General features: G+C 46.5%; 1 protein-coding gene across 2 annotated transcripts; it reads right to left on the bottom strand.

Annotated features, from left to right (window-relative positions):
- Window positions 1-27,231: 27,231 nt before the first annotated feature.
- Window positions 27,232-69,852, bottom strand: PROSER2 (proline and serine rich 2). 2 transcript variants are annotated; one of them, XM_055543566.1, is made up of 4 exons: window positions 69,717-69,852; window positions 50,039-50,257; window positions 32,128-32,380; window positions 27,232-30,495 (listed from the first exon to the last, which is right to left on the bottom strand). In XM_055543566.1, the coding sequence occupies exons 2-4, from the start codon at window positions 50,174-50,176 to the stop codon at window positions 29,522-29,524; spliced, it is 1,365 nt and encodes a 454-aa protein (XP_055399541.1). In that variant the 5' UTR covers window positions 50,177-50,257; window positions 69,717-69,852; the 3' UTR covers window positions 27,232-29,521. The 2 variants fall into 2 exon arrangements, with proteins under 2 accessions (XP_055399541.1, XP_055399540.1); XM_055543565.1 differs by lacking the exon at window positions 69,717-69,852 and adding an exon at window positions 60,345-61,278.
- Window positions 69,853-71,717: the final 1,865 nt, after the last annotated feature.

The following is a 71,717-nucleotide window of genomic DNA, read 5'->3' as shown; positions in this document are numbered from 1 at the left end:
TGCCCCTTATCCCCATCACAAACTCAGGCTAGGGACATCAGGGAGACCCCCTCCCATCCCAGCAGGCCCCAAATCGTCCACAGTTGAAAGGGCTCCTGGGGTCCCAGAGATGCATGGGACAGGCTGCTTTAATCTCAGATAAACCAGCTTGAACCCCTTCCCGAGACCCCTGAGACCTGGGAGTGCAGCTGGCAGCTAATGCAGCGGCTGGAAGTGAAGACAGCACAGGGAACATTCCAGCAACCTATCCTCTGGGCCCTGCAGGAAAATTCTCAAGGCCCAGAGCCATGATATCATTTCTGGCCCAACCTATAAGTCACCTTTTGGGTGAGTCTGGCCACCCCAGATCAGAGCCTTCTGCTCACCAAGGGCGGGACAGGCAGCCTAAAATCTGAGACGATGTGGAGCCAGAGGTGCCTGGAGATTGAAAGGATCTCCTGGGCTGATCAATACTGTGGATTGAACTCCCAGTCAGGTCCCAGCGGGGCTTGGTCTCCCTGGGGCTTCCATTCAGCCCTCCCCTGACAGGGGGCCTCCGAATGGAATGTTCTGGGACTAGCAGGTGTGTAACAAATACTACAAATGCTCACTCACTGATGTCAGAGGATCAGGGCTGGCCCTGGGCTGGACGCAGAGGTGAAGGCTGACTTTGTTAATCCCAGCTTCCCTCTCTCTCTGTACCTTCTGCTGCCCTTACCTGTCCTGGGCCTCTTCCTTGCTCCTCTCTCCTGACCTTGAAACGTCTCCTCAGGAAAGGGGAGGAGAATTTAGACTATAGTGTAAATGACTGATTGCTTTAAGTGTCTGATCCCTTTAAAGCTCTACAGCCCCCCTTTCTGTCTATCTTTTTAACAAGCTAGACATGTCCTCAGTCTTGGGCTTCTGAAACAGGGATCATACATCCCTGGGGATATGTACTGATGTTCTGGGGAGCAGACAAAGCCACAGGATAACCCAGATAACCTGCTGTACCTTACTGGAACATTTTATTCAGTGAAAAGAAAATAATACATGAAAAGAAAAAAGTTGCCTGGATTTTGAAGACAAAACAAAGAGTCTACTCGCCATACACAATAGTTAAATTTATTTCCACAAAGCTCAGAGGAGTGTAGTTCCCACCTGATTGCTCCCACCACGGACTGTGGAAACATCCGGTGATGACAGGACATCCCCTTCTGGTCACCATCATTTATCATCTTGGTTGGTAGAGACCAGCTCTGCAGGACTTAACGCTTTTCTATAATCAATAATATTTTTGAAATGAAGGTTAGACTTTGTATAAGTGTAAACCCACGTTGCGCAGTCTGGACCTTACACAGAGCTACAAGGGCATCTAGCAGGTTGCCCTGTGTTTCTGAGCCCATGTTTACTTAAAGGTTTAAGAGTTTTAAGAAGTACAAACCTGACTGCTCCAGATGTAAAACTCTGAGAAAGCACAGGTGGAAACTGTTCATGGAACCTTAGTGGAGAGTGCAGGCTACAAGTACAAAACATGGTTCAAGGAGCGCAAAGATGGACTTGAGAATATGCGTGAAAAAGGAGAAAGCTTGGACACTGGGCGAGAGGGCCATCACCAGCAGATCACAGAACACCTGGGCAGGAGAGTCAGGAGCTCTGGGCCCTGCAGTGCCCCGGACCCTGCCCTCCTCCTCCACCTGCACATGTCCTGTGTCTCTAAAAGGAGAAAGTTCCCTGGAGTCCAGCCATCTCCAGGTCAAAGCCATGGTGTCTGACTTTTGACAGAATCTGGCTCTGTTGACAGAATCTGACTCTGTTTCCAAAGCTTCTATTTGCTCTCTGATGACTTTTGCTGCAATGAGATTTCTCTCAATATTCCCAGTGTTATCATCAGTCAGTGGATGCTGGAGAAATGAGATGAATCACGTTGGTGGTGTGATAGGTGAATAAGGAAGTAGATGAGTTCATGTTTTGATTAGGACTGCCTCCTGGAACTGGGCAAGGATGGGCCCCTCCCTCGGGGCACTGGGGTCACTCCTCAAAGTCCTCCTCTATCCTCCTGAAGTACCCTGATGTTCTCCTGGTGTGCCTCTGTCCAGCGCCCCTCACCCCCATGGGCTCCAGGGCTTATGGTGATGATGTTCTTCACGATGCCTGAAGGGCTTCATGGGCCATTGCCCCCCACCCCACACCCTTTGTCTCTAGCGAGCACCAGGCGCCCTGTTTGCCTTCCTCTGTCCTCAGCTACATCCTGTCAGTCACGATGGCCATGAAGGGCCAAAACACAGACAAACAGGGCCCTTGCAGACCCATCTCTGGATTGAGAGCTGGTGTGAATTCTCTGGGCTTCCCAGTGGCTCATTGGTAAAGAATCTCTCTGGAGTGCAGGAGATGCAGGTTCAATCCCTGGGTCAGGAAGATCCCCTGGAGGAGGGCATGGCAACCCCCTCCAGTATTCTGGCCTGGAGAATCCCATGGACTGAGAAGCCTGGCAGGCTAGACCATGGGGTCACAAAGAGCCGGACATGACTGAAGCGAGTGAGCACACACACATGCGTGTGAACTCTCTAGTGGGCAGGTGGGGATAGTCATCTGCCTCCCTCCATTCTGTAGAGAAGCCAGACCCAGGAAAGCAGAGGAGAAAAAAGAAGGGGAACATGCACACACGGAGAAGCTTCTAGAGTTGCAAGACATTCACCCTCAGTGTCCCTTGCTGGCTGTGGGAACAGGAACAGTTTCCTCGCTTCCATGCTTGAGGAGTGGAGTCCCAAGATGCTGAGGAGTACAGGTGGCTGGTGTCACCCAGGGCCTGCTGACCAGCGCCAGCCCACTCATGACTCACCCGCCCCATCCCATAGGCATGGTGATCTTCGTTTTATGGATGGGAAACTCAGACATAGAGATACCAGGTAACCCACCCACAGGTCAAGCTTGTAAATGCTGGAGCCGGGACTGCAGTCTCAGAGTTCTGACTTGAATCTGTGTATTTCGCCATGGTGTTGTTCTGCCCTCCAGGCCTCAGGGCTTTTAAACACTGGACTCCGAGTTCCCTTGTCTCTGGCCTCAGCCAAAGGGGTCCTGAATGCCAAGTGTCTGAGGCCACCTGGCACCTCCCTCAGTGCAGAAGGATACTCAGTGGAAAAAGAAAGGCAGGGATGCGGCTGCCAGCGCATGTACACCTGGCCCCTCAGCCTGGCTCGAGGGCAGGTATTCCCGATCTTCCCAGGCATCTTCCACTGACACTGGTCCACAGGTGGGTGAGGGTGGTTTCCACCTTTCCCCATCTGCCCGCAGGACCGGCTCTGGCTCCCATCCACAGCCTCGGCTGCCCTGAAACCTGGCTGAGAAGTCACTGTTGGCCAAGACCGAGGCTCGATTCCCCCGGGGCCACACCTCTGTCGTCCCCTCTATGACCAGATGATTCAGGTGGAGTCTTGATGTACAGATGGAGGTACCCTAGCAGCTCTTCCCCCACCGCCTTCCCCATGACAGAGGAGGAGCCCAGGGGCTGAGCCCAAAGCAGAAAAAGATGTGGAGACAACAGGGAGAGTGTAGGATATTAGGACAGATTCCCGAGAGACCGGGGGGTGACGCTGACCACTGTCTAGTGTGGCTCAGATCCTGCACGCACTTCTGAGCAGAGAAAATTGGTTCCAGTTTAGACCTGAAAGTGCCAGCTCTGGAGAAAAAGACTTTCCTGTGAATTCTGAGCAGCTAAAATGCATTGCTTGTGTGACAAAATTGCTAGTTGATGCCCCAATATACATTTGTTACATAGCACCATTATTATAGACCTTTTAGAACTAACACCCCAAAAAGATGCCCTTTTCATTATAGGGGAATGGAATGCAAAAATAGGAAGTCAAGAAACACCTGGAGTAACAGGAGAATTTGGCCTTGGAATATGGAATGAAGGAGGTCAAATGCTAATAGAGTTTTTCCAAGAGAATGCACTGGTCATAGCAAACACCCTTTTCCAACAACACAAGAGAAGACTCTACACATGGACATCACCAGATGGTCAACACTGAAATCAGATTGATTATATTCTTTGCAGCCAAAGATGGAGAAGCTCTATACAGTCAGCAAAAACAAGACTGGGAGCTGACTGTGGCTCAGATCATGAACTCCTTATTGCCAAATTCAGACTTAAACTGAAGAAAGTAGGGAAAACCACTAGACCATTCAGGTATGACCTAAATCAAATCCCTTATGATTATACAGTGGAAGTGAGAACTAGATTTAAGGGACTAGATCTGATAGATAGAGTGCCTGATGAACTATGGAATGAGGTTCGTGACATTGTACAGGAGACAGGGACCAAGACCATCCCCATAGAAAAGAAATGCAAAAAAGCAAAATGGCTGTCTGGGGAGGCCTTTCAAATAGCTGTGAAAAGAAGAGAAGCGAAAAGCAAAGGAGAAAAGGAAAGATATAAGCATCTGAATGCAGAGTTCCAAAGAATAGCAAGAAGAGATAAGAAAGCCTTCCTCAGCGATCAATGCAAAGAAATAGAGGGAAACAACAGAATGGGAAAGACTAGAGATCTCTTCAAGAAAATTAGAGCTACTAAGAGAACATTTCATGCAAAGATGGGCTCGATAAAGGACAGAAATGGTATGGACCTAACAGAAGCAGAAGATATTAAGAAGAGGTGGCAAGAATACACAGAAGAACTATACAAAAAAGATCTTCACGACCAAGATAATCACAATGGTGTGATCACTCACCTAGAGCCAGACATCCTGGAATGTGAAGTCAAGTGGGCCTTAGAAAGCATCACTACGAACAAAGCTAGTGGAGGTGATGGAATTCCAGTGGAGCTATTTCAAATCCTGAAAGATGATTCTGTGAAAGTGCTGCACTCAATCTGCCAGCAAATTTGGAAAACTCAGCAGTGGCCACAGGACTGGAAAAGGTCAGTTTTCATTTCAACCCCAAAGAAAGGCAATGCCAAAGAATGCTCAAACTACCGCACAATTGCACTCATCTTACACGCTAGTAAAGTCATGCTCAAAATTCTCCAAGCCAGGCTTTAGCAATACTTGAAACATGAACTTCCAGTTGTTCAAGCTCGTTTTAGAAAAGGCAGAGGAACCAGAGATCAAATTGCCAAAAACTGCTGGATCATGGGAAAAGCAAGAGAGTTCCAGAAAACCATGTATTTCTGTTTTATTGACTATGCCAAAGCCTTTGACTGTGTGGATCACAATAAACTGTGGAAAATTCTGATAGAGATGGGAATCCCAGACCACCTGACCTGCCTCTTGAGAAACCCATATGCAGGTCAGGAAGCCACAGTTAGAACTGGACATGGAACAACAGACTGGTTCCAAATAGGAAAAGGAGTACGTCAAGGCTGTATATTGTCACCCTGCTTATTTAACTTCTATGCAGAGTACATCATGAGAAACTCTGGGCTGGAAGAAGCACAAGCTGGAATCAAGATTGCCAGGAGAAATATCAATAACCTCAGATATGCAGATGACACCACCCTTATGGCAGAAATTGAAGAGGAACTAAAAAGCCTCTTGATGAAAGTGAAAGAGAAGAGTGAAAAAGTTGGCTTAAAGCTCAACATTCAGAAAACGAAGATCATGGCATCTGGTCCCATCACTTCATGGGAAATAGATGGGGAAACAATGGAAACAGTGTCAGACTTTATTTTTTGGGCTCCAAAATCACTGCAGATGGTGACAGCAGCCATGAAATTAAAAGACGCTTACTCCTTGGAAGGAAAGTTATGACCAACCTAGACAGCATATTCAAAAGCAGAGACATTGCCAACAAAGGTCCGTCTAGTCCAGGCTATGGTTTTTCCAGTAGTCATGTATGGATGTGAGAGTTGGACAGCTGAGTGCCAAAGAATTGATGTTTTTCAACTGTAGTGTTGGAGAAGACTCTTGAGAGTCCCTTGGACTGCAAGGAGATCCAACCAGTCCATCCTAAAGGAGATCAGCCCTGGGTGTTCTTTGGAAAGAATGATGCTAAAGCTGAAACTCCAGTACTTTGGCCACCTCATGTGAAGAGTTGACTCATTGGAAAAGATTCTGATGCTGGGAGGGATTGGGGGCAGGAGGAGAAGGGGACGACAGAGGATGAGATGGCTGGATGGCATCACTGACTCGATGGACGTGAGTCTGAGTGAACGCTGGGAGATGGTGATGGACAGGGAGGCCTGGCATGCTGCAATTCATGGGGTCGCAAAGAGTCAGACACGACTGAGCGACTGAGCTGAACTGAACTGAACCATTATTATTACACACCACTTAGTGCTCGAGTTGCTAGGTTCTTAGCCTGGTTCTTAGCTGTCTGTGACCAGGAGACAACATCCTGGCTAATGGGATACACATCAAAGTGAGATATGTGTAAATTCTGAGTCATATCCTCAAAGGAGGTGGTGTGCCCTTGCCTTTCATTGTGTTGCCTTCCTCATGGCTGGAATGTGAACATGATGGCAGGAACTGGAGCAGCCATTCTGGGCCACAAGATGGAAGCACTTACTGAGGATGGCAGAGCAAAGAGTTACCGAGTCCTGGATCCCTGATGGTTGTGGAGCCACCATGATACTTCCACCTGTGTGTTTGAATTTCTACATGACAGAGGTAGAGATTTCCATCTTGTTTAAGCCAATATGATGTGGGTCTCTTTGTTAAAGCAAGCAACTTGATATCCCACCAGTGCAGCTCAAAGATCAGACTTCCTGAATACACTTTGGTTGTGAGGTTCTGTAATTCCTCAGGTAGATGAAACACCATGCTCTAAGGCCCTGCATATGCCTCATGGGTGTAAATCGTTGGGTGAGTTTGTAGGGAAACAGGCAGCCTCCTTCTCTGCTAACCCATGACTACTTTCAGGCAGGCTGACAGGTCACTACTTCTAGAACAATGGGACCAGCCTTGGCTCCATTTCATTAGACTGAGGTTCATTTGATGGAAAGAGTTGGCAAGGGAAGAAAAGTCATGGGGACCAATGGGGGGATGGTTGTGTTCTGATCCTGATGCTGTGTTACCAGTCCTTGCTGTGGCCCTGGACCAGTTTCTCCAGATGTGAAAATGGAAATGACCCTGACCACCATCCACAGGGCTTTGTCCCCATGATCTTTCCCCCAGGAGCCTGGGGAAAGTCTCATCAAGCTTAGGACAGCTTGTCTTTTCTAAAGATGACTGCCCTCTTTGATTTGATCTCAAGTAGCTTGACTTCAAGGGACAAAACTGTAGGAATCTCCAGCCTGGTGTCACATCTGTGTTTCTTGAGCCGGTCCTTCTATGCTGTCACACCCCAGCCACAAGACTTAGCAGCTTTTCTTATTCCTCTTTTTAAATGACAAGCCTATCACTAAAGAAAATCAACCCTGAATATTCATTGGAAGGACTGATGCTGAAACTGAAGCTCTAATACTTCAGCTACCTGATGCAAAGACCCAAGTTATTAGAAAAGGCTCTGAGGCTGGGAAAGATTGAAGGCAGGAGGAGAAGGGGATGACAGAGGATGAGATGGTTGGATGGCATCACCAAATCAATGGACATGACTTTGAGCAAGCTCTGGGAGACAGTGAAGGACAGGGAGGTCTGGTGTGCTTCAGTCCATGGGATCACAGAGTCAGACAAGACTAAGCGACTGAACAACAACAGCCATCACTCCAGCTTCCTGCTCTGTCTGGGCCATGTGCAATGAGGGGAAGTTGGTCTCGTGTGGGCTGACCCCTCCAGGCACAGATAGGACTTTCTCTCACTGTCAAGGGGAAGAGCGGCCAGGGCAACCTCTCCTGTCTCCAGGTCTGCTTCTTCCAGAGACGTTTTCCCTGAAATAAATGTCTTTGACTCCTAGTCCTTCCATAGGTAATACTCACCTTTCTCCTGGAGCAGACTCTTTCTGAGGAATTCCTTCTCCCTGACCCCATCCCTATGGGCTGCGGGGGCCCTGAATGGCTGCAGTGGGACCTTTTCTTGCTGGGAGGACTTGAAAACAGGCAGAAGGCCCCCAGTCATCTAAGTTGAGCCCTGACCATCCATTCCTATTGTTTTTTCTTTACTGCTTTCAACATGGCAGTTTCCTGGTCAGGAAGGACTCTAGGGCACAGGGTGGAAGCGGGGCTCCAGGGAAAGGTGCCCAGGTGCCCTGCTGTTCTGTATGTGGTTCCCACAATCTCTTCCTCACGTCTCAACCGCTTGTGAAATGAGCGACCGAAGGCCCGTCACACTGCCAGCTCAGTCTCAACTGTCTCTTCTGCGAAATGGGGGCCAAGAAAACCCTTCACCCCTTCAGACAAGGGACTAGCCTGTCTGGTCTCTTGGGTTCCCTGCCATCTCTGAGACCTGCAGTTCTGCAGAAGACTGAGTCACTAGAAACAACTGTGAAATTCCTAGTGAAACCTGGTGAAAAAATATAGATATTTTTTCCAAAAGTGTTAAGAAATAAACTGCTGGCACGGTGGCCATACCCCAAATACTTTGGCGTGTATTTTCTACACACAAGAATATTCTCCACCAACACAACCATCAAATGAAGTCAGTCTGCCCTGTTCTACCATCCAGTCTTCCTAGTAATTGTCCATTGTAAAGCAAAAGGGACGCAGGATCCTGTGTCCCATTTAGTTGTCACATCTCTTTGGGCTCCTTGCCTGGGAGGTATTTCTCAGTCTTTTATTTAAAAAAAAGTTTTATTTCCTTATTAATTAATTTGTTTGTTTTTGATTGTGCTGCATCTTCATTGCTGCACAGGGCTGTCTCTTGCTGTGGTGAGTGGGGGGCTACTTTCTAATTGTGGTGCATGGGCTGCTCATTGCTTCTCTTTTTGTGGCACACGAAGCTCTAGGGCACAGGGGCTCAGTAGCTGCGGCTCCCAGGCTCCAGGGCTGCCTAATTCGCTTTAGTTGTGTCCAACTCTTTGTGACCCAATGGACTATAGCCCACCAGGCTCCTCTGTCCAAGGGATTCTCCAGGGAAGAATATTGGAGTAGATTGCCATGCCCTCCTCCAGGGGATCTTCTCAGCCCAGGGATCGAACCCGTATCTCTTATGTCTCCTGCATTGGCAGGCATATCCTTTACCACTAGTGCCACCTGGGAAGCCCCCTGGGTTCTAGAGCACAGGCTCAATAGCTGGGGCACATGGGCTTCATTGCTCCATGGAATGTGGAATCTTCCTGGAGCAGGGATCAAACCTGTGTTCCCTGAATTGGCAGGTGGAGTCTTCACCACTGAGCCATCAGAGAAGCCCCTCAGTCTTTTATTGGCTTACATGATCTCAACACTTTTGAGCATCACAGACACTATTTTTTATAGCATGTCCCTCAATTTGAGTTTTCTGGCATTGCCTCGTGCTTAGATTCAGGGTCTGAATCTTGGTAGGAACGGAAGTGGTACCTGTTCTCATGGCACAATTTTCTCTTTGCTCTGTCACTGATGGAACTAATTCCTAATTAAGGTCTGTCTGCCAAGTTTCTCCACCGATGCGAGTTTTTTTCTCTAATTAGTAAGTGTTTTGTGGAGAAATACTTTGAAACTATGTAAGTAACCAATTACGCATCAAATATAATTATGGTTAATATTCTTATTAACCATATAATATAATTCTATAATATCCGGGTAAATTAATTAAAACAGTTAATTATGGTTAATATTTTTATTAACCATATAATATAATTCTAAATATCTGGGTAAATTAATTAACACAGTTAATCAATTAACATATGTGTGGACTTGTGGTTTTCTGTTTCATCCAGTGGATTATGACTCATTTTTATCATTATTTATCCTGATGCTCAGATCATCCCAGATCTGGTCTCTGGGAGCCCATTAAGACCAGGCTCTGTCTTTTTGACACAGCCTCACCATTCTTTGAGTACTTCCTCCCTTTCTAGCACAAGCATATGTTCTGGGCTCATCTTGTGGTTTCTGGTCCCAAGCTCTGGAATCAGCTGTTCCTCCCCAGAGCTCTGACTCTTTTTAGTGGAGAATGAATGGTGACAAGACTCTCCTTGATCTAACTTTAACCAGGCTCCTCTGGTTAGGGGTCGCTAGGCCTCTTCTCCCTCTGTGTGTTAGGCCCCATGCATGGCCTTGGACGGGTTACGTTTTAATGATCCCATCAGCTTCAGGTCTGGGCAGGAAATTTTCCATAGCTTTCCCGCAGCTCTTCATGCCTTTGAAAGCATGCCCAGGGCCAGCAGCTTCCCAGCCTGCATGGCTCAAAGCAGCCTGCACTCAGTGCCCCACCCAAGGGCCCCAGATCCCAGCCCTTGTCTCAGAAGTGGGCTGAGGGGGTGCCTGGGGATTTGGGGACTTCCTGTGGACCCCGCTATGGTTTCCCCTCCTGGAGTATCATTCCTCTTCCTAGAGAAGAGATATGCAAGGTGCCGGTGGACAGAAAAATCCCAGGATCCCTTGCACAGATAATCAGAGACTGACAGCCCCAGAGACCACCAGAGCAGAGGCTTGTTTATACGAGGCCAGTAGAGCTGAAAACCCAGGGCTGTTCCTGGCCCGGCTGCTTCCAAAACCTGTATGATTAGTCAACATCGTGTTGTAGTCTATGCCTTAAAGAGGGGCTCCGAGATTGTCTGACCTGCGGGCCCCACTGCCTGGCCTGCCCTGGGTCCAAGGTCACATGGACCATGACTCCCGGCTCCTGTGAGCCCTAGAGGGTGAGAAATGACCAGTGCAGGACCCTGTGTGGGAAAGTGGTCAGTGTCATGGAGAGCAAGACGGCCTGGGCTTGAACCTCAGCTCTGATGACTACCAGCTGCGAGATTCCAGAAGTTACCTAGCCATGCTGTCCTCAACTTCCTCCAGTGGTACCTGCCTCACCCCACAGGGCTGATATGAGGAGTAAATACGTTCATCCATATATATATATGGACTCTCTCTATATGTCTGTCTGTCTATCTTTCAAATCTGACTTCCTATCTGTCTATGAACTCTACCAACTCTGGATCTACCTACCTATCAACTCTATCTATGTCAACTCTTATCAACTCTATCAATTCTGTTTATCTATCTATCATCTGTCTGGAAAAAGTCAATTTTCATTCCAGTCCCAAAGAAGGGCAATGCCAAAGAATGTTCAACTACTGAATAATTGCACTCATTTCACATCCTAGCAAGGTAATGTTGAAAATCCTTCAAGCTAGGCTTCAACATTATGTGAACTGAGAACTTGCAGATATACAACCTGGATTTAGAAAAGGTAGAGGAACCAGAGATCAAATTGCCAACATCCATTGGATCATAGAAAAAGCAAGAGAACTCCAGAAAAACATATAATTCTGCTTCATTGACTACCCTAAAACCTTTGACTGTGTGGATCACAACAAACTGGAAAATTCTTAAAGAGATGGGCACACCAGACCACCTTATCTGCCTCCTGAGAAACCTGTATGCAGGTCAAGAAGCAACAGTTAGAACTAGACATGGAACAATGGACTGGTTCCAAATTGGGAAAGGAGTATGTCAAGGCTGTATATTGTCACCCTGCTTATTTAACTTATATGCAGAGTACATCATACTCTGCTGATATATGGAATCATCAAGCTGGAATCAAGACTGCTGGGAGAAATATCAGTAACCTCAGATATGCAGATGACACCACCCTTATGGCAGAAAGTGAAGAGGAACTAATGAGCCTGTTGATAAAAGTGAAAGTAGAGAGTGAAAAAAGCTGGCTTAAAACTCAACATTCAAAGAACCGAGATCATGGCATCTGGTCCCATCACTTCATGGCAAATAGATGGGGAAACAATGGAAACAGTGACAGACTTTATTTTGGTGGGCTCCAAAATCACTGCAGATGGTGACTGCAGCCATGAAATTAAAAGACGCTTACTCCTTGGAAGGAAAGTTATGACCAACCTAGACAGCATATTAAAAAACAGAGACATTACTTTGCCAACAAAGGTCTGTTTAGACAAAGCTATGGTTTTTCCATTGGTCACGTATGGATGTGAGAGTTGGACCATAAAGAAAGCTGAGAGCCAATGAATTGATGCTTTTGAACTGTGGTGTTGGAGAAGACTCTTGAGAGTCCCTTGGACTGCAAGGAGATCAAACCAGTCAATCCTAAAGGAAATCAGTCCTGAATATTCATTGGAAGGAGTGATGCTGAAGCTGAAATTCCAATACTTTCGCCAACTGATGTGAAGAGCCGACTCATTGGAAAAGACCCTGATGCTGGGAAAGATTGAAGGCAGGAGGAGAAGGGGACAACAGAGGATGAGATGGTTGGATGGCATCCTGACTCAATGAACATGAGTTTGGACAAGCTCGTGGAGATGGTGAAGGACAGGGAAGCCTGATGTGCTGCAGTCCATGGGGTTGCAAAGAGGCAGACATTACTGAGCGACTGAGCAACAACAATCATCTGTCTATCTACCTGTCTGTCTATTTGTCTATCAACTCTGTCTATCTATTTATCTCCCTGTCTATCTATCAACTCTATCATCTGTGTACACAGAGAGAGTCACAGAAAGAGTCCCCAGACAGCACTTCAATTCTGTCTTTTAAAAATAAGCGCTCTCTTTTAAAAAAGACTCATTTTTTAAAATAAGTCACATGTCCCAAAACCTGAAGAGCCCTTGATCCTACCCTCTTGCTTCAAGGCCAAAGATTTTTCCCTGACTTCTTTGCTTTATTTAGGGGTGGGTTGAAAGACTCTAAGGTTTCAGAGCATTTTGATTTGGGACCATCTGTCCTGGGCTGCTCACCCAGAGCGCTTTGGCCTGCTCCTGCCACACCCGGTGCTCCCCGGCGGTGGGGGAGCCTCAGCCCGGGCCCTGTGCAGCCTCCTGGCTGCGTCCCCAGAGGAGGGCCAGCCACCCCCTAGCTCCACATGGGGAGAAAATGAGAGCCCGGGAGGGTTTGGGAGGGGTGAGGGTTTGGACACTTGAGAGGGTTCGTAGCTGGGAAGAAAGTGAGGTGGATGTTAACTGGCTTGTGGGAAAAAACCACAAAGGCAGCCTCAGAGGTGCTGCCCTGGGGATTCCAAGCCACCTACAGGAGAGGGGCTATGTGGAAAATTTTCACCCCTTTTGCCCACCATCCTGCCCACCTCTCCCTTGTTTCAGAAAGCTGGGGGCTCAAACGCTTGAATTTCACCTGCTTTTCCTTTCTTCTTCCCCAGCCAGCATAGGTGAGGCCAAGCTTGAGGAGCAGGTGTGCTGACTCAGGGTCCCTTTTGGGAGGCTTGGGGTTCAGCTCCTCCCCATCAGAGACCCTCCCCGGGTGCCAGCCCCGCGCCTTCCCTTGTCATCCCAGCTCCCCAGAATGTGTCCTCCACACTCCCCACCACCATCTCCTCCCTGCTGCTTCCTCCTCTAACCTGGTTTCTCTGCCACCTTCCTCTCTGACTCTTGTTCCAAGCCAAGGTTCTGGGCATCACTGAACCAAACTTAGGTCCGCTCACCTGCACCCAGCAGAGCCAGTCTCCTGACACCAGGGCGTGGTGAAGGGAAGGGCAGTGTTTATTGCAGGTATCAAGCAGGGAGAGCAGGCAGCTAATGTTCCAAAGGCCCAGACTCCCTGACAGTCTGCAGGGAGCAGTTCTGAAGACAGGGTGAGGGACTGGGTCACAGGGTGCCCAGTCAGCCCGTGGACATTCTTCTGACTGGTTGGTGGTAAGGAAATCAGGGGTCACCATCATCAGCCTTTTAGTTCTGTTGAGTCTGGGGTCTATGTGCTTATGGTCAGCATACACTTCACTTCTTCCACCTGGTGGGGGTTTCAGTCTCTGCCAAGCTTCTCACAGGCTAAGGCTCAGGATCTTCTCTGTAGCCCTTGAGGAAGAACTAAAGGCCCTTGACTTTTGCTCAACTATTATTATTTTGTCTTCCTTTATTTCTGAATTTTCTCACTTCTCAGATTAAATTTATTCTTTGGAACTTGGAGAAGGCCTAGGAGGCTAAACTTTTTCTCCAAACAAGAGGCATGGGTAGTGGGGAGAGTGTCTGTCCTGGGAAGGCCCCAAAGGGTCCTGCTTAGTTACCTGGGGACCCAAAGGGCTGCAGTTCTTCACCTGTTATCATTTTCATTCCAAACGAGACACTTTTGAAAATCCAAGGGGACAGTCCTAGTGATTGAAGCTGTGGGTCACCCTGCTCCACCACCAGCGTCTCATGCCTGCATGCTCAACTGACGCCCTCGCCAGGACTGCACCTTCCTCCTTCCTTTTTCTGCCAAAATAGTAGCAACTCTTGCTTTCACTCCACTCAGACCTGTCTCCCCTAACCAGCTCCCTGTTGTGGGCTAGAGCCAGCCTCTCCTGGTTTGCTGAACTGATTGTTAGATTTTCAGGAATTTTTCAGGTCAGCTGTCATCACCTTAAACTTACAATTTATTCTAAACCCATCAGTTGCTCATTATATTACTGTTTTCTATGCTTTTGGTAATATATATGTCATAGCTCAGTTGGTAAAGAATCTTCCTGTAATGCAGGAGACAAGGGTTCGATTCCCAGGTTGGGAAGATCCTCTGGAAAAGGAAATGGCAACCCACTCCAGTATTCTCACCTGGAGAATCCCATGGACAGAGGAACCTGGCAAACTGCAGTCCGTGGGATTGCAAGAGTCTGACACAACTTAGCAACTAAACCACCACATGTCCATTTTATTTGTTTCATGGGAATACCATGGGCTCATTGATTCCTGAATTTCTGTTCCCATCTGTGTCTTCAGTGACATCAGAGGGGCAGCTGGGGATTGTCTACTGTGGGAGTAATTACACCATCCACATTGGCAAGCACTATACACCAGGGCAGGATTTATTGTCTTGTTGGTTGTCGATACTTTAGAAGAGTATCATAACAGTATATGAAAGAGAGAAAATGTTAATAAAGTAGATTGAACTTAAAAGCTTACTGTGTCCATATCCATGACACTTTTGATTAACACAGAAAAAGGAGGGACCATTTCCTAGCATTTGAGAACAATTATCTGGTTCAGTCAAGAAGTTACTCCGATCAAAAAAGTATGTATGGGGACTTCCCCAGCGGTCCACTGATAAAGACTCCACCTTCCAAGCAAGTGGGTATGGGTTTGATCCCTGGTTGAGGAACTAAGATCGCACATGCTGTGTGGTATAATTAATAAATGTATCTCATATGAAAGTGAGAAATTGTTTATCTGATCACATATGGGGAAAGAACTGATGGGGGTGCAACTTCATTTGTCAAATCATGGTTGAGTGGAAGGGTTTAGCAAAACCAGTGAGCATGTCTTATGGGAACCATCTGGCTGTGTGGGCCTTACGGTGTGGACTATATGCAGACCTTGTTCAATTGTGCTTTGCAAATATTGCTTTTTTTTTTTTTTAACAGAATAAAGATTTGGGGCAACCCTGCATCAAGCAAGTCTATCAGTGCTATTTTTCCAACAGCCTTTGCTCTCTTCCTGTCTCTGTGTCACGGTTTTGTAATTCTCATGATGTTTCAAGCTTTTTCATTATTATTATTATTATTATTATAGTATCTGTTCTGGTGATCTGTGATCAGTGATCTTTGATGTCTCCATTGCAGAAAGACTAAGACTTGCTGAAGATTCAGATAATGGTAACACTTTCTAGCAATATAGTATTTTTCAATAAAGGTATACCCATTCCCTAGTGGCTCAGTGGGAAAGAATCTACCTGTGATGCAGGAGACCTGGGTTCGATCCCTGGGTTTGGAAGATCCCCTGGAGAAGGATATGGCTACCTACTGCAGTATTCTTGCCTGGAGAATTCCATGGACAGAAGAGCCCAGCAGGCTATAGCCCATGGGATGGCAAAGAGTTGCACACGACTGAGCGACTAACACTTCCACTTTACTATCGTTTGTTAGACATAACACTGGCGCACTTTTAATAGACTACAGTGTAGTGTAAGCATAAGTTTTATATGTACCAGGAAACCAAAAAAACCACGTGATTCACTTTAGTGCCATATGTGCTTTATTTTGGCATCTAGAACCAAGCTCTTGATATCCCTGAGGTGAGCCTGTATTGTGTATTTTAAGCATTGTTTGTAAATCGTGTGTAACCCATCCTTTACATCAGTTACATTTCTCAAAAACACAAGCGTGTATATGTCAGCAAACACGGTTTTTCAGAGTTGGTGTGGACTGCTTTCTTGCTCAAGACTGCCCGCCCCTCGCCCAGGCTGGGCGTGATGCCTCTCTGCTGCCCCCGCAGGACTGTAACGCTGCACCAGTTTGTACGTTGACACACATCTGAACTTCAACGAGGACACGGACGTCTCTGTAGCTCTACATTCAGCATAATGCCTGGCACACGTTAGGGGCCCCTCCCGAAATGTGATGACTGACTCCATGGATTTAATGGCTGAGCGGTAAAGGACGCACCTCTGTGCGCTTCCTCCTCCTGGGGAGGGGCTGTATTCCCCCGATGAGTTCAGGCGGTGATGTGGCAGGGTGATGTCAGCCACTTTCAGACAAGACCCTCCAGGTGCCTCTTCCTTCCCCACTCAGGGCCCATGGAGACCAGATGTCCCTGACTTTGAAGCCATGTGACAAGGAGGGATGCCTCCCCCATAAAGTGACTCTGAGTAAAGGAACTTTTATTTTGGTAAGCCGCTGAGATTGCAGGGTTTATTTGTTAGCGCAGCACAGCCTGATCTATCCTGACTAATACAATGAGGCGATGGAGCCCTGGGAGGTGACTTGGAGGGTTGAGCAGTTGCTTAGCAGCGGGGCCTGGCCAGGTTCGAACTTCATGTTCACTGTACACAGTGCCTGCCTCCCACACCCAAGGGGTTTCTCCCCTCCCAAAAGCTTTTTCAGAAATACTGTGAATCTGAGGAAGTTTTGTTCAAAACCCTATTTCCAAGGAAGATCGGTTGGGACCCCCTCACAGGGAGGCTCCCAGAGGCAGCCAGCTTGCAGGCACACCTGCCAGACCTGCTTGTTCGTTAGAGGATCAGCAGGTTCAGCTGGTGTCTGGGATCCATTAGCCGTCATTAGCCTGACTGACCTTTTGCCCAAAGCCTCCCTCCTGGCCTGGGACTTACCCGTCCCCTCTGAGTTATCTGGATGGATCTGGTGCTTGGACAGAGAGAGAAGCAGCTTTACAGGTGACTTTCTCAGGGCATAGAACTTGGGCCCTGTATTGGGACAAGCCTCAGTTCTTTTTTCCTGTGTCCCCCTGTATCTCACACTGTCCCCACCCTCAGCACATCTGACACCAGATGTGTGGGGGGTGTTCTCCCATCAAGTGATTCTCTGCACCCCCAGCTGGGTGTCCTACAAGTCAACTCAATCCTGACACTGCCTTCCTGGCGAGTGCATCAGAGCCCACAGTGTGAGGGCTGAGTCCCATCCCCTCTGCAAATGCCGATCGCGAGTCATAGGTTCCCAGGTTACCCATGATTTCTCTCTGATTTGGCTACAAATTGGAATTTTCCATGACCTCTTCCCCTTGGATTAGAGTATTTGCTAGAACAGTTCCCAGAACTCAGAACACTTCCTTTACTAGCTTCTTATATGATAAAGGATACAGATGAACAAGCAGTTTGATAGACACAGAGGGCAAGGTCTTGGAGGGTCCTGAGTCCTGGAGCTTCCATCCCTGTGGAGGTGGGGGGTGTTACCCTCCCAGTACATGGCTGTACTCACCGGCTTGGCAGCTCACCAGCCCCACAGTGGGGTTTTATGGAGGCTTCTCAAGTAGGCATGATTGATCATTAACTCCATTTCCAGCCCCTCTCCCCTCTCTGGAGAATGGGGGAGGTGGGTATAGGGAAGGTGGTGCTGAAAATGTCAAGCTTCTAATCATGGCCTGATTTTTCTGGTGACTGGTCTAGATCCAGGAGCCCACCTAGAGTCTCCTCATTAGAACAAAAGACACCCAGGAAATTCCATGGGTTTTAGGAATCAATATGCACACATGATAAGTCACTTAGTTGTTCCTGACCCTTTGCGACCTCATGGACTGTAGCCCACCAGGCTGCTCTGTCCATGGGATTCTGCAGGCAAGAATACTGGAGTGGGTTGCCATTTCCTCTCCAGGGGATCTTCCTGACCCAATGATCAAACCCATGTCTCTTATAGCTCCTGCATTGGCAGGCAGGTTCTTTACCACTAACGCCACCTGGGAAGCCCAGGAAGCAATATAGCAGAAATCAATATATGTTTCTTCTTATCTCACAGTCCCCAAAGGCCAAGCAGAGGAAATAAAGTTCCCCATTGTCTGCTGGAGAGGCATTAGCTTCCGTAAACATTTATTTAGTGTGGATTGTGTGTTAGGCATTAGGCTGTTTAGATAGTGGAGCATGTATTGTATAGTATGTGTAGTGTAATGGAGAATGTTTGGTATTAGTCCAGCATCGCATCCTGTGTGTGGTGGAACCTGGATGGAGCAGTAGAGTCTGTGCCCAGAGGAGAGGATCAGCACAGCAGAGTGTAGTACTTGTCTCGTCTTGTTCCTCCTGTGAGAGCTTGGTGATTTCCTCTTTCTTTTAGTGCAAAGCAGGACTCTGGGACCATCTGGTTGAAGCCGGAGCCCTGAGTGGCAGGGGTGACGTGAGGGCTGGGCGTGTTCCTGCCTGGTGATGTCAGCGCCTTCACCGTCCTCAGCCCCACTCCTTCGTCAGGCATTCTGCCCATCCTTGCACTTGCCTCTCTTGCAAGCACCGTCCTCGGCTTTGCGTGATTTCCGTCTTCTCGCGAGCGAGGTCTGTGTTGTGCTGTTTCTGATCTGCTCTGTTCCCGGTGTCAGGAAAGGTGCTGGCGTATCTGTTGAATGACTGCTAGTCCACAGAGTTGTGTGGGCAAGGGCTGCACCCCTGCTCTGCAGTTCCACCTCACTCGAGGTTTCATACCAGCAACTGTGGATACTGACAGCCCCTCGCAGTGCCCTCCCCTCCTAACCTCTTTAGTCCTGACCTGCCTCTGGACCTTTGCACTGGCCGTGCCCTCAGCCTAGACCACCACTCCCCTTGCAGTCTCACGAGCTCCTGTGTATGCTTCAAGTATCAGCTTGGCCACCTACCCCATCACTGCCCCCTCGTCTCTCCCTGGCCCTGGATTTCCTCCTTGTAATACTGCCTTCTCGTAGTTACCGTGCTTCCTTGTCTCTTTCCTCCCTGGACTGCCAGCTTGGGAGGATGGCACTGGGTGTGCCTGGCTCACGGCTGTCTCCTCAGTCCCTGGGACAGCACATAGTAGGTGCTCAAATACTTGTCAGGTGAATTGGTGCATGGCAATCATGGCCAACATGTGACCACTTGATCCACTCGTGGGAGGCCCCAAGGCCACGTGGCGAGGATGCAGGAAGTGTGGCCTGGCCGCTCATCTAGGTGAGGGTTCTCACAGACCCTCTCCCCCAGGGCTGTTCTGGGTGAGGCCAAGATGGTGGCCCGAGTCTACTAATCTTTCTGTCTCTCTCTGTCTCTGTCTCCCTCCCTCAAACAGGATTGTCTGTGCTTTTGAAAATTTAAAAGTAACATCCTCACTGGAAGACTTCAGAGCTCCTCCTGTCTTTTCATGTTCACACACTCATTCTATGTAAGAGCTGCTCACTGAACACCTACTATGCACCAGATGCCACCCCAGGCACTGGGATGGTCCCCACGCTTCAGGATATCACAGTCGTGCATCTCTTCTGCATCTTTGCTCACTTCCCCATCTGTGCATCTTAGAAGTTGGGGCCTGTTCTTTGTTTCTAGCCCAGGCCTCTGAATCAAAGGGAGGGCTTGCTCAAACCAGACTCCTGGGGTCCCATCTCCAGAGTTCTTCATTCATTAGATCTGAGATGACTGCTAATTTGCCTTTCGAACACGTTTCCTGGTGATGGTGATTCTGTCGGTTAGGGAACCACACTTTGAGAACCACTGCTTTTGACTACACTGCTCGTACCACCTTTGGATGTTTTGCACACCCATTATCTCATTTGGTCTTTCAGAGTCTCTCACCTGAGTACCTTAAGTGCATGGAGCTGGTGAGAGCTGAAGTTGAATGTAAGCCCAGGTCTTCCTATTGAAGACTGCCCTAGGTTAGAGGTATCGGGTGGCATCTGAAAATCCTCACCATGTTGGGATGTCCCTGGTTAAGGCTTTGCCTTCCAATGCAAGGGGCATGGGTTCGATCCTTGGTCAGGGAACTAAGAGCCTACATGCCACAGGGTATGGCCAAAAATTAAAAAAAAAAAAAGGGAAGAAAATTCCACCACCTTGGGAGTGCTGAGAAGGTGACGATGGGTCTGGTTGGAGGAAGCGGGGCTCCAGTTCCAGAGGAAGGGGCCAGGAGGACATTTCTTGGAGGGAGGGTCTGCCACTCCATCCTAGAAGGAGACTGGCTGGGGCAACAGAGGCTGTAAAACAGCTGAAGAAGGACTAATGGCCCCATCCGCCTAGAATGTGGAGCAGGGTGGAGGCGATGCTGCAGAGGAAGGGGCCGTCCAGGGGGTTAACTGGGGCAGGTTTAACTGGGGCCTGGGTCATCCTACCTGCTTCGTGAGGGCTGCTCTGGAAGCTCTGGTGGTGAGGCCGCTGCCCTCCCCGGGGAATGGCTGGGAGTGTGATGGGCAGGACGGAAAGTCTGAGGGCCCAGCCCGGCCAGCCAGCAACTCAGAACAAGCACTTCCTCCCCGGCAGCCCCATGGTGACCAAGGGGCTCGGGCTGCACAATCCCCCAGTGTTCCCTGGAGCCTTGCGGCGCATGGCTGGGCTGGGCACTTCCTTCTCTGGGAGGAGGCCCTGCGGGGAGGGGGGCTGCAGGGGAGCCCAGCTCCCAGAGGAGCTCTGCGGGCAGAGGACAGAAGACGTGGAAAAGTGTGAGCCTGGATGGGGAGTCCTCCTATGTGTATCTAAGCAGGAAGCCAGACCTGCCCAGCCCTGGAGAAGGAAAATAAACTCTGGAGACCTATTTTTAGAAAGTGGCAAAACCCTATTTCTCAGTAGGCAGTGGAATTTAAATCTAAAACTCGCTTCCTTGCTGAAGCAGTCACGGGACTGCACTTGGGGACGGGACGGTGGTGAATGGCAGAGACTGAACCAGGCTGTGAGACCAGCACCTGCTCACCCCTCCAGACTGCTGGGGTTGAACAGAGCCGTTGTGGAAGGCTGTATAGGAATTCCCGTTTGGCCTTTGTGGTAGTGCTTTTGGCGATGGTGCTGCTGATGACAGTAACGATGGCGTGTGCCAGGCATACACGTGACGTGTGTGGCTCTTAACACGTGTGATCTCATTCAGTCCTTACAACAACCCAATTAGGTGATTACGGTTCCCCTTTATTTTCTCAGATGAAGAAAGTGAGGCTCAGAGAAGGAGCGTAAGTCACACAGCAATTGCAGGGCTGGGCCAGGTCAGGACAATGACAACTCCTGCGTATATGAGCCCGTCACGAAATCTCAGAATTGGAAGGGCTGCCAGGGGTGCGATCCCGGTCACTTTCCTCTGCACAGCGCTTGCCTGGTGTCTGCACACCTCCACAGAGATGGCCACTGACACTCCTGTGAACCGCTGTTTCTGTTTTCAGTCGGGTCTCAGTGCTATGAGTTCCCAGTTCGTGGAACTCTGTCATGGTACGATCTCTGTGGCCATGCAGAACTGTACTGTGAGAGCTCTTTGCCTCGGGGATCACTCTCACAGCTTCTTTAGTTCTCTTCTCTTCTATTTGCAAGAAACCTAGACAGTATATTAAAAGCAGAGACATTATTTTGCCAACAAAGGTCCATTTAGTCAAAGCTATGGTTTTTCCAGTAGTCATGTATGGATGTAAGAGTTGGACCATAAAGAAAGCTGAGTGCCAAAGAATTGATGCTTTTGAACTGTGGTGTTGGAGAAGACTCTTGAGACTCCCTTGGACTGCAAGGAGATCAAACCAGTCAATCCTAAAGGAAATCAGTCCTGAATATTCATATGACTGATGCTGAAGCTGAAACTCCAATACTTTTGCCACCTGATGTGAAGAGCCGACTCATTGGAAAAGACCCTGATGCTGGGAAAGATTGAAGGCAGGAGGAGAAGGGGACTTCAGAGGATGGGAAGGTTGGATGGCATCACCAACTCGATAGACATGAGTTTGAGCAAACTCCGGGAGTTGGTGATGGAGGGAGGCCTGGTGTCCTGCAGTCCATGGGGTCATGAAGAGTTGGACACGACTGAATGACTGAACTGACTGAACTGATTTTGCGAGACATGCTCAGTCCTGTCAGCTGTGTCTGCCCCTTATAAAGGGTGGCCTGAGTCAGTGTGGAAGTTGAATGATACACTTAGAGCAAAATATACCTTTGAAGGTGGATCTGATTTTTAGAACAGCAAATGGTTATTGGAATCAAGATTTTGTGAGGTGGATGATTAAGATGAGAAAAAATTTTGGTTTCAAAGATCAAATCGAGTGATTATAAAATGGCACCAAACTGTCCCTGAAAGCATTTATTCCTAGAAGAAATTTAGAAAAAATAATTTAAACAATAGCAAAATTATTAGGTGATGTGTAGACCCTCCCAAGGCAGGGAGACACTTCAATTCTCTGAGAGCGGCACATCTCCTTAGAATGCAGACAGAAACTTCAACAATGACGCTTTTAAATATCAGCAGAAGTGTAAAAACTTAAGACATGATTGGAGAGGGACCACCAGCTCAATCTGCACTGCAGCTGTGTCCCAACTGCAATGTGGCTGGGAATTTACGATGGTGAAATAGTCCCACCTCAGTGCCATGGAGCCAGTGGCCCCTGGCAGGGGCCAGGCCAAATGCAAGTGTGGGCAGCTGCCCTGCCTCACCCTGCCCCAGCACTCCAGCTCCATGGAGCCAGGTCCTGGATTTTCCTCTGAAGCCTGGTTGCCTTTCCAGTAACAACCATAACTTCAAAGGACTGCCAGCGAGCAGACTGGGCAGTTTCCCCAGTGAACTCACTCGGCTGCGTGCGTGGGTGTCCTGAGCACAAGGGTGTTGGAAACCACCCCCTGGCAATTCCAGGCTCCAGAACCAAGTCTGGAGGGAGGGTGGAGGAGGGATGCAGCCAAAGGATCTGCTCTGAACTGGATCCCCCAAGGCAGGGGTCACGAGTGGTGATTTAAGACACCCCCAGTAGGGCTGGCAGGGAGGCAGGGAGACTGGGGCCACCCTCTGCCTTCTTTTTCCTCTTTCAAGTCCCCTGCAGCTCACTGGCCCACTCTTTCCCCCAAGCCTAACTTCCAAAGGCTTTACTTGTCTCTCTTTTCATCCCCAAAGACAAGCCCTGGCACTGTTGGCGGAAACATGAGGACAGTCCAAATCAGAGATGAGACTTCATGAGAGCTGGGCACAGGAGTCAGGCCAGGGGGTGAGGGGAGAAGCCCTGTACGAGGGAAGCAGACAGAAAGAAGAGTGAACGACATTGGCTGGCACAGCTTTCATGGCTTCACAGAAGGTTCGGGAAGCAGGGAGTGTGCAGCCAGTGGCCCCCACGAGGCCCTGTGAAAAGGAGAGGAGGAGCCCAAGGTTGGGAGGACTAAGTGATGATGCTTAGCACCACCTGTTGTGTCTATCGCATTCAGTACCACCTGGGTCAGCTCCTAAGCTTCACAACAAAGAAATCAAGTTCCAGGCAGCTCTTCACATTCTAAACATTTTCATTCGGTTCATTTGGCCTTTAAGATAGAATAAATAAAGAGCTTTACAGAGTTTCACCGAGCTTCCCTGGTGGTGCTAGCGGTAAAGATCCTGCCTGCGATACCGGAGACTCTAGTTCGATCCCTGGCTTGGGAAGATCCCTTGAAGAAGGAAATGGCCACCCACTCCAGTATTCTTGCCTGTAGAATCCCATGGATAGAGGAGCCTGGCGGGCTTCATGGGTTCACAGAGTTAGACATGACTGAGTGACTCACACACACACACGCACACACACACACACACAGAGTTTCACAAACACATGGACTGTGAGCTGAGAAGAGCTCAGTCACGCATGCCCGGAACTGTGGGTCTGGACACCAAGGATGGCAAGACACCTTTTCGGCTACAACGTGCCCTGCACAGACAGGTCCCCCCGCCCCCCACCCCCCACCCCCGCCCCGTACCTTCCTGCTCTTTGAAATTGTCTTCACAAGGCAGAGGTTATTTCCCCAAAATTTAAAATGCTTAGACACTGAATAAACAGTCCCAGAAATGGGTGTACAGTAGAAATAGTTAGAAGCCGAAGAGGACCTTGTAGCAGGGCCATCTCTATGACTTATCAGGGATGTGGCCCCATGAGGAATTATATAATGTCTTTAAGGGCCCCTGAGACCTGAACACATTTTTAGTAATAAGAGCAGGCCTCTTACGCACATCGCAGTGCTCAAAGGGAGTCTAACCACACAAAAATGTCAGAGGATGCCAAGGGCGGAAGCCAGCCAGCCACCGAGAAGCCCTCGGGCACACACGTCCTCAGAGCTCCCGGCTTCCTGGATGCTCAGAGTCCCTGTTGACTCAGCCCCACCCCTTAAAGGTATTTCTAGAACTTAGGTTACTACTGCCCTTGGCAGCTCTGCTTTACACACAAATACTCAGAGGTGGAAGTTTACGAAGTGTGACCTGTTTATCAATGACTAAGTTCCATTAACCTCGGCTTCCAAATGTGAATTCTTACCTCTGGCCCGAGTCAGACGGTCACAACTGCTGCCTGCGCTGGGGGCAGGCAGGGCAGTGTGGGGTGGGGGCAGTCATGGAACCCTGAGCCTATCCCACCAGGCTAGGGGCTCCCACACCCAGAAAGTAAACCTGGGGCTTCCACAGAACTAGGGTGGGTTTTCAAAATGCTCCTTGAGCTTCAGCAGTCCTGCTCAACTGGGGAAGTAGCTGGCCTCAAGGGTCCCGGAGAAGCCGTGAGAATTAAAAAAGCCTCCTTGAACTTAAGCAGGAGGCAGGGTGAGTCTTCCTGATTCAGAGGCCAGTGTGACCCCAAGCAGGTGGGCTCATGGGGGACTATGGCAGGCAGATGTAAGGGGCTGCCAAGGACTCAGGGGCAGAGAGCACCCCAGGGTCACCCAATTCCCTAGGCACCCTCTGCTCCTTAGAGACATGTGGTGCTCCCAACCAAGGTCAGAGAATACTGGGTTTGTTTGTCATTGAGGCTTTTCAGGTCATTTCTGGAAACCACCATGTCACCCCTCTTTTAGCTTGTTGAACAAAAGGTTTGTGCTGTCTCGATGCTAAGAAGCAAGGCCAAAGAGCATCATTCACAGCCAGGTTTGTACCGAGCGGGGCAGCCTCACCTGGGATCATCAGTGCCCCACTAGAAGGACAGTTGAGCCTGCTGGTGATAGCAGCGATTAGCATTTCTGGAGTCTTAGAATTTGAAATGTATAGGAAAGAGTGAGTCAAGAGACAGTTTGAAAGGACTGGGAGGTTTTTGTGCTGAAAAGTGCCCTTCAGCCATCCTCCTGTTGCCCAAACTTTGCTCGTGGACAGGTGGGTTGGTTCCCTGACACCGATTTTTCTCTTAGAGAAGAAGGTGCTTCTGGCGGAGGAGGGCCAGCGGGAGAGGACCGCGGTCAGTGAGCAGGCGATGCAAGCGCCTCTCTTCTCTGCGGGGCCAAGCAGGGCTCCGACTTCCCCAGGCCACGGCCGCTGACAGCCCTGCCTTCTCTTTTCTCGGATATCTGAAAGCCAGGCTTGTCCAGTGAGTAGATTAGGAAAGGATATGGGAACTTGTTCCCCATATTTTGAAGCAGGGAAAAAGAGCCTTCTTGTGAAGAGAAGAAACAAAACCTGTTTGGTGACTTGTCATTTCAATGAAAACATAAGCCTCTCACAGGTGAGCTTTCCCCTTGAGCCTCCCCTTCCTCCCGGTTCACGGGGAGGGAAGAAAAACACCAAACAGCTCGCTCGGCTCCTTCAGAGAACATGTCGACTCGGTGACAAACGTTTCAGGAAAAGTTTCTTGATAAAAGTAAATCGTTTTTATATTTATCTTGTTTTTCTCCATTCCTCTGGAAAGAACTGATTTCTTAGATCACCTGCATAAAAAGCACCCCTATCACATCCTCTGAATGGTCACATTTCTCATAGCCAGAGCTGTGGGAATTCAGCAAAGAGAATACAGTTTTTTTTCTTTTCCATTATGGTTTCTCACAGGATACTGAATATAGTCCCCTGTGCCGTACAGAAGAATATTGGTGTTTATTCTTTCTGTATATACTAGTTTGCATCTGCTAATCCCAAACTCCCAGTCCATCTCTCCTCCACCCTACCTCTCTCTTGGCAGCCACAAATCTGTTCTCTATGTCTGTGAGTCTGTTCCTGTTTCATAGATGAGTTCATTTGTGTTGTGTTTTAGATTCTACATGTAAGTGATATATGGTATTTGCCTTTGTCTGACTTACTTAGTATGATAATCTCTAGGTCCGTCTATGCTGCTGCAAATGGCATTTTTCAGTTCTAATTTTTTAAAAACAAATAAAACATTCAATCAGTCTTCAGGGTTCCTTCATAAGACCTGACTTATCAATTCTATGAAACTCTTGGGGAGCCTACATTGGAGGCCACCCAATAGGAACTCTGAGTGAAGAAACCTGTTGAAGTCAGTTTGAAGTCAGCTTGTCGGGGGGAGAGGGAGGGGGAGAGAGAGCAAGAACGCAGCAGCTCCAGCTGAGCCCTCTGGTCTTGAGAGACTTGAGACACAGGAGGGATACTCCCACCTCTGCCTTTTCTCCTCCACAAGCCTTATAAGAGGGGAATGACCCTGGGCAGACAAAAGCAAAGATCAACATTTCCACCAAATTTGCGAAGATAAGCCATGCACACTAGCCAATAGAGCTGGAGGAGGTGGAGGACGCTGGACTCTTATCCTGGAAACTGCAGGGTATTACCCTTTGCAGATGACTCTGGTTTGCCAGTTTGAACATACCTGCCTAAAAGCAGAGAATCCCCCCACTCCCTGCTTTTAAGTATTAACTTAAAGAGTTTCATCTTTATCTTAATGGGGACTAAAATGGGGGTTGATTTACAAGCATCACTTGAAAAAAAACTGAGCACTTAGGATTCATATTTCCTTTTTGTTACAAGTTTGCTTTGAAATATGGTCTTTAAAATTCCCTTGAAGATGATCCTTTAAGGATGTCCTATCACAGAGTTATGGGAAGGAAACAAATGCCCCTCAGAAAACGAATTGTTTTTGTTAAGGTGATACATACAAATACAGGTTAATTCATTAGTGGCTAAAATTTGAGCCTTGTACAAGATATACAGCTTTAATTGCTAGGCTTTTGGGCACGAAGTGGCCAGAGTAAGTCAGTATAATTATGAATAAGTAGCTAGAAAACATTATGAATAAACAGAAGGAAAGAATATAACCACTTAAAAGAAAATACCTGAGAATAAGGGTAAAAGGCAAAAACAAAGTTGCTTATACTTAAGAGACATCTCTAAATTTATTTTTCAAAAATATCATTATGAGAACAAATATACTAACATATAGTCAAGTTTTAATCACAATGAAGTCATAGGACAAGAAAAAAAGAATCCTCAAATATAAGAGATTTTAAAAATGTAAGCCATTTTAAAATACTGTGTAACATGGCATCTTGCTTTATAAAAAGGAAATAACAGCCCCCAAGAATCCTTTAAACAAATCCAACATAAACAGAAGCAAAACAAAAACTATTTTTAAAAACCTGTAAAATCAAAGCACCTATTTAAATTAAGACCATCGAGAATCTATGAGATTATTTCGGGAGGACAAGAGCTAGGTGAGCCACTAAATACTGTCATTCTAAGGAAAACATTACAATCATTTTATGTAACTTATAAGGCAAATTGATACTATGAAAAACACCCTTCACAGCACATTTAGAAGTCTGAGTTTAAATAATACTCAACAGGAAAGAAACAGATTCTGTGACAGTGGCTGAGACATACAACAAAAGACTGTGACTTTCAAGTGTGTGCCTTCCTGGTCTATTTTTAGAGGTTTTAGACTCCAGCCTGAAATAGTTTTGATAATAAAGCTGGTGGTTACAACTCAGCATGGGAGACACTGTATGGGAGAAAACCAGTTTCAGGCTGCATAACCTAGTTTGCTGCTTTTTCCCTTTTAAATTCATCCTGAGATCTTGCCCATAGAACATGCGGGCTGTTAAGACTATTGTTTCCTTCTGTTTACCAGTCACCTTGGAACATGCAGGATAAGGCAATGGCACCCCACTCTAGTACTCTTGCCTGGAAAATCCCATGGACGGAGGAACCTGGTGGGCTGCAGTCCATGGGGTCGCTAAGAGTCAGACACAACTGAGGGACTTCACGTTCTCTTTTCACTTTCATGCATTAGAGAAGGAAATGGCAACCCACTCCGGTGTTCTTGCCTGGAGAATCCCAGGGACAGGGGAGCCTGGTGGGCTGCCGTCTATGGGGTCGCACAGAGTCGGACATGACTGAAGTGACTTAGCATAGCATAGCATTGGAACATGCAAAACTAAAATTACGTGATAAAATTAGGTTAAAATTAGGTGATGCATGACATCTTTAAAAGTGTACTTCATACACACACAAAAAGTATATTTCACTAAAAAAAAAAAAAACTTTCAGTAAAAAAATGAACTCTCATGCTTAGTAGGAAGCTTATTTGGATTATTACTTTAATTGGGACCAGAACACATTGTTGAAGAAAAAGCACTTTAGTTCACTGAAATGTTATGGAGATGTGTCCTTAAAAGACTTCTTGATTAAGAAGTAACAATTTCTGTGGCATCATCTCAACACTGAGATGGTTTGTGTATCAAAAGAATAGGAAGTGATTGAATCTTGCAGTTATGCAACAGGGTTTTAAGAAGTTAATATATATGTAACAATGTGTGTGCATACCACCTATATCTGTATATATGTCCCTATAAACATGTTATGTACATGTATATACACGGTACATGATCATACGCATATCTCCTAGTAACAAAGACTCTGTAGTTTGATAAGACTTTCTTAAAATTACCCCCTTTTCCAAACTGAACCCTTACATACCATTCCCATAACTCAATATTATAGCAAATCATACTCTAAAGGCTTTAATTTTCAATTAAAAAAAAAAAAAACTGGGCAAACCAAATTTTATCAAGAAACAAAGGCATATCTCAGGCTAACATACTGTCTTTCACCTTTAAAAAACTAACAAAAGACCAAAACAGTACTTTAAGACACTATGAAAATTGAACAAGCACTTCTTTATTTTCTTGAAAAGAAGGGGAAGTTCCCTTTCTTAGGGAAACGAGTATGAGATCTACACTGGCTTTCCTCTCATGCATTCGGGGATTAAAGGTTAGATCAGAGACTCAATAACAGCAAAAAAAAAAAAAAAAAAAAAATCAGACCCAAATCCCCTTCCTCCTAGATCCAAAAAACATATGGCATTTACAAATCATAGAAACTTGTAGGTTTTCAAGGTTATTCTCTGAGCTCTCAGAAAAGGGAAGACAAAATGTGGTGCGGGCCCTCTCACATGGAAGGCTGTCCCAGCTCGGATGCAGAATGGAAAGGGGACAGCTCGTCTACTGACTCCCAGGCCCTCATCTAGTCGTCAACCGGGTACCCAGTCGGGGCTTTGCAGCTGCGCTGTGCGCATGTGCACGTCCATTTTTGGCTCTGCGTACCAGGCCACCCTGCCTTCCCCGGCGCCCACTCGCACTCCATCATAAGTTCTCCTTCAGGAGGCCGAGCTTCCGCAGGGCCTCCCGGCGGGCCTCCTCTGTGGAGCCCCGGCCAGAGAACTGGACAGTGATACCTTGGGGTCTGAACCCCACAGCCCTGGGGAGCGAGCCTGACCGCTTCCTGGCTGCCTGGCCGCAGTCTGGCTGCTGGGGTGCAAGTCTGCTGGGGAGGGCCGGGTCCGGACGGAAGGTCACCGTCTTCCCGGTGGAGACGAAGGGCCCGGCCTGGCTCTTGAGGACGTCGTGAATGCTCTGGAAGCCGTTGGCCAGCGGCAGGGGCTGTTCTGTCTGCACGCCTCTGGACTGCTGGGCGCCGCGGGCCCCTTCTCGCGTGGGGACCACCTCCTGGGCCGGGCCTGGCTGGCTCTGCTCGGGAGAGACGCTTCTCTGCTCGGTGGGCTCGCCCCTCTGGGCCCGGTCCTCCGTCTCCCCCACGGAGAGGAAGGAGACACCGTTGATGTTGGCCAGGACCTGGGCTTTGCGCTCCTGCACATTGACTGCGGCCTTGGAGATGGTCTTATTGAAGTCCTTCCCCGCGCTGTTGGTCACGCTGATGTTGCTCGGGAAGCGGTGGATCTTGGGCGCTGGTTGGGCCGCATGTCGGTGCCACGGTGAGTGGTCTCCGTGTCGAGGGGCCAGAGAAGCCAGCGTCCTCCACTCTGCAGGCCTGCCCTCTTTGGACGGAGATGTGGGCGAAAGCCCTTCGTTCCCTGCCAGCTTTTCAGATATCTTCTGGGCGATGACAAGAGGAGTGGGGACCGAGCGGGGCAGTTTGGGGTGCTCTGCAGGAGGAGTGGGGGGCTCTCTCCTGGGGTGGGCTGGAGCTGCTGCAGGTGAGGCAGGTGGGGAAGATGGCAGGGCCTCAGGCCCTGGGGGGTCTGATGGGGGAGACTTCTCTGCATCCTCTTTCTTGCGTTCAAGGTCAGTGGGGTCTTCCTTTCCAAAAGGGTCAGCCCCTGAAAAGTAGCAAGAATCCTCATAAGCTACAGCCATATGTAGAAATAAATGCATCACCTTTCCTTTCCACTGACTTTACAAAGGTCTCAAGGGATGTAATACCAGTTTTAACAGTACCTCCTTACTAAACTCCTTCTACAGCCCCTGAACTAGAGAAAGAGAAGGTAGTACGATTCTCAGAATCACAGGATAAAAGAAGTACAGCCAGAAGCAGTCAGTACCTGGGACGCACAGGAGCCATCATCCTGAGACATGTACCAGGAGGAAACAACACCTTGCGTTATAGGGGATTTTTACAAACGGAAAGGAGGTGGGGTAGTTTGTGGTACCCACCAACCCCTCCCTCAGATCCTCTAGGTAAAGGATAGTTGGATGTGTCCCTCTCCTCCAGAAATAGAAATGTTTCCCAACAGCCTCTGACAGAGGTTACTATGCCATCCTGTGAACCTTTACTATTAATATAGTCTAACATACCTGATCATAGATCACCTAACACTTTTCTGCACTCATATCTGCTGCAAAATTGGGAACCATGTATATATCTTTGTATCCTCAGAATCTCACACAATACCTGCCCCCGAATGGGTACTTAAAATTGTGATGAAAACATCATGTTAGAGAATTGATGGGTAAATGGCTTACAGTCAAAAAGTGTTTTCCTTAGCACAATTATACGATCTGACGTGTTTTAAAGATCAGCTGGTTCAAATTTATCTTAGGAATTATTCTTCAGAGAAGTGTGATAAAAATGGGAAATTCATATTTAAGTCTCTTCTTTGAAAATTGAGCCCCATATTTGGAACATAAAATCCATAGTATGTGAAATTCTGTGTCATACACAGCGTTGCTTACAAAAAATTAAGGTGGGGGGGATATATTTCTAGAGGCATGTGACAAGTGGCAATATTTGCAGACAGCAAGGTAAAGATATTTCCCCTCCTATTTTTCCCTCATCTTTTTTCAGTTCTTAACCCCCTACCCACATTTCCAATATTCTTTCCAACCAGAAAAAAAAAAAAAAAAACTAGAAGAAAGTTTTCTCCTTGCCCATGTCCCTCAGTTTCTGTCACAGGACTCAAGGGACAAAAAGCATAGCTCTCCTCTAACGTCACCCTGAGTCAAGCAAAATTGACACAATAGATACTGAGCTGAATTTTTGTTCTGATTGATTTTGTTTTCCTAAACCAGCTGACTTTTCAGTTCAAATACTCCCACGTCGGAATAGGGGTATAATCTTACACAAGAGTGGAGATTAAACCTCAAGGGCTAAAGTACTAGTCTTTTGTATGTTTTCTTTGTAGAATGGAATTGTTACCTGAAGCCATTTCCAGTTCCCTTTCTTTCTTTTATCCACACATGCAATCTGCTTGTTCAACCGATTGGTCTCATTCTTTATTCTCACCCTGTTGGAATTTCCCTTCCTGTGTTGTCATCCTAATATGCCATGAAAACACCTATTTGGTTGGTCAGTCAAACTACAGAGAGGATGCTTCCACCCTACAAAAAATCTGATCAGCTCCACAAGCTTCACAAGCTTCCATACAGGCTAGAAACACAGAGACCATGAGAAAAAGGAGGGCTCTGTGTCTGGCACCACACGAGGAGCCACGTCAGGGTGTTTCTGTCCTCACCTGTGGTCTCCTTCACCTCCCCAAGGCTCTCAGGCTCCCCGGCTCCAGGGCCTGGCTGCACCAAGTCCACGACATCCTCTGGCTCGGAGGGAGCGGAAGTGCTCTCTTCCAGAGACCTCGGAGAGTGCCACTGGGCGTCACCGGCACACAGGACCTGCTCCTCAAAGTCATCTTCGAGGGAATCAATTGTCTCTTCAAAAAACAGGAGGACGTCCTTTTCCTCGTGTGTGAGGTACTTCAGGCTCTCATCATCCTGTACAAAAGGTTTGGGCGTGAGGAATGAGATAAAGCCAACAGTGGCTTCACAGAAGGGAAAAACCCACAACAACACAGGGATCATCAATATAGAGCCCAGGGTGGAAATCGTGGACCCTCCAGTTTCCCACCTGGGGAGAGCGTACTACCCAGGTAACCGCGCCGGCACACCTCTGCCTGCGTGTCCCTCACCATTAGACCTGCATGGAGAAGGAGGCTGTCCAAAAGGTGTGGCAAATTATGGGTCTTAGACAGTTTTGTTCCTCGTGAGTCAATGACAAGAAAGCAATTCTTCAGTATCTCCAGAAGAGGCCTTTTCAACTCACCGCTAACAGATATGCTTGGTTTCAGTGGGGGGATCTCTGGTTAAAGATGGTGGAGTGAACTTACATATTTATCTCATCTCCCTCCAGAAACCTTACTAAAACAAAAATGGGCTTTATTATTTTTTTAAATACAAGTCACAAAGACAACTATAATAGGAAAAGAGGTGACAGCAATATTTGGGAAGGTAGACAGCAGAAAGAAAGGTGGGAACTGATGCAAAAGACCCAAGAAAGGTCAATTTTAGTCAGCAGCTGGGGGCAGGGGCAGAAACCAACTTCCTGTGGTCTGGGGCTCAGACTTCACAGCGGTCAGCACAGTGTGGGGGTGCTGGGAGGTTTTGGAAGTCTGGCTAAGATGACGTTGAAAAGAGCAGAACTGGACGAGAGGCTCTTTCAGAAGCAACTAGGTCACCCAGGCAGAAAACTAGACGTTTATTCTTAAAGAAGGTAAAAGAGGGATCAGAAGAGGTGGGGGCATCAAGCTGAGTTTACAGTGAAGAACCATACTGATAAAGGGGAGTCAGGGAATCAAACTGACCCTCTCTGGACAGAGGATCAGAAGGACCTTCTCTGGGGAACTGAATGGTCCAAGTGCCAAGAGGCTCTGAAAGATCACTCTACCAGTGAAGTTACAGTCAACCACCCCAGCACAGAATATTTATAATCAGTTTAATATCTCACTCTTAAGCATGTGCATATAGCTAATGACCACCAAGCAGGCGAGAAAAACCTTTAAGGAAAAAGACACATCAAAACAAGAAGGAAAAAAAAGCAACTTACAAGAAATAAACCATGCAAAATGCTGAAAATTCCAAGATCATGAACATTCTCAGAGAGATCAGAGGAGAGACTGAATCCATAAACTAGAATCTGATGCTACTTTAAAAAACTAGAAGAAGAAAAGAGCTCTTAGATATTAAAATGACAGAAAAAAAGAAAAGAAAAGCCTAGAAATAAACTAGAGTAACTGGAAAAGCACAACAACAACAAAAAACAAAACATTTTTTAAAGCAGAAAATTAGAGAATATGTGTGGGAGGGCTAACAACTGAATAAGAATTCCAGAAACAGGAATCAGGAAGAACAGAGGGGAGGAAATGATCAAAGTAAACAGGCAAGATAATTCAAGGAAATGCCCTTAAACAGAAGGATGCAAGTTTCCAGATCAAAGGGTTGTGAGAACGACCTGATAAACAAGAATAAAACAGTGCTACACCAAGGCCCATCCCTTGAAGTTTCAGCCACAGGAGATCAGTTATAAAGTTATAGTTAAAATGGTATTTTATCAGTGTACAAATGACGAATGAACAGAAAAGAGAACCTGGAAACAGCCTGACGCATGCACTGTCACCTGATTTCCAACCAAGGAACCTGCAGTGGGGAAAACACTGATCTTTTCAAGCAGTTGTGCTGGAAACAGTGGATCGTGACCTCACACCATACACAAAAGTTCATTCTGATGAACTGCAATGGGCCTTCAATCTGTTTTAACAGACCCTCCAGGTAATACTGATGCACGAACATTTGATATGCATTGATCTGGTTTATTTTCTTTCAATAATATCTTGTAGTTTCCGGCACACAGATTTTACACAGTTTTTGTTATTTCTCCTCTTAGGTATTTGATGTTTTGTGATGCTATTAGAAATGGCACCACTTTAAAATATTTGTATTTATTTATTTGGCTGCACTGGGTCTTAGTTGCAGCATGTGGGATCTACTTCCCTGACCAGGGATTAAACCTGGGCCCCCTGCACTGGAAGTGGGAATCTTAGCCACTGGACCACTGGATCACTCAGATATGGCATCACTTTTTAATGTCTTCTAATTGTTGCTGGTCTGTAGAAATACAAGATATACTGACCTTGAAATAAGTAAATTTAACAAACTTGCTGCATAATACTAAGTTTGTAGGTTCTTTTCAGTATTCTGCATATACAGTGGTGTCTGTAAATGAAAGACTTTTATTTCCTCCTTTCCATTCCTCATGCCTTTCATTTTTTTCATTTTGCTTTATTCTACCACCAGGGTCCTCCAGTTAGCTGAACAGGAGTGGCATTTTTGTCTTTTGCCCAATATTAGGGAGAACGTTTTCCATATTTCACCATTAAGCATAGTGTTTGTTGTAGGTGTTTTTAAAAAAATGATATTCATCAGATTAAGAAAGCTGTCTTCCATTCCTAGTTTGCTAAGTGTGTTTTTCTTTAAAATAATGAATGGGTTTTAAACTCTGTCAAAGGCTTTTTCTTCCTTTGTTGCAGTGGGTCTCAGCTAGGAGTGATTTTACCCTGCATGGGGCACTGGCAATGTCCAGAGACAATTCTGGTGTCACAATTTTCTCTTTATTCTGTTCATGCACTGAAGTACAATGATTGATTTTCAACTATTACCAACCTTGCATTCTTGGAATAAGTCCAACTTGGTTGTGATTCTATCCTTTTTATACATCACTGAATGTGATTTGCTAATATTTTGTTTAGAATTTTTGCATATATATTAACAAGACAGATAATAATTTTCATTGTCCTCGGGTTTTGTATGTATTTCCTTTTTCAACTTTAAACTTAGAAAACAGTGTGCTCTAAGATTTTAGTTCACAGGATATCTTTTTGCTCCACTTCTTTTAAAAAAATATTTGTTTATTTATTTGGCTGCACCGGGTCTTAGCCGTGGCGCTCGGGATCTTCCATCTTCAGTGTGCACGCGGGATCTTTAGTTGCATCGTGTGAACTCTTAGTTGCGGCATGTGGGATCTAGTTTCCCAACTAGGGATCAAACCTGGGCAGCCTGCATTGGGAGTGTGGCATCTTAGCCGCTGGACCACCAAGGAAGTCCCTTTGCTCCACTTCTTCTGAGGCTGAGTGGGGTTGGGGAAGGAACAGACTGATTTTAAGAGCAATTTTTTTTCCAGTTGGAATTGTAATAGTTTCATATTAACTAGATCTCTCTAAGTTTGTCAGCTTACATACCTAACAGTTGTGTAGCCCCTAAAAACTCCTTCTAATAAGAGGCTCGGTCTGAAGAACATTAGGAGAGTAGCAGGATACTATAGGGGAAAATGGGCACAATGCATTCCTTATTTAATACTTTTTATTGCACACTGAACCAAAGAAGAGAGGAGCAGATTTTAGAAGAACTAGTGTAATATCTTACAAGTCCTCTGTGTCTACAGAATATTTGACTAATGGGTTCACACTTTATTCTGAGAACTCCAGGATCTGGCCCTACCTAGCTTTTAAATGTCACTCCTACTTCTTTCCCCTGTCTACTCTATAGCAGGGCTGATAAACTTTTTTCTGTAAAGGGCCAGATAATAAACATTTTAGGCTTTGCAGTCTTAATGGTGGCAACTGTTCCACTCTGTCAATGTGGTGTGAAAGCTACACGAGATATGTAAATGAATGAGCTTAGCTTTGTTACAATAAAACTTTATTTACAAAAACAGGCTGGGGGGCCAGATTTAGTCCACAGGCTGGGGTTTGCTAATTCTTGCCCTATAATCAAATCAAATCACTTGCTATTTCCTACACCTGTTTCTCGGTCAGCAATGCCCATGTCTACACAGCCACATCTACCTGTCCTTCCTGATCCAATTTAAATGTCACCACACCTCCAGCCTGCTCCCACAGCATCCACTGAATCATGCATTCAAATATTTGAGCATCTAGTAAGCACTGGGCAATGTAAATACAAGGGTGTAAATGATGTTCTTGCTGTCTGGTTTAGTCCCTTTAATGAGGGCTTCAGACAAGAAAATAAACACTTACTTTACTGGGTGGAAAAGACTATGACAAGGTGACTATGGGGTGTTAGAGAAATACAGAATGGGCATCAATTCACACTTTGGGGACAAGGAATCTGATATGGAAAAATTCTGGAGAAGAAATGATTGTCACTAATGTTGAAGAACTGGGTGAAAATTAAACAAAAAGAATCCAGGGATATGTATTTTGGAGAGATCCTGTTGGCCATAGTATGGAAAACAGGAAAGAGTTCAGATAACTGAATACAGAAACAATTTAGACATAAGTTAAAAGTCACCTAAAGAAGAGCCGTGGTGATAGGAGAAGGAGAGAGAAGGAGATGGAGCTGAGGGATGTTTAACAGGAAGAATCAACTCTTGGTATAAAATTCTATTTTTTACTGTAGTTGTTCATCACCCATGCATTTCCCTTTTGCTAGACTTAACAGGAAAGACCCACATCTGAGGTATCCATGAACTCTGCACAGAGCTGTCCCATGTCCAGGAGGCAGGCACTGGAACCATTGTCAGCTGCCTCCTCACCATGTAGGTCTGTCCTGGTGCTGTGGCCACCAGACACACAGCTTTCATAACAAATCTAGCAATGCTACTCAATCTGTGATTTTTCTAGATTTAGTGCATGTTGGTGGGATCATCTTGGTCACTGTATGGCACAGAGCTTCCTGTCTCCTCTTTCCTGTCTGCCTCAGTCTTGCTGGATTATCGTGCGTCCATCATTCAGCACATGCCACCCCACATGACTCCCAGTCACCATAAGACATTTCTCATTTTTCTTCTCTCCATGCAAAGCCAACAAATTGCCAACATCTGTTGGACCATAGAAAAAGCAAGAGAATTCCAGATAAACTTCTGCTTCATTGACTATACTAAAGCCTTTGACTGTGTAGATCACAACAAACTGTGGAAAATTCTTAAAGAGATGGAAATACTAGACAACCTTACCTGCCTCCTGAGAAACCTGTACGCAGGTCAAGAAGCAACAGTTAGAACATGGAACAATGGACTAGTTCAAAATTGGGAAAGCAGTACGTCAAGGCTATATATTATCACCCTGCTGATTTAACATATGCAGAGTACATCATCCGAAATGTTGGGCTGGATGAAGCACAAACTGGAGTCAAGATTGCTGGGAGGAATATCAATAACCTCAGATATGCAGATGATACCACCCTTATAGCAGAAAGTGAAAAGGAATTAACAGCCTCTTGATGAAGGTGAAAGGGGAGAAGGCTTAAAACTCAATATTTAAAAAACAAAGATCATGGCATCCGGTCCCATCACTTTATGGCAAATAGATGGGAAAACAATGGAAACAGTGACAGACTTTATTGTGGTGGACTCCAAAATCACAGCAGATGGTGACTGCAGCCATGAAATTAAAAGACGCTTACTCCTTGGAAGAAGTTATGACAAACCTAGACAGCATATTAAAAAGCAGAGACATTACTTTGCCAACAAAGGTCCATCTAGTCAAAGCTATGGTTTTTCCAGCGGTCATGTATGGATGTGAGAGTTGGACTGTGAAGAAAGCTGAGCGCCAAAGAATTGATGCCTTTGAACTGTGGTGTTGGAGAAAACTCTTAAGAGTCCTGTGGGCTGCAAGGAGATCAAATCAGTCAATCCTAAAGGAAATCAGTCCTGAATATTCATTGGAAGGACTGATTTTGAAGCTCCACTTCTTTGGACACCTGATGTGAAGAGCCAACTCATTGGAAAAGACCCTGATGCTGGGAAAGATTTGAAGGCAGGAGGAGAAGGGATGACAGAGGATGAGATGTTTGGATGGCAGACTCAATGGACATGAGTTTGAGCAAGCTCCTGGAGATGGTAAAGAACAGGGAAGCCTGATGTGCTGCAGTCCATGGGGTTGCAAAGAGTTGGATATGACTGAGTGACTGAACATGCAAAGCAGTTCAGCTCAGTGATTCAACAACAACAGAAAATGCTGCAAGTCTAAAAGGATTAGGGTTTTTAGCATGACGAAGGCTTGAATCTGCCTGCAATGCAGGAGACCCAGGTTCAATCCCTGGGTTGGGAAAATCCCCTGGAGAAGGAAATGGCAACCCACTCCAGTATTCTTGCCTGGAGAATTCCATAGACAGAGGAGCCTGGTGGGCTATAGTCCATGGGGTTGCAAAGAATCCAACACGACTGAATCAGAGCAACTTTCACTTTTAGCATGACAAATGTCTCTCTAGTTAATAATTACAACCACCACCGATGTCGTTAGGGTGACATAAAAATGCTAACAACCAAGAACAAAGATAAACATTAAGCCCAACTTTTCACTGAATCAACTGTCTTGGGAAATAAACTACTGCTCTCTACCCTCTTCCTCCTACTTTGACTTTCCCAACTCTGTGTTTCTATTCCCTGGACTTTGAGATAATCTACTTTGGGAGGTACCATGATTTCTGTTTGGTTGGACAGACAGTAGAATTAAATAGGCAGCTGGGCTGGAAGAAACCATCAACTTAAGACACATGCCCATTTCACACATTAAGTGAGGAGCAGATTTGAGAATGGGGGACTTCCCTGGTGGTCCAGTGGTTAAGACTCTAGGCTGCCAATGCATGGGGCCTGGGTTCAATCCCTAGTCAAGAAAATTAGATCCCACTTGCTGTGCAGCGCAGCCAAAGATTTAAAACAAAACAAAACAAAAAGTAAGAATGGGTTATATAAACCTGGCACGTCTAATCCAACCTCAGAGCAAGGAGTCCCAACATCAGATTTCATTTGGAGAGTAAGCTTAGGAAGGGAAGCTCCCATTCAATCATTTGATATCGTGCAACAAACTGTGGGACTCAGGGGCTGAGAGAAGCAACCCAGAGAGCATGCAACCCATCCAGCTTCCTCCCTGAAAGTGTGAAAACTGGCTGCAGAGGCAATGCTGTGACTTCCTAAGTGGCTCAAGTATTTCCTAGAGTGGCCAAGGCCAGAACTAGTTTTCTGCTTGCTCTCTGTTCTCTCTAGTCATTTCCCTTTCTAATCACATACTAATCCAAGACCTGTGCTTGGATGCCTGCTGTTCTTGTACATCTGATCCTGGAGTTCCTCAAGCTGACATTTCTGCCTCAGTGTTACTGTAAAACACGAGACATAAATCATTTTTAATGGGGCAGGTCAGCAGTCGGAGCCCCTGGTCCTGGCAGACTCAGATTCTTGCATCCTCCTCTGTCCAGCCTCTCTCGCTCGAGTTAAGAGTGTGGAGAATGGGCTGGGTGACTTGTTCGTGATCAGTCTGGCCTTGAGCCTTGACCAAGGGCCAAACACGCCATGGACTCAGTCTGTTGACTAATTCCCCAAACAAGCCGCTGCCCTCCACATGACCCTGCACTCTGCATACCGGGAAGAGTCAAGGAAGCAGCAACAGAGGGAAGCCCCAGTGGTGAGGGCCGAGGGTTCAGGGCCAGGAAAGGAGCAGATGGTAGGTGGCCGAGAGAGCTCCTGTCTGTGTCTCTATCCCCAGGAGATGCTGCTGCTGCCTCTCTCGGGCAGGGATGTTAAAGAGGAAGACCTCGGCCTTGGGGAACCCTGACAGGCAAGGCGGCATGCACAGGCACATCTATGGAGCCAGGAAGTGGATGGGAGGCTGGCCAGGGCCAGGGGCAGCTGGAGGGCCGGGAAGTGACTACTAGAGGGCTCGGGGTTTGTTTTGGATGACAAAGATGTTCTCATTTGGCCGTGATGATGGCTGCACATCTCTGTGAACCTACTGAAAACCACTGAGAGGCGTATTATAACGGGTGAGCCACAGGGTCTGTGAATTACATGTCAATACAGCTGTCATAACATGTTTAAGAAAAAAAATGCAAGGCAGCGGCCAGGGGGCCCCACAAGAGGAGGGAAGAGGGCTGGCGTCCTGGTGGGGTGGCCCCCACTTGATCGCTGGTGCTACTGGACAGGAGACATGCTAACTCAGTCCCCGGAAAACTAAGCAGAGAGGGAATGAGGATAAAACACACACCAGCTTTCTTGGAAAGGGTGAATGGGAGAGAATGTATGTTTTGTCCCTATCATTTGGAAGGTGGTAGGCTGACAGAATTGTTTTTTTTTTTAAACTCCCCTTCTATCAATGGAGTTTTTATTTTTAAAATGTTTTCCCTCGTAATATTCATTTTCTTTTTTAAAAATTGGAGTATAGGTGTTTTACAATGTTGTATTAGTTTTCGTACAACAAGTGAATCAGCCATATATCCCTTCCCTCTTTAGCCTCCCACCCACCCCCATCAATGAAGTTTTTAAAGTGCATATTTGGGCTGTGGAGTAAAGGGAGGTTCTTTATGGCTACAAGTCTCCAGATGCTAAAAAAAAAAAGCTAAAAGAACTGTCTAGAAAACCATCTCTCACCTGTGCTACCCCTCCCACCACACTGCCTGCAGGTGGGGTCTACAAGCCTCCCAGGGAAACACTGCTTTCTTCAAGAACTTGGGAGTACAGACATTTCTACCCTAATCTGTGTACTGTGACAGTGAAGAAATAATTTCTAATGTATTCAAACCAGAAAATTCAAAACGCCAAATCTACTACTGTAACTGTAACACAAGCTTCAGTCTCCGAGGAGGACCGAGTCCCGGTCTCTGCAAGGCCAACCCTCTCCAGCAAAGATGACAGCAAGAGCGTCCCTCTGGTCCCGGTAGGGCTCCAGGAGGAACAAACTCTGGCCGGATGACAAACTCTTGCAGCGAATCTGACCAGTAGTGATAACAGTCAGCAATCCTAGACATCCTTATGGGAATTCTGGGGTGGGACAGGAGATGTGTTTGTAGGGAAATGGCAGAGAGGATAAAACCTTTATATTGCTGAACAAAAAAGTCAAGAAGGCTTAAAACACTCATACTAAAATAGCAGCAGCAGAGTTAGTTGCTCAGTCATGTCCAACTCTTTGTGACCCCATGGACTGTAGCCACCCCCAGCTCCTCTGTCCAGGGTATTCTGGACAGGGTATTCCAGGGTATTCTCCAGGCAGGAATACTGGAGTGGGTTGCCATTTCCTCCTCCAGGAGATCTTCTGGACTCAGGGATTAAACCTGAGTCTTTGGCATTTCAGACAGATTCTTTACTGTTTGAGCCACCAGGGAAGCCCCCAAAACCCCACTTTAAAAAATCCTGAATTAATTCAGTTTTGAGGCTTCTTTTCTACCTTCGTCTTCTTTTATTTTTCTATCTTTTGGCCACACTGCACAGCATATGGGCTCTTAGTTCCGCAACCAGGGATCCATCCTGCACCCTCTGTGTTAGAAGGGTGGAGTCTTAACCACTAGACCATCTGGGAAATCCCATGTTTTTTTTTCTTTTGTTTTGATTTTCTTTTAAACAAAGAAATTGGGTTTAACGGCAGATTAAGACAATGGTGATAACTCCCTGTGAGGGAGGGGGAAAAAATGAACCAGCAGAAATCACCTGTATCTTAAACCAAAAAGAAAGGGGGTGGGTTTGGAAATTATAAACGTTGTTGTTGTTCAGTTGCTAAATCCTGTCCGACTCTTTGCAACCCCACGGACCACAGCATGCCAGGCTTCCCTGACCTTCACTATCTCCCAGGGTTTGCTCAAACTCATGTCCATTGAGTCGGTGATGCCATCCAACCATCTCATCCTCTGTTGCCCCCTTCTCCTCCTGCCCTCAATGTTTCCTAGCATCAGGGTCTTTTCCATTGAGTCGGCTCTTTGCATCAGGTGGCCAAAGTATTGGGGCTTCAGCATCAGTCCTTCCAATGAATATTCAGGGTTTATTTCCTTTAGGATTTGCTGGTTTGATCTCCTTGCTGTCCAAGGGTCTCGAGAGTCTTCTCCAGCGCCACAATTACAAAATATTATGATGGCTAAAAAAATTTCTTGAGATGAACCCAGATCTCTTAACCCCTACTCTCCTGGGTTAGGCCACCTTGGGTGTTTGTTTTGGCAGAATCTGAGTTGATGCTCACATTTTCTTTCTAGAGACACCAAAATGATCTCCCTGACACCTGAGTAAGGCTTTACTAATTTAAAAACCCAAGTTGATGAGAGCCCCCACCCCCAACACATGAACTAGGAGCTGAAACTCAACACAGGGGCAGCAAGAAGAGAATAGGAATCAGTCTCTTCTGTGAATGCCATGCTTACTTTGGCAACCTCATAAGAAAGCCCATAAGTACATGTGGCCTTCCCACGGTTTCATCACAGGGATTTAATTATGGTGATTTTTAACTAGTCCCCATTGTAATTTTTCACTATGGTTAACGTAAACCTGTACTTCTGGCCGGAAAGAGACACAAACAAGCCAGTGGGGGATGAGATATGTGTGCAATTTTGATTATAGATCATAAGAGTCATGGCTTTGAGAGCTGCCTTGAACTTCTCTGAACTGGCAATGTTATAAAGCGGTCCTGACCGATACGGGAACGCCTTAAGTGCATGGCGTCATGTGTGAGACCCCACATAAGCTTGTCACACGTCCCAGAGCTCCACGCGGCCGTCGGGTCACCACACTGTGAGGTCCCAAAAAGATTAAAGTCGAGTTTTATTCCATCACCTATCTGATCTGGTGTATAGCAGGCATTTACTACATGTTTACTGAATTGACCTCTCATCAAAGCTATTTAGCTTTGTCTTAAAATAGCCGTCCTGTCCAGGAAGTTTTGGGTTCAATCTGGGGAAGGAGCCAGAGCTCAAAGGACAGTGGAGTTGCTACTGACCAGTCTCTTCTCCTTTCCACGCCTCTGTTCTGTGTCTTCTCCTTGAAACTGTCTGGTAACCAGCGTGTCAGATTCTTAGTGTCCTGTTTAGACCTCAGTGGAGCCAGTGTGGAGACAGCCTCACCTCCACTTGTTTTACCTTCTTCTTCCACAACTGATGGGTGAGACCAAACGACCTCAGAGGTTTGGGAGAGGGAAGGGGTGGTCAGGAGCTGACAACTGCTATCTGATCACAGCCTCATTCTGTGACTTAAGGGCCACAGGATTTGTCTGCTAAGGGACCAGGGAGGGTTTCAAGACAGCTTAAAGGAAAGGGAAGGCGAAGTCGCTCAGTCGTGTCTGACTATTTGCGACCCCATGGACTATAGCCTACCAGGCTCCTCCATCCCTAGGATTTTCCCTAGGGAAAATCTGGAGTGGGTTGCCATTTCCTTCTCCAGGGGATCTTCCTGACCCAGGGACTGAACCCGGGTTTCCCACATTGCAGGCAGACGCTTTACCACCTGAACCACCAGGGAAGCAGCTTACTGGATATCAAAACTTCAAAAAGGTAGCAATGAATTTAGGTCATCATTTTTGCCCAAGCTAGAGGTAAAAATGAATAGGAAGTATGCTTGGGGACTTGGGATGTTTCCAATCCACTCTCAAAGTGGCACACAAATCATGAAATTCCTTAATTCCTACAGTATTCAAAGGGTCCTGCTCTTTCCAGCTAGCCAAATCATATTCTTTCCTGGAAGAAGCTCCAGGGTGCCCGCAGGGCAGAACAGACTTCAGACTGTGTTCAGTCGAAGAACCTAGGGATCCTGGCATGGGGCAGCACTGGTCCCTGGCAGTGAACCCCAGAGGTTTGATGAGATGCATGAGTGTCTGAGATACTCTCCTTAAGAGATTAAGAATATAGGTCACCTACACCCAAAGCTTCCTTTGTCACCCCGAAGAGCTGCCATTTATGAATGTCTCCAAATCCTTCCTGAACCTTTGGTTTTGAATCCCATCACCTCTCGAGGTTGTAAGTTCCAGAACCACCACCACAACTTTGTATTGTACTGAAGCTGTCCTTACATTTCAGAGGAAAAAGAGATCCTCTTAGTCAAGTGTACAAAGATTTGGTCAACTTGTTCTAGTTCTAGCTGTACATTCTGCTAGAAAATGTTCAGAGGAAGAATTCTTTACAAAGAAAATAATACATGGACACAACCACAACTAGCCACTTGAAGGGCTGACTTTTTCCGGCTGGGCTGGGGCTTCGTTGCCGCACACAGGCTTTCTCTAGTTGTGGCGAGTGGGGGCTTCTCTCCAGTTGTGATGCTTGGCCTTCTCACTGTGGTGGCTTCTCGTTGCAGAGCACAAGCTCTAGAGCATTTGGGCTTCAGTAGTTGGGGCTCCCGGGCTCCAGAGCACACACTCAGCAGTTGTGGCCCATGGGCTTAGTTGCCCTGCGGCATGTGGAATCTTCTTAGACCAGGGAATCAAACCCGTGTCCCCTGCACTGGCAGGCAGGTTCTTTACCACTGGACCACCAGGGAAGTTCAGCACAACTAACCTCTTGAGTGATAAAGAGTTCATTTACTTCACCTTCCTAGAATAGCCTAGGTCATAACGGCAGCCATGTGGATAGCCACAACAATCCTACCTAAGCAGCTCTTTCAATTTTTAACTTGTACTGGGTCAGGAGAAAGGGTTCTAAAGAACAAAGATCTGTTCTCTTCCAGGCAACGAGAGTTTAAAAGCTTTACGATACTCTCCTTTAACATTAGGCATTAATGTTTATCTTCTTCTTAAAATAACATTTGCTTAAAAGAAATACCCACTTCTATAAATTGGAATCAGACTGCCTTCTAAAAGTTATTTATTTAGCCTCCCTGGGTCTTAGCTGCAGCACGTAGGATCTAGTTCCCTGACCAGGGATTGAACCTGGGCCCCCTGCATTGGGAAGGCAGAGTCTGAGCTTCAGGGAAGTACCAGAACTTGACTATCTTTTACTTAAAGAGTCTCACAAGGGGTGCATTTAATCCCATACAGTCTGGAGGCCTAAAAACACTATTGCTGATGAATCTTTTATGAGGTCAGAGAATCAAGAACAGAGTATAGAAACTACTACGGTTGATTCTCATTCTAAAGAGACAAATTATTTAGAGTAAAAACATATAGATCCTCCCCAAATTTAGACTCTTAGAAAGCAGAGTGTAAGGATAACAAATTTTTTTAAAACTTAGAGATTCTGTAGTGGTGTAGACAGTCCACTCATTCAAGGGAACCTGGCTGCTAATATGGTGTTTTGTAAAAGTCAAATGTTCCACAGGCATTTAGGAAACTCTGCTGCTGCTGCTAAGTCGCTTCAGTCGTGTCCGACTCTTAGCGACCCCATGGACTGCAGCCCACCAGGCTCCTCCATCCATGGGATTTTCCGGGCAACAGTACTGGAGTGGGGTGCCATTGCCTTCTCTAGTTGCCATTTAAAATCAAATGCCAGATTTTCTCAGTGTGTCAGTTCTATCTAAGCAAGACACAACTGTGAAATAAAAAGAGATGACAACTAAAGTTGGCCCAGTGATTTTTCCATGAAGCGAAATGCTTGAAGCTTAAAAAGAGTCCACTGGTCTAGGTAGAAAGTACTGGAATGGGATGGGAGCACATCCTCCATCAGACAGTGAGAAGCAGGTAGGTGAGTGGGGTATGGACCGAATCAAGCAAACATAATATAAGAATATAACTGAATGACGTGCTTCATAAAAGTATAGATTCCGTAATGCCGTTTCCACAACTATTCTCTATTACATAAAAGGATGAACATACAGATGAATCAAATATGTCACAGTGTTATTGTAAGATTTTACCGGATAGAAAAGAATAGAGGGCAGGCATTCTTTAATTTAAATTCAAGGTGATGCCCCACAATAAGATGGGTGGAATTACAAAATGGGTGAGACATTGGGTGGGAGGAGGGAGAGTTTTCCTTTTACCATCTCTTCTTCACTGGTCAAAGCAAGACGTTCAGAAGGCTACTGATAAGAAGCGGATAGAAGAGAGAGCATGGGCCCAAACAAGATGAAGAGGCAAAAAGAAGTGGTGCTATTCTCCACCCGGGGCTAACAGGGCACTTGGAGAAGCTGGTACCAGCAATTAGGAAGCACGGGTTAGACACTGGGCATTTCATCTCTACAGTAACCCTGGAGAAAGAAATCACTATCCCTCTCAGCCCCCCACCCCTTTTTGAACTGATGGAGAAAGTGATTAAGTAGCTGTTCCAGCTTACAAAGGGAGGCAAATTTAACTTGAACCCAGGCATGTCTCCAATATCCTGTGTTTATTACTATCCTGAGCTGCTTTTCAGGCTACTGAGTAGCATCAGTAAAGAAGAAAGCAACTGGAAAAATGCATACGGATTTCTTGGAGGGCTTAAGAGGAATTATAAACACCTTGGGGAACGGCCTTCTAATCTATGCTTGGCTCCACTGTGGAACCTACATCCCCCAGCACTGAGGCCCACAGCCTTCCAGCACAGGCAGCTCAGAGATGTAAGGCTGTGCTCACCCTGCTCACCTTGACCACCTGGGGTTTACAAATGTAAGAGATCTACAGTCTTTCTCATCTTTGAACCGAAAGGTATTTCTAATATTTTACCATAAATACATCCATGATAAAAGTTTCACAATAAACCATTTCTCCCTGTGACTGGAGCTGAAACTTAACAGACCTCCTTTCAAAGAAGAGCTTTGGTCTCTGAAGATGACTCCCTGGGTCTCACGTCCTGACAAAGAGTCAGCATCACACACATTCTCCAAATCTGACAGAAGGTATGAAAGCCCCACCTGCCTAGACGGACACTGCATAAAGAGCTTTATTTACATGGTGGTCTCTTGCAAACTCCCCAGGTTCATTTCACAGTTTTGCTTCTTCTGATTCAAACATCTTATTGCTGCTCTGGTGACGCTGGTCCCTCTGAAAGGCTCTGTTCTTTCCTCCTACACCTTCATGGCCAAGAGTGTGACGCGCCCTGGGGATGAGACGCGTCCCCCACCTGTTGGGCGTGCTGCTGGTAGGCGGCCTCAGTTGGCAGTCCCCTTGGGAACTGTCCTGTCAAGGTCGTGCCTCCCTCCAGGGGTGTCCCCACCCAGAGCTGATGGCTGAGTAGTGGGCGTCCAGGCTCCACGCTCAGCCCACTGAGAGACTGCTGGAGGGCCTCCCGGCACCAGGGCTTCCTGAGGATCAGCTGAGGCCTTCGCCGGGCCTGCATCACAGCTTCTCTCTCTGCCCAAGTCCCGCTTCCTCTTTCTTCCAGATGCTGAGCCCAGGAATGGGCCTAAGAAGCTTCCTGCATTGTGACCTCCATCTCAGAATCCGCTGCCCCGGGGAGCAAACCTGCAGCCTATTCTGTCAGGATGGACCACAGCCGCCAGACTGCAGGCTCCACCGGCTCCCTCACCTCTGAGAACGTGTTTCAGTGTCTGAGCAGAGTGAGAAATCACACACGGGCTCCCCAGGTGGCACCAGTGGTAAAGAACCTGCCTGCCAGTGCTGGAGACATAAAACAAACGAGTTCGATCTCTGGGTCAGAAAGATCCTCTGGATAAGGGCATGGCAACCCACTCCAGTCTTCTTGCCTGGAGAATCCCATGGACGGAGGGGCCTGGTGGGCTGTAGTACAGTCCATGGGGTCACAAAGAATCGGACACGACTGAAGCAACTTAGCACACATGCACGCAAAAAATCACACACACAGAAGAGACAGAAAGCGTCCTCCATGGACAGGTTTGCAGAGCTCCCTCAAGCCCTGTCTGTCTTTGAGTGTATGAGTGTGAGTCACCACAGGGGATGTGGTGGGAGGGGGCGTTACGCCTCATGTGAAGAGGGGACCCCGCAGGACTACCACAGAGGTGGAAAAGTAGCAACTTGCCAGCCCCAAATTCAGAGCACTAGACACACCTGGGGTCATGGTCTCTCACAGGAGGAGACAGAAGGGATTATTTTGACTTTCTAGCAAAAGGGGCCATGGAAGAAAGGATGCTAAGAGATCCGCCTCAAGTTCAACAAGACAATGAATGTGAAAGACACAAAAATAATTCAAACACTGACATAATATACACTACACCTATTTCCTCAGAGAGCGAGGTCATCTGACGACCATTCGCAGCTTTATTCCCTGCAGGCTCCCCGGGCAGCCTTCAGACTATGCTCCTCAGTTAGCCACACCACATTCACATCAGGGCAGGGCTGTTTCCAGCTGCGCTTTGGAGAACAGATTCCACCAATGGCTGGAGTATTAATCTGTATGTCTTCTCTACCCAGTCTTTTAACGTGTCTTTTTAAAAACCAAGTTGTCTGTTTTGGGTTGTGCTGGGTCTCCGTGGCTGCGTGGCCTTTCTCTGGTTGTGGTGAGCAGATTTTGGCTGTGCTGGGTCTTCGTGGCTGCGTGGCCTTTCTCTGGTTGTGGTGAGCAGAGGCTACTCTTCCTTTCGGTGCCTGGCCTTCTCACTGAGGTGGCTTCTCTTGTTCTGAAGCGCAGGTCTCGGGCGTGTGGGCTTCACTAGTTGCTTAGTTGCCCCGCATGGCATGTGGGATCTTCCCAGACCAGGGACTGAACCTGCATCCCCCCTCACTGGCAGGGGGGATTCTCTACCACTGAGCCACCAGGGAAGTCTCAACATGTCTTTTAACATATACATTTTTTAAATTAAAAAATTAGTCCCCAATTCTCCATACTTAAGGATTTATAGGTTCTCAGATATTCAGAGAGTAATTTGTAACATATTTTTCCTTTGGTGAATCAATCAAATAAAATTTATTACATACTTAGCAGGGTGGTTGAAAAAAATTTCTTTTTTTTTCCAAGTAGGAGTCTAGAAGATTCTATTATTATTACTATTAATTGCCCTCTATCTCTTTCTTTCTTATGCTCAGCATGAAAAGTGAAAGTGTTAGTCGCTTAGTCATGTCTGACTCTTTGTGAACCCATGAACTTGTCGCCCACCCGCTCCTTAGTCCATGGGATTCTCCAGGGATTATCCAAGAATACTTGAATGGGTAGCCATTCCCTGCTCCAGGGTATCTTCCCAACCTGGGATCAAACCTAGGTCTCCTGCACTGCAGGCAGATTCTTTACCATCTGAACCACCAGGTAGGTCCCTATGTTTAGTATGTGAAAGTATTAGTCACTCAGCTGTGTCCAACTCTTTGCGACCCCAAGGACTGTAGCCCAACCAGGCTCCTCTGTCCATGGAATTCTCCAGGCAAGGATACTGCAGTGGGTATGTTCGGCACAGCTGAGGTTAATTTCAGGGCTCCATGTATCTGCAGGAAATTCATGCTCCCATTAGAAGGCAGGCTGAGAAGAACAATGGACCATTATTATTAAGATTCAAGATGAACTTTCTCCTGTCCTTCCCTCTATGAATATGAAGGTCTCCATCCCTAACCCTGAGGGGTGGGGAGGGCCAAAAGGTCATTTCTTAACTTTAAAGACTTTTTTCTTTTTTTTTCACTCAAGTGGCCAAAGCTTGTTGATGCTCATGTAAAAGTCTGGATGCTGAGAGAAAGGGATATGGAAGCATTAATACTTGTAAAGGAGTTAAACATCTGTTTTAAAGTGAATTTGATTTATCTTGTGAGGTGTTTCCCATCTTCCAGTCACTGGACCGTAAAGGTAGGTATCTGGGCTGGACTGGTGGCCGCCTTCAGGTACGGTGTGCTCTGGGTTGCAGCAGCCAATTCTCTGCTCTGCATGTGTGCAAAACTTAAGATGATTAACATCAAAATGCCACTTCAGAGAGAAAACATTCCAAAACATCAGGCCAGTTACCCCAAAAGGATACTGTAACATACTCCTGAGAGGGGGGGCGAAGTCAGCCAACATTCAAGCACACAGAGCACCAGAGAAACAGTCACTCACCAGAGTGAGGCTTCTGGAACGGGAGCTGCTGGCCTGACTCTCCAAACTGCTCCCTCTGCTCAGGTCACCGAGCCTGCAGCCGGGTGATGAATCAGGGTCCATCTCCCAAGAGTCTGACTTCCGGTGATGGACAGGCATCCCCACAGTAACCCCAGCCGCTGGCTCACTCACAGGAAGTGGGGAAGGGGCCAGTGTCCCATGCCCAGGTGGTGGTCACCCCTGGAGGAGTAAGCACAGGGTGACAAGTGTTAGTCAGCACAGATGGTGAAGGCCTCGCGCCCCGCAAGACACATGGGCATTCAGAGTTAAAGTCAGCTGGTCTACAGCCTCCACCATTAAGACAAGTACAACCCCCCAGGGGAAGCTTGTTTGGTGATGCTCATTTCCAGTTCTCCTTTATCTCCTTCTTCATTATGAAGATGTAAGGATTGTTTTTATTGAAGTATAATTGACTTACAATGTTGTAATTTCTGCTGTATAGCAAAGTGATTCAGTCTTATATATATATACACACACATGCTTGTTTACATTCTTTTCCATTACATTTTTATCATAGGATATTGAATATAGTTCCCTATGCTAAACAGCATGATCTTGTTGTTAGCCGTCTTAGATAAGAGTTTCCATTTGCTAATTCCAAACTCTCAGTCCTCCCCTCCCCTGCCCCCTCCCCCTTGGCAACCCCAAGTCTGTGCTCTATGTCAGTGACTGTTTCTATTTTGTAGATAAGTTCATATATAGATTCCACATATAGGTGGTATCATATGATATTTGTCTTTCCTTGTCTGACTTACTTTACTTAGTAAGTAAATCTTGAGGTCCATCCATGTTCCTGAAAATGGCATTATTTTATTCTTTATGGCTGAATAGTAATAAGATTTTTTTTTCCTGGCTGCACAGCATGTGGGATCTTAGTGAACCTGGGCCCATGGCAGTGAAGGCACCGAGTTCTAAGCACTGGAGTGTCAGGGAATTCTCATAGTAAGAGTTATTTTTAAGGGAAGATGGGTGTACTAAAAATTGTTTTGGTGCTGAAATTCCGATGAAATCATATTCTGACACAGCCCTCTGCTCTCTGGGTCTGTACTTCCATGCTCCGCACGCTCTGTCACGTTCAGGTTCTGGCTTCCCCGTGCTGCTCATAAATTCTAGCCTTTTCTGCCTCAGACACCACAATGCTATGGTTCCTTTCCAGCCTCATTACAGTTCAGAGTTCAGGGGGAGTGACAAGACCTAATGAACTGCTAACAGAAGACTGACACTTGGGGGATCCTAGACTTTGGAGGCCATGATGCTACTGCAATTTCTACATAAAATGCGAAGGCCCCATCAGTTAGTTAATACCGTCGGGAAGCTCACATTTTCACTTTCAGAGACAAAGACAGTGAAACTGTCCCCACCCCCCAACCCAAGCCCCTTAGTCTCGTACAGTCCTCTGGCTGTTCCAGCAGGAAATTCAGTTCAGCCCCTGAACAATAGATAATCGAGTTAAACAAAACGGTCTAGAAGACCAAAGAAGCCTAGCGGGGAATACGGGAAGACACCGCCTGTGTGTTACACGTGACCTGACATTACAGCGAGTGAAGACACGGGTGTTCTTCCCTCCCTAGACGGAAGGCGCCACTGGAAGGCCTTACAAGCCCCTGAAGATTCCTGAGGGGGCCATGAGCTAAAACAGCCCTAGGTACTATCTGGGTTATGTACAGGCACCAGTGTGTACATTACTTCTATTCTTTCTTCCTTCGGCTGCAGCACTTGGGATCTTCCGTCTTCATTGTGGCATCTTTAGTTGTGGCGTGGGAACTCTTAGTTGCGTCATGTGGGATCCAGTTCCCCGACCAGTGATTGAACCCGGGCCCCCAGTGCTGGCAGCATGGTCTCAGCCACTGGACCACCAGGGAAGTCCCAATGCACGTATTATTCTCAGAGAAAACTTAATCAGTATTGAACACCGTCAGGTGGACCCTGTCATTTAAGACGTCCAGAATTACTGAGCAATCTCATAGAAATCCTGAGATGTTAGAACAGATTAAAAAAGAAATTATTCTTCACCCCCATTTCTCTTTATTTCCCAGGTCAATCAGCACTAGTCAAAAGGCAATTTAGGAGCGAGGCTAGGGAACAGAAAATTCTGAGCATATATACCCTTTTGTAAGTCACTATTATGCCAAATGATTTAAAAAAAAAAAGACTTGAGAAAATGTTAAAAGTTTTGCAACTTAACAATAAGAAAGCCTAAACAAATAAGTTTTTAAAAAGAAGAAAAAGCCTAAACAAATAAATAATAAGAAAGCCTGAACTGTCCACACAGCCAATAAAATGAGACTCAGAAGTTCAAGTATCGGTGGTGAAACTCCCAAGAGTATCACTCTAATGAATTAAGTGCCTGCTGTGAGTTGAGCACGCACACACACACACACACACAGCGGACACACTCAGTGTGTGAATGGCAGTGGCCGGTGACAGAGCTAGGTGAAGGCAGACAGAAGCATCACAGCTGCGTCCTGGGGTCACGTGGGAAGTGGGACAGGAATTCTCAGATTCCTTCTGCCCTGCAGATTCCTACCCCCTGACTCAGCACGGCCTCATCCTGAACTAAGTCATCACGACTCATAGAAAGGGGGGCGGGCAGTAAGGCGTCCCCTCAACAGCAAGAGGAAAGACAGGAAATGAGGTACTGATTCACCTCCAGTGAGGGACCTGGGGGCTGTGTGCTGGGTGGGACAGGACCTGGCTTGTCCTGCCAAGTCCCTCGGCAGACTTGGCTCGGGGTCTGCGCAGAGTGCAGCACGTGGGGCGGGGGCAGTAACTGACCACACCATCCGAGAGCAAGTCTTTCTCCTGTGCTTCTCCGATGGCTCAGCAGTAAACCATCGGCCTGCCTATTGATGCAGGAGGCATGGGTTCGATCCCTGGGTCGGGAAGATCCCATGGAGGAGGAAATGGCAACCCACTCCAGTATTCTTGCCTGGAGAATCCCATTAGCAGAGGAGCCAGGTGGGCTACAGTCCGTGGGGTTGCAAAAAGTCAGACATGACTGAGCACGCGTGCACACCCGCAGTTTAAAAGTTATTCTGATACTGGAAAACTGCAGTGCTTAGACTTCTACAAACAATTCCGTTGAAAGAAGATGAGGAAACTAATCAGAATTCTTCAGAAGCCAGAGGTTGTGGGGGAGAAAGTGGAGACCTTGGCTCAATACCCTTCACAGGCTCACACAGTCAATCTTCTTTCATCTCTTAAGGAATCAAGAACCAGGGGCTGTTCCTGGTCCTCATTCTCCAGGAGCCAAAAGTATAGAATTCCCCAGGAGAGCCACGGAGGGTGGACGGATTTCTGAGCGAGAGGAGTACGGGTCTGCCCCGTCAAGGGGACAGCCAGAGATAAAGAAGCGGGAGCAGACCCATCTGACAGAGTGGCCAGAAGCTGAGGGTCTGTGAGTTCACGACCACCTCGCAATGTCTCATCTCCTCGCCCAATCAAGGGCTCACGTTTTATGGCTGCAAATGTGCACGTTATACAAAGGGAGACCAGGGTTGGTAAGAGGGCCCCAGAGATGAAAACCACCTTCTCCCCGGGAAGCAGAGCAGGAGGCGTCACAGGTTAACACCACGGAGGGAACCACAGCCGTGTGTGCACGTTCTCTGTTCATTCGTTAGGCTTCCTGTGTTTGTTTCTCAGCATTTACTAGGAGTATCCTTTTCTGGTGAGGTCCAGTTTATCGGGACAAGGTTGCAAGTGATCCACAGTCTTGGTAAATCTCCATATGCCAAGAGCAGCCAGTCGTGGCTCTCGGAGCTGACAGTGCTGGTGGAGCTGATGGGGCTGTGGCTGGTGAGGCCAGTGCACGCCCAGCAAGTGCATGGGAGCCAGAGGGGAAGGTGGCTTCCCACCCACCCCTCCCCTGTACGTTCCAGAAAGACCTCGAATGGCCTGGATGGAAGGCCGCTGGCCCTCCTTCCACCATCACCCCCGTCCACCAGAGTTCCAACTGGCCACAGTCAGGCCTACAGAGCAATCCAAGGATCTGGGTCTTTCCATCATTCACCAAACCCTAGAGCTGAGTCATCTTGTCAAAGACCTATCTCAGGCACAGCAGCTTTCAGCCTCATCACACAAACAGCCTTGGGGACATCACTGGCTCCTCCCTGTCCCTGCCGCTCACAGCCAGCCAGCTGCCCGGCCCTGTTGATTCTTCCTGCACAATGTCAGCTGGTTCCACTTCCTTTCTGGGCCCCCTCCCGAGTACAGGACCACATTTTACCACATTTGACTCTGCTCTTCACCTTTTCCACTCATGACCATCCTGCTGGATTAATCTTGAAACACCACTGTGATGTCACCCTTCTCCTAAAAGCAATCACCCACCCCCACCGCCAGGCTGCAGAATCAAAGTTCGTCCTACCCATTAGGCTTCCCTGGTGGCTCAGACGGTAAAGAATCTGCCTGTAATGCAGGAGACCTGGATTCGATCCCTGGGTTGAGAAGGTCTTCTGGAGAAGGGAATGGCTACCCACTCCAGTATTCTTGCCTGGAGAATTCCATGGGCAGAGGAGCCTGGTGGGCTACAATCTATAAGGTCGCAAAGAGTTGGGCACAACTGAACCGACTTAGCACGCACGCCTACCCATCACTCCTTGCTTCCCTTTGCAATCCAACTTCCTCTCTAATCTCAGCATATTCTTCTGATGTTTACCATTCTCCTACTTCACAAGGAGCAGATGCCAGGTGCTAGAAAAAAACAGGCAGGTGAATAAGAAGCATCTCCTCCTCAGGGGAACTTGGTCAAGGTATTGGTCCTTAATCTAGTAACGGGTCAGACCCAGACCTACTGAAAACATCTTCGGGGGTAACACCTGAGTGTGTGCATTTTTATCACGTTCCACAAGTAACTGCCACGTGGTGCCAACTGTAACGGCGGGCGGATGCATCGCTGTGTTCTGCGCCATGACACGGCACACGGGAGTCAAGGGGAAGGTGGCCACACTCCCTGGGAGGGCTCAGGGACTTTCAGAAAGGCCAGCGCTAAGAGATGTTTGAGATTTCAGGAGACTGCTAATTAAGCAAACCGTGCTGGGCATTCGAAACAGAGAGTAAGCAAAGCTATGGAAACGCATGGCTTGTTTGAAAAGTGGTGAGTGGTTGAGGTGAAGCGCTGAACTGGGCTAAAGCACAATGCCAAAAGAGCTGGAAAAGGGAGGAAGTGCAACTAGATGTACGAGGAGCAGACCTGAGCAAAGCAGGGCATGAATTTTGTTTTGTTTAATTAAAAAAGTTAAAAAAAAATTTGGGGGGGTCTTCATTGGGGGGGGGTCTTCATTGTGGTGCTTGGGCTTTTTGCCGTGCACACAGGCTTCTCCAGTTGTGGCACTCGGGCTTAGCTGGCACATGACATGTGGGATGTTAGTTCTTCGACCAGGTTCCCTAGAGATTTGAGGAACAATGACTTTTCCTGGGAAACTCGGGAAACTCTGCAAGGCCCAGTGGCTCAGGAGGTGATACAGGACAGATGAGTTTGGATTTAGTGAGAGAAGCAAAGGAGACATCCACAGTCAAGAAACCTGGGGACAGTCTCGAAAGGAAATGCTGAAGACAGCCTGGCTTTACTTGGAGGGAGAAACCCTAAATTTAAACTTTTCTTGGATCACAACTTAGCTCGAAATTAGCCAGACAAAGGCTGACCAGACCCAGCTTACTAAAGAATCTAAACTGGAACAAACAGATGAGTTCCCTTCCATTCAACTACTAGGCTTTGTCCCACTGGGGTGGGGGGAGGGGATCAACTTCTTCTGAGACTTAAGATTCCCTGCAGACAAGCTAAACGGAATCACAAGGGTGATTATTGTCTTTGCAGTTCCGAACATGAAGGGGAAAGTGATCCTCCTTAACCAAGTGGTGTGGAACTAATTTTGCTTAGCACGACTGTGTAACAACTCTAAAATGAGAACCGCTCCGACTCGCTGCCAAGGCAAACTCTTCACAAAAGATCTGGGTTGGGTCTTGGGGCTCTGAACCCGTGGACTGTGATCCAGGCTTAGAGACCCCCAACCCCTGTCCAGACCCCACTGTGAACTTCCAGAGCCGAGGTACAGTCGGCAGAAGCACAGCCTCGGCTGGGAAAAGAGGGAGAAACGAGCTCCTTAAAAACACCCCCACTTCCCAGGGCAGGCCGGATCCATGTGCAAACCCACATCCCGCTCTTTCATCTCATTCTCCACTCACAGGAACATTGGGAAGTTTTGTTCCCAAATCTAGAAAAACAATCTGAGGATAGAAATTACCTTGAAGGCTATATCCTGAGAAATCCCAATATAATGATTTAACAGCCAACCTGCTTCCAAAAAGATAAGTTCTTCTTGACCTTCAGGGACATTAAAAATGCAGGAGCTTCACAGTGGAAACTGTTTCTGAGCCACCGTAGATCATTACCAGGTATGGGCTTTTCCTCTGGTTAAGCAGTGGGTGCAAGTAAAGATAAGAGTCATATTACATGGAAGGTATACACTCTGAGATAATATAGTCTGAATATACACAAGAGACATTGTTAGCCTTAGTGCTGGCAGTTTTTTTTTTTTTTAATATTTTTATTTTGGCTGCACCAAGTCTTAGTTGCAGCACGTGGCATCTTTAGTTGCGGCATGTGGGATCTAGTTCCCTGACCAGGGATCAAACCCGGACCTCCTGCATTGGGAGCACAGAGTCTTAGCTACTGGACCAGGGTCATCCCAATGCTGGCAGTTCTTAACAATCTTCATCTGTCCTAACATGCTCTGAGTTACTCAAAGATGACAGGAATCCTATTTTATGGTTTCCTATACTTTCTGTTTCTGTGCTCATTCCTAGTTTTACGGCGGTGATGTGCAGTAACAAAAATGAGTTTTATAATGAGAAATAACCTAGAAGATGAAGCTGTGATTGATATCGACTCTTTTGATTGTTTTATTAGCCCAGTCCATAAATTAAAAGGAAACAGAGTCCTGATATTCTTTCTTTTCTACTATTCAACTTAATTAGGGCTTTAATAGAATTCTTAGGCTATAAATAATCATCTCATTTCTCCCCCTAGTAATTTACAGACGAACTCCACAGAAACTATCATGCTCTGGTTATCACAACACATCTGATAGTGCAACACAGCTCCATCCTGTCTCCCATTTCACACATAAAGGACAGTTTCTGCATGCCCCCCACAACCACCCCCCAAGGTACCAAAAATGCACATTTAGACACAAACATACAGAACTGACCTGGCAGGTTGGCCAAAGTACTTTTGGGGTCCTGAAATTCATTTTCCTCCAAGTTTTATGCTCTCAAAACTTTGTTAAAAATAAAACAAAGACTCAATGCAACGTTCACCAGTGAGTTGCATGGACCTAATTAACCTTTCTGAAATCCTGGACTCCTTTTGGGACCACAGGCCTGTCAAAGTTGGCAGTTTTCGTTTTCCTAACCAATCCTGCCAAAGAGCTGACCTGCAAGACCCAGGGCTTTCAAGTGTCTCTGGAATCGGCCTAACTTTATCTCTTCAAACCTGTTTTCCACGATACGAACCCTTTTATCCAGCCTGGTCTCCCTAACGCTCTGAGCCACGTCTGGATTGCCTCCTGTCACTCTCCTCCCCATCTTCAAAGCCTGGCTCAGAAACGATGGCAAGCCTCGTCCACCCTTCCTTCCTTCTGGAAGTTGCTAGTCACCGCTCTCTCCACCGCTCTCTCCTCCCACCGACTGCTCATCTCCCACCACTTGTTAACCATGCAATGCCACCTTTGTCCCTTGGATACAACTCACACATCAGATGTCATTATGCATGTAATTCTTCTTCGTCAGTTAGACTAGACTTGCGGGCAAAGCTCCCTCTCTCTCTTTTTAAACTATAGCCAGGGATTTTGGAAATATTAGTTCCAAACTATTGACTTAGCATTCATTATATAAGCAAAATTTATATTTTATTTTAAAATTTTTTATGGAAGTATAGTTGCTTTACAGTATTGTGTTAGCTTCAGCTGTACAGAATAGTGATTCAGTATTTTGTGCAAATTATATTCCATTATAGGTTATTAAGGGCTTCCTTGATAGCTCAGCTGGTAAAGAATCTGCCTGCAATGCAGGAGACCTGGGTTCAATCCCTGGGTTGGGAAGATCGCCTGGAGAAGGGAATGGCTACCCACTCCAGTATTCTGGCCTGGAGAATTCCATATAGGTTATTATAAAATAATGGCTATAATTCCCTGTGCTACACACTATATCCTATAATAGTTTCTATGTATTTAATCTCATACCCCTAATTTGTCCCTGCCCCCACCTTTGATAACCATAAGTTTGTTTTCTATGTCTGTGAGTCTGTTTCTGTATTTATATGCATTTGTATTATTTTTTAGATTCCATGTATAAGCAATATATAGTATTTGTCTTATTTCACTAGGCAAAACTCTCTATGTCCATTTACATTGCTGCAAATGGCAGTATTTCATTCTTTTTTTGTGGCTGAGTAATATTATATTGTATATACATCACATCTTTTTAATGCATGCATTCCCTGATGAGTACCTGGGTTGCTTCCATGTCTTGGCTATTGTAAATAGTACTGATATGAACACAGAATTTATATTTTAAAACTCTAAAACCATTAGAGTTTCCTTAAAATGGACCTTTGACCTAAAGGAAAAGTTAAATGTGTAAGAATCATTTCAGACACGTTAACCTCATTGCGGTAATCACCCTTCATTCCTCGGTCATATTCAGAGACCAAAGCCTTGAAATTTAGGAGAAATTACTCCCAGTCAACCTAGAGATTTCAATCAAGGACAAATGTGAAGCAGGAGGGGAGAACTTTAAGCATGAATGATGATCTGATAGAAGCCTGGCAGCAATAACACTGGAAATGCTAAGCCAGTAATGCTTCCTGATATTAACACGTGACAAGTTACAGGATGCATGCACCCATGTGTACATCCACAGGTGTGACCAGGACCAACACGAAATTTCAAAATGGGCTGCCACAGAAACAGACAGTGGAAGCAAAATAAATATGCAGTAGCTATTCTTTTGGAGAAGGCAATGGCACCCCACTCCAGTACTCTTCCCTGGAAAAGCCCATGGATGGAGGAGCCTGGTAGGCTGCAGTCCATGGGGTCACTAAGAGTCGGACACAACTGAGTGACTTCACTTTCACCTTTCACTTTCATGCATTGGAGAAGGAAATGGCAACCCACTCCAGTGTTCTTGCCTGGAGAATCCCAGGGACGGGGGAGCCTGATGGGCTGCCGTCTATGGGGTCACACAGAGTCGGACACGACTGAAGCGACTTAGCAGCAGCAGCAGCTATTCTTTAGTATGGGCTCTTTCTCCATGTCAAGAAAACAAAAGCCTTGAAAAGAAAAGAATGCCTCCAAAAATACTCACTATGCCAACTAGCAAACTAAGACTAGATCCTAGCACAGAACATCAAAGGAAAATCTCAGGCAGAGACTGGTAGTTGCTGGGAGAGCTGCAGGCAGAGGCTTACTTCTGTCTGGAGTTTTAAATCGTTGACGTGGTCAGTGGTTTAGCATCCTTTTCCTACGGTTTTGCTTTTTCTCTGAGTTGGGCATTTTCCTTACTTCTGAAAATGTCCTCTGTAAGAACTTAGGACCTTAAACTCTTAACTAGCACTCAAGGGTATTAAAGACAATTAAGCACTTCAAAGCCTGGCAGTTTTACTTCTCCAGAAGAATCTCCATGCTTTCATTTAGAGTTTGTTTTTTTTTTAATTAAAAAAAAAGCTCTTACTGAAAAATGTAGAAAAACAAGGTTGGTTTCAGATCATCTCAATTGTGAATAGTTTCAACTATTTATAGGAGGCAGTAATTAATTTACTTAAGGCCATACGCCACATGAAAGTAATTGATTCACCTACATGTAAGCAAACACTTTCACACCAGAGGCCTCACCCAGGTAGGCTGGTTAACCTGCCCCAAGGGGAGCAGTCTTTCCACCCCAGTGTACTACCACTGAACAGAGGAGGCAGAAATCAGATCCTCCCAACACAAATCTTCACCAGAAAACAAATTTAACCAGATTTGAGTTTCGTTACTAATGACAAAAAGTAATGACCTAGGAAGAAGCAACCATAAAAGAATCAACAGGAGGAAAATCTAGCTTCATCTGATGAAATGTCTGCAAAGGTAGACACTTCAATTTTTGATATTTTTAGCTCATTTTTTTAAAATGGAAAGAATCCACCTGCAGTGTTGGAGACTTGGGTTCAATCCCTGGGTCGGGAAGATCCCCTGGAGAAGAGAATGGCAACCCACTCCAGTATTCTTACCTGGGAAATCCCATGGGCAGAGGAGCCTAGCAAGTTGAAAGTCCAAGAGGCCACAAAGAGTTGCACACGACTGAGCAACTAAACATATGCCTACTGCATTTCTGGATTGTTTGACAAATTAAAAAAAAAAGATCGAAGGAAAAATCCCAGCTTAAGTTGTTCTTTTTTGGTTAAACAAGCCTGTGTGCTTTCTCTTTATTCAGCAAATGTTACCAGAGCAGCCCCTGTGTGCTACTCCACGGTGCTAAAACGTAGAACTTCTTACTTGGACATAATAAGTATGCCTTATTGCTTTATAATGCTTTTTCTTTCTCCTGAGAAGCTCAAAGAAATTCTTGGCTGAGTTTTTCATTCCTCCTCGCAGCAAAAATAAAGCTGACCGAGAGCACGTTCATCCAGCTCTGGTATTTATAACACCTGGTGAGACCGGAAGCCAAGACCTGGTTTACATGTCTTATCTCAGGTTGAACAGATTTAAATCCAAACCGGAGGGGAGCAGAACTCCCGCAGGACCTCCTGCTGGGTCCATCCACTGCGTCCAGCTTTGAACCCTGTCTTCTCCAGCCTCTCTGCAAGCCCTGCGCCTGTGTCTCCAGAGGCTTCCTCCTGCCCGCACTCTTCCTGGACACCCCCTGCAATCCAGGAACAAAGCACTCAACTCCCTCCCTGTAAATCCAGGCCTGTGGGCACAGGCTCCTACCCCAGTTTTAACAGAGGGGAAAAGATAGGGGGCTTTCAGGACTTTTTCAAGAAATGGGGATAACCAATATGAAATAGGCTTCCCTGGTGGCTCAGCAGTAAAAAAAATCTGTCTGCAATACAGGAGTGTGTGAAAGTTGCTCAATTGTGTCTGACTCTTTGGGACTCCATGGACTATTCAGCCCATGGAATTCTCCAGGCCAGAATACTAGAGTGGGTAGCCTTTCTCTTCTCCAGGGGATCTTCCCAACCCAGAGATCAAACCCAGGTCTCCCACATTGCAGGTAGATTCTTTACCAGCTGAGCCACTAGGGAAGCCCAAGAATACTTGAGTGGGTAGCCTATCCCTTCTCCAGTGGATCTTCCTGACCCAGGAATCGAACTGGGGTCTCCTGCATTGCAGGCAGATTCTTTACCAGCTGAGCTATCAGGGAAGCAAAGCAGGAGACCTGGGTTCAGTCCCTGGGTAGGGAAGATCCTCTGGAGATGGGAATGGCTACCCACTCCAGTATTCCTGCCTGGAGAATTCCATGGACAGAGAAGCCTGGCCGGCTACAGTCCATAGGATTGCAAAGAGTCTGACATGATGTAGTGACTCAACAACAACAACAACAAATATAAAATAGAATTGGCAAGGACCTGCTGTATAGCACAGGGAACTATACTCAATATTTTGTAGTAACATAAGGGACAAGAATCCGAAAAAGAACAGATATATGTGTTTGTAGATATAACTGAATCACTTTGTTGTCCACCTGAAACTAACACAACATTGTAAATCAACTATTTGTGTGTGTGCTCAGGCATGTCCGGCTCTTTGTAACCCCATGGACTGTAGCCCGCCAGGCTCCTCTGTCCATGGAACTCTCCAGGAAAGAATACTGGAGAGGGTTTCCATTTCCTTCTCCAGAGGATCTTCCCGAAGCAGACATCAAACCCTTGTTTCCTTTGTCTCCTGCCTTGGCAGGCAGATTCTTTACCACGTGTCACCTGAATGCTTCAGTTAAAAAAAACCAAACAAACAAAAACGGAAATAAAACAAAGAAATGTGGACAACCAAATGTTTGTTGAAAAAACTGGAGGACTCTAATGAACAGTCAAGGTGATACTGATGTCAGCATTTCAAGGACTGCTTATCAAACTCTCTGAGAAAAAACTTGGCACCTTGAATGAATCAGCACTGGAATTCGATGATTACTCAAATTACTCAAAATTTGACAAAGGCCTCTTGGCTACTGAAGCTGTCAGGTTCCCCACTGCTTTGGAAAACAAGACTGACATGAGAATTAGTTAGGGAATACAGTCTTAAACACACTGTATTTTTATGTGAATTTTCAAGTTCTCGGACAACATTCTTCCAGAGCTTGAGAAGGGAAGGGTCAGACGTCTGGCCCACAGTTAGTGGATCAAATCACCGACGTAGGTCAGAAATAGCTGGGGCTTCCCTGTTGGCTCAGTGGTTAAGAATCCTTCTTGAAATGCAGGAGACATGAGTTCAATCTGTGGCCTGGGAGGATCCCTGGTGCAGCGGAGCAACTAACCCTGTGTGCTGCAACTACTGAAGCCTACGTGCCCTAGAGCCTGAGCTCCTCAACAGAAGTGGCCACTGCAATGCGAAACCCGAGCACTGCAATGAAGAGTAGCCCCCACTTCCCGCAACTAGAGAAAACCCTGGGCAGCAAGGAAGACCCGGCGGAGCCATAAATAAATAAATAAGAAAACAACACCATCAGTGAGAACAAAAATACAGTTGAATAGCCATGGTTAACCTAACGATTTTGGATCTGAATTGACAATTAACACTGTAAAAAAAGGAAAGTGTTCTTGAGATGCAGTCCTCGTTGCAGTATGGCTTTAGCACCCGTTGATGTTAAAATATTTTTCCTTTTAATTAACTTATTTTTAATTGGAGGATAATTGCTTTACAATATTGTGTTGGTTTCAGCCTTACATCAACATGAATCAGTCATAGGCATACACGTGTCCCCTCCCACTTGAACCTCTCCCCACCCCCTGGCCCATCCCACCCTTCCAGGTAGTCACGGAGCGCAGGGTCTGAGCTCCCCGCGTCACACAGCAAATTCTGCCTGGCTGTCTATTTTACATATGGTAGTGTGTATGTTTCAGCGCTACTCCCTCTCTTCGTCCTGCAAATTGTGTGGAAGGGATTTAAAACAGGTCTCTGGCTTATAAGGAAAATGAGCCTGCAATTCCTAGCTCCTCAGAGTTCTGTGTGGGAGCCCTGGTGTAAAATGATCTTTTACATGCCTGGTTGGAACTATGAGTTTTGTTGTGTTTTTTTTTTTTTAATAAATGTTTCTCCTCAGACAATACCTCTGAAATCACAACATTCATTCACAGTAAGAATGAACAGGGAGGGAAAAAAATACACAACAGATTCACATCGCACACTTTATAACCTGATTGATGAAGTGAAGCTCAGCAGGAGCTCAGTCAACAAATTCACTGGTTCTCGATGCGTGTGGGGGAAAAATCACATGAGGAAACCGAGGTCAGAGAGAGCTGGATTTAGGCTTTAGCTTTCCACTCTAGAGGAATGCCTTTTCAGACTTTTTCTGCACCAGAACTTCTGCTCAACATCAGACGTTTCCAGCACATCCCCTTCTCTGTACCATCTTATCTCCTTCATCTTTCTAGCCTCCCTTCCTCAACCCTTGGCACCCCGCTCAACTTCAGATTACTGCCTCAGTGTACATACAAACCTCTCCTCCACTGCAGAACCTGGCCACTCATGACCTGTCCATGGTTCGTGCCCCCAAACTCAAGGCTAAACTCTTCGGCACGATGAGTAAAGCCATGGCTCACCATTCGGACAACCCACTGTCCTGCCCTTGTTGGCCTGGCGCCAACACTACCTCCTGAAAGGTCGGTACCTCTGACCTCTGCTTCCAAAAGACGCATGGGCCTCTGAGATGGACTCCCACTTGACACCTGTATCACTCTCACTAGATCACAAGTTTCTCGAAGGCTGGGACCGTATTCACTGACATCTATCTGCATTCCCAGGTATGCCCTGCACAGAAGGAACTTGAGTGTTCATGAAAGCACTTCGAACCCTGGGGATCTTCACAGAAAATGCCAAATGTGCCATTGTGGAAAATAGCAACTGACCAAACTCACCTGTTGAGTATACAAGAACAGAGCCATCTTTTGTCTTTCCACACAAGACAATTCCTTGAAGTGAGCTATACAAAAAGAGCTATTTTACAGACACTCAGAGAATTAGGTTTGTAGGGGAGAGCTATGGTGAAGCCTGAGTGTATCATCTCCAGTTTCAAGGTCTGAGAGCACCAGAGAAGTCGCTTAGTCCTGCCCCCCAGGCTCACAGACCAGGAAACTGGGGTCCACAAAGGTAAAGTGGTGAACCCGACGGTTACACAGCTATTTGGTGCTGAAACCTTTGGTGGAGAGAATTAAGTACTGTTCTTTTTCCCGGTGCCAGGCTCTATTAATTGATTTAAAAAAAAATTACAGCAGAAACTAATGCAATGTTGTAGAGCAACTGCACTCCAATAAAAATTAATTGTAACAGTTTTTGGAACAAATGAAAAAAAGAAAGTAAAATAAAATATAATCTGCAAACATCTAAAACAGAAGCGTCTGAGGAGTGGCAGGTTTGTATCTCCAGGGACAGTTCAGTGACCAGAACGTGGCAGATGCCCCAACAGCCTACAAATATTGCTGAATGAACAGACCAGGCCTTCAGATAACTAGAATAGGTAGAATGTTAAATATTTCAAAGTACCAGCTAGACAACTAGGCTTCTGGGAGATGCAGCAGAAGCCAAAAAGAGAAAACGGAAAAAAAAAAAAAAAGAAAAAGAAGCCAAACAACAGAATGAGGGTTTGAGGGTTTGAGAAGGAACATACTATACAAACCACGTCTTATAAAAGTAAGTACTCTTGGGACTTCCCTGGTGGTTCAGTGGTTAGGAATCTGCCTTCCGATTCTGGGACCTTGTGTTGGATCCCTGGTCAGGGAACTAAGATCCCATATACCGCAGGGCAACTAAGCCCACGCACCACAACTAGAGAGCCGGTATGCTTCAACTAAGACTGACACAGCCAAATAAATAAATAGATAAATATATATTAAAAAAACCCTACTCTTATTCACTCGAAAGATGCTGGTGATAGAAAAGTTAATACAAAAGAGAATCAAGTCCTTGAACAGAGTTTTCTCCAAAGAAAATCTCGAAGTGGTCACTAAGTCCATGAAAAGATGCTCATCATTATTAGTCATTAGTGAAATGCAAATCAACACTACAAAGAGACACCACTTCATGACCACTGGGGTGGCAGTAAAAACAAAAACACAGAAAACAACAAGTGTTGGTGAGCATGTGGAGAAACTGGAATCCTCAAACATTGCTAGTGGGAATGTTAAATGGTGCAGCTACCGTGGAAAACAGTTTGGAAGTTCCTTGTAACTTTACTACTCACAAAGCAAAAGGTGGAAACTACCCAAATGTCCATACGCTGATAATGAATAAGTAAACTATGATATATCCATTCAGGGGAATATTACTCAGCCACAAAAAGGAATGAAGTAATGATTCATGCTACAAATGGATGAATCCTGAGAGCACTGTAAGTAAAAGAAGCCAGATATACATTGTATAAGTCAACTGGTATGAAATATCCCAAAAGGCAAATCCACAGAGGCAGAAACAGGTTAGGGGCTTCCAGGGGCTGGAACAGGGGAGGAAGTAGAGACTGACTGCTTAACGGGTATGGATTTTCCTTCTGCGGTGATGACAAAGTTCTGGAACTGGATAGTGGTGATGGCTGCAAAACACTGTGGATGTGCTCCAGTTTATTGAATGTCAAGTATACTGCAATATAGAATCTGCCCGTCATTGCAGAAGACGCAAGAGACCCAGGTTCGATCCCTGGGTGGGGAAGATCCCCTGGAGTAGGAAATGGCAACCCACGCCAGTATTCTTGCCTGGAAAATTCCATGGACAGAGGAGCCTGGAGGGCTATAGTCCTCAGAGTCACAAAGAGTCGGACACAACTAAGCGACTTCACTTTCTTTCTTTCTATATCACATCAGACAAAATAGACTTTAGGGCAAAAATCGTCACTAGTGATAAAAGTAACTACGTGATAATAAAAATTCAATTCCTATTAGACAGTGTAAGTCTAACAATATAAATGTACAGATGCCTAGTTAGAAATTAAAATAGAAAGTTGTATGTACATATAGTCTCAGAATATTTTTAGCTCAAATATAAGGAGCTATCAACAAAGACCCCATTACAGTGGGATCTTTCAATACACCTCTCTCGACGATTGACATGTTAAGCACACACAAAGTTAGAGAGAAATGATGAAATTAATAAAGTTCATTTACTGGAGTAGGAAATGGCAACCTGCTCCAGTATTCTTGTTTGGAAAATTCCATGGCCAGAGAAGCTTGGCGGGCTCCAGTTCATGGGGTCACAGAGTCAGACGTGACTGAGCACAGCACACAGCACAGCATTCCGTCATTACAACTGTAGGTATTAACTAATATGAAGAGAGACATATAACTAAGAAACAAGCAACAACAAAAAAATCGGATTTCAATAAAGTTCATTGAATGGATATCTGTAGACCTCTACAGAACAAAATGAAAGAAAACATGTTTCTCAAACACATATAGTGTGAATGTACTTAATGTCATTGATCTGTACACTCTAAAATGATAAATTCACTGTTCTATGGTTTTCACTATCAAAGAGAGAGAGAGAACCAAGTCTTGAGTGGTAGGTATTTGGAAACATCCAGTCTGAAGATACAAGTTTGTATGGAACAATCACATCTCTATTCAGTAAGGCAGCATGTTCTGCCCTACACATTTCTTTACCTTGGATCCAGACTGCATGGATTATAAACCTAGCACCTACTTCCTCAAAACACGATTCAAGATTAATGCTGCAGGTTTGAGAGGGGGACAATAGCATTGCTGAGAAGTGGAGCTTCAGGGTGGTTCTCTACAGAGGCTGCTATGGGGACTGCACGGTCCTGACGCCACTGTACTAACGTGAACAGAAGCGGAACCCACTCAGATTCAAGCGAGGAAGGCTGCAGGGCCCCAGGGGTAGAGCTGCCCAGCCCGTAGTCCTGAGAACATGCAGGAAGCGGTGAAGCCACCAACACTGCCACAGAGAGGGCAGTGGAAACTGAAAGGAAAAGCCGCCCTCTACCAGCGAAGGCGCAGGTTCTGGGATGCTCCTAGGATGTCCCGGTACCACTGGCAGCCGAGTGGGTAAGATGTACTTGAACTTTTGTTCCAGAGGATGCCCTGTTCTCAGCTCTGCTCCACCCAAGCCTTTCCCCTCTCTCCCCCAGGCTTCAAGGCTCAGCTCTATCTCTTGGAGTTATTTGAGATGATCTTGACAATCAGCAGAGGGTGCCAACCACAGGCTCCTAAGGTGTCTGAGAGCTTTGGAACCAGGGCCAGGTGTAGCTTCAGCTCCCAATGAAGGCTTTACTTGATCTGGTTTAATCAGTTCGGGTCGAGTGGCTGTTATCTAGGTGTGCTGGTGTGTCCCATGACTAGTTCAGCGCTCAGCACATTGGAAGTGGTCAGACAAGCTTGCAAATATTGCTGAATTAATTTATGATCACCCAATGTGTTATTCACTCAGTTGTGACTCTGAGACTCTATGGACTGTGGCCTGCCAGGCTCCTCTGTCCATGGGGTTTCCCAGGCAAGAATACTGGAGTGGGCAGCCATTCGCTTCTCCAGGGTATCTTCCCAACCCAGGGATCGAACCCGGGTCTCCCTCATTGCAGGCAGAGATTCTTTACCCTCTGAGCCACCAGGGAAGCCCCATGAATGCCCAGGGCCTGCACTAAAACAGGCAAATCCTGCCCACCGCCTCAAAGAGAGTCAACATGGAGCCAAACGCCCTCATATTTTCTTAAAATCATCTTTCTTCTTTCCAGACTTCTCTAAATAATCTGACTTTGGCTTTCTGATTTCTACTAAAAGAGAAAATGTGTTACTTTTTAATTATCAGCATCCAATATCTTCAGTTCAGTTCAATTCAGTCGCTCAGTCGTGTCTGACTCTTTGCGACCCCATGAATCGCAGCACGCCAGGCCTCCCTGTCCATCACCAACTCCCAAATGTAAAAAAACCTCTGTAGTGATGTTACCAAGGCATATACCCAGTCCCTTAAAAATGGCCATTACAGGTCTGAGCAAGAAAATACACAAGATTCCATACATATACTGTCAAGTTTGGCAAGAGAGATTTTTGACAACTTCCACCCTTCCCACCCAATCCCAAATAAATAGAGCATTTGTTTGTATTTCCACATTGGTCTCATAAACCAAAATACCTCCTCCACCTAGAAAAACAATCTAACATTCAGACACTGAGCTTTGAGGGCAGACTTTTTTCAACATGCTAGAGCAGTAAGAATGTAGTGCTTAAAGAAAAGCATCTTTAATAAACTTAGGTTCTCCTGTGACCTTACATTTATATCTGATTTGGTGTTTCTATAACTTCCAGAAATACAGATTAAAAAAAAAAAAAAAAAGTAGTTCTCAATGAAAATTAGAGCCAGAGGAACCTTCTTCCTACAGTCTGCAGCAACAGACCTGAATGTTCTACTGTATTTAGCAGGGGGAAAGGCACAAAATCATTTTCCTTTCCTGTGAGTGTTCGTTTTGCACCAAGTGGGTCCTGGCAAAGAGTTAAATGTTTTCTGAGGTTAGTTCCTGCGGTTTAAAAAAAAAAAAAAAAAGCTAGAAGCTTAAATTTAGACTCCGTAAAACAATACTGGGAAACTTTCAAAGCCTTGGAGAAATACTGGAGTCTGTTTTATTGCCTTTTGTTAAATTGCACCACATCAGCCACAAAGTCTTCTCTTTTTTAATCCCTCGCGCCCCAGCTCCTACACGTTCCTAGGCAGTTCCTACACGTTTCCCGCGTGACTCAGTTACCTGTTGGGGGTCAGGGGCTGCGGAGCGGGGGTGGGGACGGAAATCCACTGGTCACTTTGCGCGGGACCCAAGTTTAACAGGTGGCTTCGGCCACCTCCTGCCAATAGGAGACTCTTGCCCTCCTGCCTGTGGCGGAAGGGACACAGTGCCCGGGAGTTGCACAGCCGCTGCGGCTCCTCCGAGGAGGGCAGTGGGGCCAGGGCAGGAGTGTTGGGACAACCCCGGACCGCTCTGCGAGCAAAGCAAGAAACGTGCCATTGACCACCGTGCGCCTCCCCCCCGCCAGGATAGCCTCGGAGTCAGAAAGCCACGCGTCCTCCCCACCGACCCCGAGCCGGGCGCACGCCTACTCCCGGGATCCCGAGGGAGGTCCCGAGTTTCCTGGGTGAGAGGCCACCAGGCCGACGACAGCCCCTCGGATGGCGCCAGAGTCTTTCCAAACTTCCAAGGGACGAGATGCGAAAGAACTGAAGAACGCGCTTTAAAAGAGATCCCTGCCAGGACCGCACCGGCAGCGACCCGCGGGAAGAGCAAGCCGCTGGCTCACTAGGAAAGGGGGTCGCCCTTCCCCTTGGGGCCCCACCCGAACCCCGACTTCCAGCGATCGGCTCCAAACGCCGCCGGGTTCACCGTCGTGCGGGGCGAAGGGATCCGCTGCCAGGGCGCCCTCCCGCTCTCCCACCCTGTCCCGGATAAAGAAGTCCGCACTCACCTGGCAGGAGCGCCCTCCCCGGAGACCGCAGGAGCCCACCCTGACGGCGGACCGGGAGCCGAGCGCCCGCGCCACCCGCTCGCCCTTCTGCTCGCGCGCACCTCGCGGACCATCCCGGGCCGTCCCGCCGCGCGCGCGCTCATGCGCGCCCTCTGCCGCGCGCTCCCGGCAGGGCGCTCGCTTCCGCGCACACCCGGCTGCGCGCTCTGCGCCGCGCCGCCACGCGTGCTCGTACGCGCTCCCACCCGGGTCTTGGCTGTCCCGCTCTCCAAACTCACAGGGCGCGTGCCCGGGACATTTAAAGGGACCAGTCCCCGCGCCGGTGCTGCCAGGCAGCTGCCTCCCGCAGAGGTCGTTGGTGTCGGTGCCAGGTTTAATTGGTCCGATCTGAGTGAATCCCCAGCCCCATCTCTGAATTACACAGAGGGATCATAGGGATTTGCATTTGAAAGTCTGAATGAAACGGAACATTTTTTTCCTCCTCCTATAGTCAGCTTTAAGAGGTTATTTTATATTTAGCGATAATAAATATCACGAATCAAATTCTTATTAGCCTCCGACAAGGCTTTTAATAGACACACATAATTTCATTAAATGCTTAGAACAGCTGCCTGATTTCTCATCCCCATTTTACAGAGGAGGAAAACGGAGGTTCAGAGGGGCGAAGAAACGTGTCCAAGAGGTTTTGACCCTATTGCTCGGTGCCGTTTCTCCTTTATCACCGTGGAAGTGTCCACTGAGGTAATTAGCTGGTGTGGAAAGCTTTTGTAAGTTGGTGGAAGTGAAATTAATGTTGGTGGAAGTTAATGGGGTGGGACAATTCTGTTAGAAGGGAGAAAGCAAGAGTTGTGGGGTTTTATTAATTGCAGGGTTTGATATATACTCAAATGGCAGATATGATAAAAACTCGTATTGCAGAGTGCTTTGTGCTTATCCCCATTTTACAGAAAGCTAAGGAAGGAAGTGGTTGATGGCAAAGGATGACTGAGTCGCTGGCGACACTTAGGGCTGAGCCTTAATTCCTTAGTCCTGATATCATTTCTTTGCCCTTCCCAGGAGGAGGCATCTGATTAAAGGGAAGAAAACTTTTTCACTAATAACACATTGGCCTCATCTAACTCCCTGCATCTTTAATTAATGTTTACAAACACTTTAATCTACCCCACTCACTACTTAATTAGGCAAGTATTATTAGCCCCCCCCCCCTTTCTGAACCAAATCCAGAAGAGACTTAAGTCCTTAATCCTCCTTAAATAATGCACCTAAGCTTTCTGTCCATGTTCTTTTTATGTCCTCTTTTGTACCATATTGTTAAACATTAGTGTATTTATCATGAATTGGCTTAGTAAAAAAAAAAAAAATTAAATAGCCACGGGTGGGAGGTAATATAGGCAACCTCTATCTTTCATAAATTCAGATTTAAAAAAGACATTATCATTAGTGCTTCCCAGAATTTTTCTTTTCCTTTTTACTGGTTGTTGTTTTTCTTGGCTTGGTTAAACTTTTATGATGCATATGCATATGCTTAACTTAGTTATTATAAAGTACACATTATGTTGTGCGTACAAATTAAATTTTACATGGTATCTTCTTCCAGATGAAGAGGAAATAGAAGGAGGAAGAAATTGAAGGATGATGGGATTAGGAAGGAAGAAAGGGAAAAGAAAAAGGCAAACAAAAAAAGGTGGGAAGGGAACAAGAAATGAAAATGGGAGAAATGAGACTGAGGTTTCAACCAAGGCAGTAGGGGATGAAGCCAGCCCTGCTAACTGGGACTGGAGCCTTGTGGGAATTTCAAGCAGGCTGCCCTTCTTTGGGGCTGGTGCAGAACTGGCCAGGGCCCAGTGTGAGTACCTGGGTCTTCTGCACCCCTGTCCACATACCTCTGGGCCAACTGAACATACCCAAAGGCGTTAGATGGTGAGAAAGGATACAAAGTGAAGTAAGAAAGCAAAAAATAGGTTAGAGGGGGAATTTAAAGATTGCTCTTCTTAAAAGTAC

This window comes from Bubalus kerabau, chromosome 13, assembly GCF_029407905.1.
Source record: "Bubalus kerabau isolate K-KA32 ecotype Philippines breed swamp buffalo chromosome 13, PCC_UOA_SB_1v2, whole genome shotgun sequence".
NCBI classification, from domain to species: Eukaryota; Metazoa; Chordata; class Mammalia; order Artiodactyla; family Bovidae; genus Bubalus; species Bubalus kerabau.
This window is presented reverse-complemented; position numbering and strand designations above follow the sequence as displayed.

Excerpts from the sequence above, each read along its gene's own strand:
- PROSER2 (XM_055543566.1), bottom strand. The coding sequence starts at position 50,176 with ATGCCTGTCCATCACCGGAAGTCAGACTCTTGGGAGATGGACCCTGAT. Across the intron at positions 32,381-50,038 it reads GTTCCAGAAGCCTCACTCTG|GATGATGAGAGCCTGAAGTA; the intron begins GTGAGTGACTGT and ends CCTTTTGTACAG. Across the intron at positions 30,496-32,127 it reads GGAGGTGAAGGAGACCACAG|GGGCTGACCCTTTTGGAAAG; the intron begins GTGAGGACAGAA and ends GCTACTTTTCAG.